The sequence below is a fragment of the Phyllobates terribilis genome, unplaced genomic scaffold (genome assembly GCF_046119375.1).
Source record: "Phyllobates terribilis strain yellow unplaced genomic scaffold, ASM4611937v1 Scaffold_11__3_contigs__length_659146591, whole genome shotgun sequence".
In the NCBI taxonomy this organism is placed as follows: Eukaryota; Metazoa; Chordata; class Amphibia; order Anura; family Dendrobatidae; genus Phyllobates; species Phyllobates terribilis.
In genome coordinates, this window is record NW_027362771.1 from 297,947,578 (window position 1) to 298,019,666 (window position 72,089).

The 72,089-nt window shown below is 43.4% G+C and overlaps 1 protein-coding gene across 2 annotated transcripts; it reads right to left on the reverse strand.

Annotated features, from left to right (window-relative positions):
• Nucleotides 1-16,582: 16,582 nt before the first annotated feature.
• Nucleotides 16,583-54,259, reverse strand: NET1 (neuroepithelial cell transforming 1). Of its 2 annotated transcripts, XM_073652474.1 has the most exons (11): nucleotides 54,022-54,259; nucleotides 39,236-39,302; nucleotides 34,436-34,495; nucleotides 21,193-21,300; nucleotides 20,722-20,889; nucleotides 20,326-20,485; nucleotides 20,143-20,219; nucleotides 19,754-20,011; nucleotides 19,160-19,330; nucleotides 18,456-18,642; nucleotides 16,583-17,967 (listed from the first exon to the last, which is right to left on the reverse strand). In XM_073652474.1, the coding sequence occupies exons 1-11, from the start codon at nucleotides 54,168-54,170 to the stop codon at nucleotides 17,570-17,572; spliced, it is 1,803 nt and encodes a 600-aa protein (XP_073508575.1). In that variant the 5' UTR covers nucleotides 54,171-54,259; the 3' UTR covers nucleotides 16,583-17,569. The 2 variants fall into 2 exon arrangements, with proteins under 2 accessions (XP_073508575.1, XP_073508576.1); XM_073652475.1 differs by lacking the exons at nucleotides 34,436-34,495; nucleotides 39,236-39,302; nucleotides 54,022-54,259 and adding an exon at nucleotides 23,572-23,856.
• Between the last annotated feature and the right edge of the window lie 17,830 nt (nucleotides 54,260-72,089).

The following is a 72,089-nucleotide window of genomic DNA, read 5'->3' on the forward strand; positions in this document are numbered from 1 at the left end:
CCAACCAACAGGTGACGGCTGCTAAAATTGGTACCGCTTTTATTAAGTAGATCTCTGTTCTGACCAGTAATGCAGTGTTCTGACTGGGGAACCCCCATCTACAACACCCATATGCGCTAAGAGGTAAAATGGTCAGAGGTTAGCTCTATAAGATAACTATACTTGTTGTCAATGAGATGTAATATAGCTGATTAGCCCTAGGGATGTGACATTTACATGCAAACACACGCTCATAGCCTATGGGGGTGGGTACTGTGATTGGTGGAGGCAGCTCAGTCATGCTATCAGGTAGCCCTATGTTTTGAGCCTGAAGCTTATTTTTTTGGAAAAATACTGTAGGGAAAACAAAATACTAAAATCTAGCAAGAGTTCATTCATTAGGAAAATCTGACCTCTATCTAAAAGATGGGTGTCAACGGGGCAAACATGTAATTTTCTAAGCCAATGCTAACAATTATCCCAACTTATAAGTGCCTATTCACACACAGAATTGCTGCATACTATTTTCTGATGTGGAAAAAATACAGTTCTATGACAAGACTTCCTTATTAAGCTCAATGGGAATGGGTCACAGATCCAGGTTAAAAACAACCGTGTGAAGTGCAAAACTCCCCCCCCACCACCACCCAAAAAATAACAAAAAAACACTTGTCTGTGCTGACGATTTCTTAGCTCCTAGAGGTTTTTCCATTCTGGTCACTGCCAAATGGAATGACACCCACATTTGGATACTTGCATATACTAGATTTACTGCTATAGATACAGTTATATGAAAAAGTTTGGGCACCCCTATTAATCTTAAGCTTAATGTTTTATAAAAATTGGTGTTTTTGCAACAGCTATTTCAGTTTGATATATGTAATAACTGTTGGACACAGTAATGTTTCTGCCTTGAAATTAGGTTTATTGTACTAACAGAAAATGTGCAATCTGCATTCAAACAAAATTTGACAGGTGCATAAGTATGGGCACCCTTATCATTTTCTTGTTTTAAATACTCCTACCTACTTTTTACTGACTTACTAAAGCACTTTTTTTGGTTTTGTAATCTCATTGAGCTTTGAACTTCATAGCCAGGTGTATGCAATCATGAGAAAAGTTACTTAAAGTGGCCACTTGCAAGTTGTTCTCCTGTCTGAATCTCCTCTGAAGAGTGGCATCATGGGCTCCTCAAAACAACTGTCAAATGATCTGAAAACAAAGATTATTCAGCATAGTTGTTCAGGGGAAGGATACAAAAAGCTCTCTCAGAGATTTAACCTGTCAGTTTCCACTGTGAGGAACATAGTAAGGAAATGGAAGAACACAGGGACAGTTCTTGTTAAGGCCAGAAGTGGCAGGCCAAGAAAAACATCAGAAAGGCAGAGAAGAAGAATGGTGAGATCAGTCAAGGACAATCCTCAGACCACCTCCAGAGAGCTGCAGCATCAACTTGCTGCAGATGGTGTCACTGTGTATCGGTCAACTATACAACACACTTTGCACAAGGAGAAGCTGTATGGGAGAGTGATGCGAAAGAAGCCGTTTCTGCAAGCACGCCACAAACAGAGTCGGCTGAGGTATGCAAAAGCACATTTGGAGAAGCCAATTTCTTTTTGGAAGAAGGTCCTGTGGACTGATGAAACCAAGATTGAGTTGTTTGGTCATACAAAAAGGCGTTATGCATGGCGGCAAAAAACATAGCATTCCAAGAAAAACACTTGCTACCCACAGTAAAATTTGGTGGAGGTTCCATCATGCTTTGGGGTTGTGTGGCCAATGCCGGCACCGGGAATCTTGTTAAAGTTGAGGGACGCATGGATTCCACTCAGTATCAGCAGATTCTTGACAATAATGTTCAAGAATCAGTGATAAAGTTTAAGTTACGCAGGGGATGGATCTTTCAGCAAGACAATGATCCAAAACACCGCTCCAAATCTACTCAGGCATTCATGCAGAGGAACAATTACAATGTTCTGGAATGGCCATCCCAGTCCCCAGACCTGAATATCATTGAACATCTGTGGGATCATTTGAAGAGGGTTGTCCATGCTCGGGACCATCAAACTTAACTGAACTGGAATTGTTTTGTAAAGAGGAATGGTCAAAAATACCTTCATCCAGGATCCAGGAACTCATTAAAAGCTACAGGAAGCGACTAGAGGCTGTTATTTTTGCAAAAGGATGATCTACTAAATATTAATGTCACTTTTCTGGTGAGGTGCCCAGAAAAAGTAAAGTGTAAACCCCTGGATGTAAGCATATAGGGGGGGTGGGCATAATGTGCTTTCTCTAGGGAAGTTTTGGCTGTCATTACATGGTGACTGTTGACTCTTGGTGTGTCTGTAGTGTAAGTGGGAGGGTCCCACTGAATGTCGATCTCAAGGTAAGAAAGGTCAGAACCACTGGATTAGTCTCATCGAAACTGCTGTTCTCTGATCCTAAATTGACATATATTAGTATGGTAATCCCGAAATGATCTGCACCTAATTGTAGTCCTTACATCGTTAATGAACATTTTCATCATGACTTTTTAGATTCTTTATTTAAATTTAAAAATAAGTAACAAAATGCAAAAAAAGAGAACCGGTTCCTCTAACTATTAGTGCTTAATTAAAATAAAGAATCTAAGTTACGATGAGTGCCGCTGTAATATCTTATGATTATACATTCTTCGGAGAGTACCTCCTTAAGTCAATGGAACATATTACATTTTCTTCTCACAGACCCTTTCTGAATTAGGCTTTCAGACAAGTGGCATGATCAAAGACATCTGTGCAATTTGTCTGCAACTTGCTGCTGCGCAACTATTTTAGACATGTTGTCATGCCTCTGTTGTAGGGTATCCCAGGGCTCCTTCCCAATACGTAACGCTAGGGGCGCCCTAGATATCCCTGTTGCCCAGATTACTTCTAATGGTGAAGACGCTGGGGCCACGTACTTTGCTGAGCTCCTAAATCCGCCCTCAGTCTGTAGTAGTGGTAATACACCAACCAGACTACCAAGGTAATACGTACAGGGATAAAGGAAAATACCAATCATACAGATATTTTCTCACAAACAACAGAGGGAAACACTGGGAGTGAAGGAAGGGGAAAACCAAAGTAGGAAAAAAAGAGGATTTGCACACAACCAAAACTAAGCAACAATCTTTAGCTAAATCCATCAAACGTCTTCTCAAACAACAAAACTTCACCAACTCTTGAACCATGCAGCATGAAGCTAACTTTGTCAATGCCTGCTTGCCAGAGTCCAGTATATATAGGAGAGGGGAGTAGCCAACATTGAACAGCTGAGAGCATCACCCAGGAAAGCTTCCAGGAGCTCACAACTGAACAGATTAACCCTTGCACTGCTAGAAGAAACCTGCACCATTTTATATGAAGGTAAAATGCTTCTAATCAGTACAGGAGTAGGACAAATCAGATGGCGCGGTTTTCTGGCTCCGCTCTGTCGCGGTAAACCCGTGACACCTGTGGTTTTGTCGTAAAAAAAAAAAAGGCTAAGTCACAGTCAGATTTGACTTGTATTCAAGTCTTTGCCAAGTGAGTCTCGCGCAATTTGAGAACAGTGACAGAAAATCCACAGAAAAGACATTTGGAAAAATTTGTGACTGTCGCAGTTGCAGGAGATTGCAATGCAACACCATAGGAAATCATTAGATGCAAAATCACACTGCGAGTTAAGTGTTGCGTGGCACAAGTTGCCGTGTACTCCTAGCCTTAATGAGAATAAATGTCTGTATGACATAGGAAGCAGACAGATGTATAGAATGGGCCCATAGATTGCTATTGGTGGCTTGTAAAACATTGATCCTTGACATGAGCCCAGGGATGAGAATTCCCTTATACTCAAAAATATTTCATTATGTTTTACTTTTACAATGTGGAGAATACTGAACTAGATGAACGTTTCTACAAGGAAAAGTGCAGCCCCTAATACAAAAGACTTGTAGAGTATTCTTTCTATTTGTTTTTCTTGCAAGTTAATGTAATGAGAAATTAAGGACACGTTTCCATTTTCCTGAATAGCCTGAGGCATTTCCTCCAAAATTTGAAATGATATCTGATCCCTTTAGATTGGGATTGTCTGGCTATTTGCCCAAACATCCATTATCTGACTCTAGACAGAAGCAGCATCTTATGTTTTTCTTAGGAACAAGTTAATTCTTGCCTGTGAAAACCATTCCAAATGTTTAAAGGGCTATTCCCTTTAAACCTAAAATAATAGACTAGTGCAGTTTCTTGGCTTTTTACCTGCGTGTGCTGTATATGTGGTTTACTACTTCTCCATTGTAACAGTCTATAGTCTCTTCTATTTTATTAATCTGCCAGCATTATCATTTCATGGATTTCTTAAAGGGAGTCCATCAGCCCAAACTGACAGCATAAATTAAGCACATAGCCTTGTAGGAGATATAGCTCCTATATAATTCTCATTTTTAGGCCACGTTCACATATTCAGTATTTTGTCAGTATTTTACCTCAGTATTTGTAAGCCAAAACCAGGAGTGGAACAATCAGAAGAACAGTATAATAGAAACACGTCTACTACTTCTACATTTTTGCCCACTCCTGGTTTTGGCTTACCAATACTAAGGTAAAAAAAAAGTCACCAAACACTCAACGTGTGCACATGGCCCTAGGGTATGTGCACACATTGAGTATTTTGATGCAGAAATTTCTGCACCATTTCTGCATCTCTTGGCAGGAAAAACGAAGCGTACAATACGTGCGTTTTTCATGTGTTTTCTATGCTTTTTTTTCACCTGCATTTTTCAAGCTTTTTTAGACAGCAATGAATGCTATTAGATAAAGATATAGATAAAAATACTATACTGAAATAATAACTCCTCCACTTTCCCTGGTTCACCACTTTGTTAAAAAATTCCCATGCAGGTCCGACGTAGTCCAGTGAATCTGACATAATCCAACGTACAAAATCTATTTGTGTTAAGTTGTGACCTTCCATAGGCTTTGCCAACAGCCACTTCCAAATCACACTGCGCTGCGCGAGAAACGGTGACACTGAAGAGCATTGGTGTCAGCTGTACAAAGGTGTACAATAATTTCCATATGCAAGGCGCTAAAGGATGCAGTTTTATAATATGTGCAAATATATATCTGCCGGAGATCGCTAGAGAGAGAGATAGATAGCTATATATGTATCTTTAGCTATCTCCGGCAGATATATAATTATATTTGTGTATGTATATGGGTGTGTGTGTTTATATATATATGTGTATATATATATATATATATATATATATATATATATATATATGTGTGTATATATATAGTACAGACCAAAAGTTTGGACACACCTTCTCATTTAGAAATTTTTCTGTATTTTCTTGACTATGAAAATTGTACATTCACACTGAAGGCATCAAAACTATGAATTAACACATGTGGAATTATATACTTTACAAAAAAGTGTGAAACAACTGAAAATATGTCTTATATTCTAGGTTCTTCAAAGTAGCCACCTTTTGCTTTGATGACTGCTTTGCACACTCTTGGCATTCTCTTGATGAGTTTCAAGAGGTAGTCACCAGAAATGGTCTTCCAACAATCCTGAAGGAGTTCCCAGAGATGCTTAGCACTTGTTGGCCCTTTTGCCTTCACGCTGTGGTCCAGCTCAACCCAAACCATCTCGATTGGGTTCAGGTCTGGTGACTGTGGAGGCCAGGTCGTCTGGCGTAGCACCCCATCATTCTCCTACTTGGTCAAATAGCCCTTACACAGCCTGGAGGTGTGTTTGGGGTCATTGTCCTGTTGAAAAATAAATGATGGTCCAACTAAATGAAAACCGGATGGAATAGCATGCCCTTGCAAGATGCTGTGGTAGTCATGCTGATTCAGTATGCCTTCAATTTAGAATAAATCCCCAACAGTGTCAGCAGCAAAGCACCCCCACACCATCACACCTCCTCCTCCATGCTTCACGGTGGGAACCAGGCATGTAGAGTCCATCCGTTCACCTTTTCTGCGTCGCACAAAGACACGGTGGTTGGAACCAAAGATCTCAAATTTGGACTCATCAGACCAAAGCACAGATTTCCACTGGTCTAATGTCCATTCCTTGTGTTCTTTAGCCCAAACAAGTCTCTTCTGCTTGTTGCCTGTCCTGAGCAGTGGTTTCCTAGCAGCTATTGTACCATGAAGGCCTGCTGCACAAAGTCTCCTCTTAACAGTTGTTGAAGAGATGTGTCTGCTGCTAAAACTCTGTGTGGCATTGACCTGGTCTCTAATCTGAGCTGCTGTTAACCTGTGATTTCTGAGGCTGGTGACTCGGATAAACTTATCCTCAGAAGCAGAGGTAACTCTTGGTCTTCTTTTCCTGGGGCGGTCCTCATGTGAGCCAGTTTCTTTGTAGCGCTTGATGGTTTTTGCAACTGCACTTGGGAACACTTTCAAAGTTTGGCCAATTTTTCAGACTGACTGACCTTCATTTCTTAAAGTAATGATGGCCACTCGTTTTTCTTTACTTAGCTGCTTTTTTCTTGCCATAATACAAATTCTAACAGTCTATTCAGTAGGACTATCAGCTGTGTATCCACCTGACTTCTGCACAACACAACTGATGGTCCCAACCCCATTTATAAGCCAAGGAATCCCACTTATTAAACCTGACAGGGCACACCTGTGAAGTGAAAACCATTTCCAGTGACTACCTCTTGAAGCTCATCAAGAGAATGCCAAGAGTGTGCAAAGCAGTCATCAAAGCAAAAGGTGGCTACTTTGAAGAACCTAGAATATAAGACATATTTTCAGTTGTTTCACACTTTTTTGTTAAGTATATAATTCCACATGTGTTAATTCATAGTTTTTATGCCTTCAGTGTGAATGTACAATTTCCATAGTCAAGAAAATACAGAAAAAATCTTTAAATGAGAAGGTGTGTCCAAACTTTTGGTCTGTACTGTATATATATATATATATATATATATATATATATATATATATATATATATATATATATATATATATATATATATATACACACTGCTCAAAAAAATAAAGGGAACACTCAAATAACCTAGATCTGAATGAATTAAATATTCTCATTGAATACTTTGTTCTGTGCTAAGTTGAATGTGCTGACAACAAAATCACACAAAAATCATCAATGGAAATCAAATTTATTAACCAATGGAGGCCTGGATTTGGAGTCACCCCCAAAATTAAAGTGGAAAAACACACTACAGGCTGATCCAACTTTGATGTACTGTCCTTAAAACAAGTCAAAATGAGGCTCAGTATTGTGTGTGACCTCCACGTGCCTGTATGACCTCCCTACAACGCCTGGGCATGCTTCTGATGAGGTTGCGGATGGTCTCCTGTGGAATCTCCTCCCAGACCTGGACTAAAGCATCTGCCAACTCCTGGACAGTCTATGGTGCAACGTGACGTTGGTGGCTGGAGTGAGACATGATGTCCCAGATGTGCTCAATCGGATTCAGGTCTGGGGAACGGGCGAGCCAGTCCATAGCTTCAATGCCTTCATCTAGCAGGAACTGCTGACACACTCCAGCCACATGAGGTCTGGCATTGTCCTGCATTAGGAGGAACCCAGGGCCAACCGCACCAGCATATGGTCTCACAAAGGGTCTGAGGATCTCATCTCGGTACCTAATGGCAGTCAGGCTACCTCTGGTGAGCACATGGAGGGCTGTGCGGCCCTCCAAAGAAATGCCACCCCACACCATTACTGACCCACTGCCAAACCGGTCATGCTGAAGGATGTTGCAGGCAGCAGCTCGCTCTCCACGGCGTCTCCAGACTCTGTCACATCTGTCACATGTGCTCAGTGTGAACCTGCTTTCATCTGTGAAAAGAACAGGGCGCCAGTGGCGACTTTGCCAATCCTGGTGTTCTGTAGCAAATGCCAAGCGTTCTGCAAGGTGTTGGGCTGTGAGCACAACCCCCATATGTGGACGTCGGGCCCTCATACCACCCTCATGGAGTCTGTTTCTAACCGCTTGTGCAGACACATGCACATTTGTGGCCTGCTGGAGGTCATTTTGCAAGGCTCTGGCAGTGTCTTCCTGTTCCTCCTTGCACAAAGGAGAAGGTAGCGGTCCTGCTGCTGGGTTGCGGCCCTCCTACGGCCCCCTCCACGTCTCCTGGTGTACTGGCCTGTCTCCTGGTAGCGCCTCCAGCCTCTGGACACTACGCTGACAGACACAGCAAACCTTCTTGCCACAGCTCGCATTGATGTGCCATCCTGGACGAGCAGCACTACCTGAGCAACTTCTGTGGGTTGTAGAATCCGTCTCATGCTACCACGAGTGTGAAAGCAAACCAACACTCAAAAGTGACCAAAACATCTGCCAGAAAGCATTAGTACTGAGATGTGGTCTGTGGTCCCCACCTGCAGAAATATATATATATATATATATATATATATATATATATATATATATATACACACACATATGCAAATGCTCTACACAAAATGGAGGCGTTTCCTCTTTCTACTGGTGACATCACATCCTTTTCCTTTTATTAAAACCCATGTGTTTTTTGGAGTAAAAATGCTACAAAAATGCAGCAAATACGCAACCATTTTTATAGCGTTTTTCCAGGACGTCCCTCCTGACAGCACCATCAGGAGGTCGTCCTTCATATCCTTGATAGGGACAGGAAACACACAAGAGGTTAAAAGGCCCCTCCCTCCACCTTCACTCCAGTTTTTTTCCTGTCCCTATCAGGGATGGACACAGAAGAGGTTACGTATCAGGAGCAGGAGTTCCTGAAGCCGGGCGCAGGAGGATCGGGCCGGGGTCCTCGCACTCCTCCCCTCCCCCCTGCCAGGGTCCGGAGGCCGACACCCCGCTGAATCCAGGGGTCCCTCAGCCTTTTTTTCCGGTGGGAGTGGAACCATCTTCCCCGCATCGTGCGCAAGATGTCGGAGACGGCACTTCCGGTTACAGAGGGAGCGATACGCGAACCTCTAGTAAACGGCGTGCGTTCCACGGTGGAAAGCACTTCCGGAAAATTTGAAAAAAACGGCGCTAAACTAAAAATTAAAGTAGAAACGCACTTTTTTTCTGACGATTCAGATGGAAGACAGGTGATATCTATTTATGGGGGGATGGGACTAAGGTCATCAGTCAACCAGTACACCAGCAATGGCAGATCAAACCACTGGTCATTCTGACACTCTGACTGAACCTCCAACCCAAGTAAGTTTACTGGGTACTTCCCCTCTTCTCACCTCATTCCCATTGATATACGGTAGTAAAAGTCTTGTGCTCCTTGTCTTTTTAGGACAAGGAGACACCTAAAAAAGACTCGATGACATCAGCTCCTAAGAAAAGGAGATGCGCCATCTGTAACAAGAAACTACCGGACACATACGGAAAACAGTTTTGCTCTACCTGTATTGCAAAAATTGTCAAAGAAGAACATTCCTCCTTCATGTCAGACTTAAGAGCCATAGTAAGAGAGGAAGTGCAGAGTACTGTCACAGACTTAGTCGTTCCACAAGCTCCTCAAGGTGCCCCGTCTCAAGAGGCCACGTCAGGAACTGGAGTCCAGTTCTGGGGAAGAAGAGTTGTCGGATTTTTCTGCCCCCGATCAGGACAGGGAAGACTCTATCATTAACCCCCCCAGAAGAGAAGAAAAAATATCTCTTCTCCTGGGAAGGTACCGATACACTGTTAACTGCAGTAAGAAACACTATGCAGATAGAAGACACTTACCAACCATCATCAGTGCAGGATGAGATGTTTGGGGGGTTGAGAACCCGTAGGAATAAGGTTTTTCCGTGAGTAATCACATTAAGGCAATGATCCTGGAAGAGTGGGAGGACACAGAGAAGAAGCTAATAATTCCCAGAAGCTTCAGAACTCGCCTACTATTCGAACCAGAAGATATAAAATTATGGGAGGAAACCCCAAAAATTGATATCCCGATTGCAAGGGTAGCGAAAAAAACATCCATCCCATTTGAGGATTCATCATCTCTAAAGGATGCAATGGATAGGAAAGCAGACAGTCTCCTTAAAAAGACCTGGGAAACATCTGCAGCAATAATAAAAGCCAATATCGCATCCACTTCAGTTGCAAGATCCATGAGTATATGGCTGGAACAACTGGAAGACCACCTGAGGAGGAAGACATCCAGAGAGGAGATCCTTGACTCTATTCCACTGCTTAAGATGGGAACAGAGTCCGTCGCCGATGCCTCGGCAGAATCAATGAGATTTGCTGCTCGGAATGGGGCCCTTTCTACTGCATCCAGAAGAGCAATATGGCTATAAACCTGGTCAGGTGACAGTCATTCTAAAAGTAAATTATGTGCCATTCCCTTTTCAGGCCTCCGGGTGTTTGGTCCAGTTTTGGATGAAATACTGGAGAAGGCCTCAGATGAAAAAAAAGGTTTTCCGGAGGAGAAACCTAAGAAGGTGTCCTCCTTTCGGAAACCTCGTTACCAGCAAAAGCCAGAATATTCCGGAAAAGGGAAGTCAGGTAGATGGAGCTACCAGAAGGGAGGTATCTCGAGGAATCCCCTTCCCTCTACAAGTGCTAACACAAGTAGAAGATGACGCCAGGAAAGTGGGATGAAAAACTTCAACTTTTCCACGGAGCTTGGATGAAGATTACCAACAGCCCATGGATTCTTCAGTCTATCGCAGAGGGCTACAAGATAGAATTCGGACAGATTCCGCAGATAAGGTTTCACCTGACAACAACCCATTCCGCCCAGGTCTCCAAAAGGCTGCTAACAGACGTGAGGAAGCTAATAAAATCGGGAGCAGTAACACCAGTACCAAAAGCAAAACAGTTCCTGGGCTTTTACTCGGGTCTTTTCTCAATAAAAAAACCCGGGGGCGATTATCGCACCATAATGAATCTGAAATCTCTAAACAAATCAGTTGTTTACAAAAAAATTCAAAATGGAATCAATCAGGTCGACAATTCCCTTAATCGGACACAACATGGTGATGTGTACAATAGATCTCAAAGAGGCCTACTACCATGCCCCAATTCACCGTCAGTCAAAAATTTCTACGGTTTGCTCTAAAAGAAGGAGACACAATTCTGCATTACCAGTTTACTTGTCTTCCGTTTGGCCTTTCTTCAGCTCCACGCATCTTTACCAAACTGATGGCCGAAGTTATGGTGTTCCTCAGGGAACAAGGAATATTAATTATTCAGTATCTAGACGACTTCCTGGTATTGGCAGACTCTCCACAGCAGCTAAAGACCAACCTAACATCAACCATCCTGACCCTGAAAAATTTAGGATGGATTATAAACTGGGAAAAATCACATCTTGTACCAGAAAGAAGAAAGATTTTTTCTGGGAATCCTTCTAGACTCAGAATAACAAATGTCTTTTCTGCCGGAAAAGAAACAGACAGAGCTCAGAGTCAGGATCAAGAAATTCATGAGGAACACGGAAGTTACCATTCGGGAATGTATGAAAATCCTGGGTCTCATGACAGCTTCCATACCGGGAGTAAGGTGGAGCCAATTCCATTCAAGACAGTTGCAGCAACAAATTCTATCAACCTGGAGTCGGAAAATGGTCGATCTGGACAAAAAAGTTTCCTTATCAAAGGTAACCAAAAGATCATTGACTTGGTGGACCTCCAAAGCCAACCTTCAGGAAGGAGTCATGTGGAGGTTGACCCTATTCGTGACTCTCACTACCGATGCGAGCAGCAGAGGCTGGGGGGCTCAAGTAAACGGTCAATATCTACAAGGTACCTGGCGAACGCAGGATTGTCCCAGATCATCAAATCTAAGAGAGCTTCAGGCCGTCTGGGAAGCGTTGAAAAGGGGTCAAAAACATCTAAAAGGTCAACATGTCAGAGTATTAACAGACAACATGACATCAGTAGCCTTCCTCAAACATCAGGGAGGTGCTCGTCACCACCTTCTACAATCCTTGGCGGGCAAAATCTTCCAGTGGGCAGAAAGTTCGGTCCTTTCAATATCTGCAGTACATCTAAAAGGCTCTCAAAATACACTAGCAGACTTCCTCAGTCGAAAAAACTGTTCTACAGTCAGAATAGGAATTGAACTGGGAGGTGTTTCGTCAGGTAACACATCGATGGGGCATTCCCCAAAGGGATCTTTTCACTACTCGGAAAAATGGAAAGGCAGGAAAATTCTTCTCCCTCAATCCAGAAGACAGACCAGAAGGGATAGATGCGTTATCTCAGAAATGGAACATGAATCTAGCATATGCATTCCCTCCTATACCCTTGATACCGTGGGTGCTAAAGAAGATTCAGGAAGACCGAGCCAGGGTGATAATAATCCTACCTTTCTGGCCCAAGAGAAGTTGGTTTCCCTTACTGAAGAAAATGTCCCTGAAAGATCCAATAATCCTTCCGGAGAGGCAGGACTTGCTGTTTCAGGGCCCGATATTCCATCCGGATGTGAAATTTCTCCAGCTTTCGGCATGGACCCTGAAAGGCAGATCCTGAGATCTAGAGGCCTATCAGACTCAGTAATCTGAACCATGCAAAATAGTAGGAAACCGGTAACATCGGCCATCTATACAAAAATCTGGAAGAGATTTTGTTTACAGTACCAAACAGCATCTGAGAGTTCCGTTCCAGACTTCCCCAAAATATTAGAATTCTTGCAGACAGGGTTTGAAAAAGATCTAAGGCCCAGCACATCAAAAGTACAAATCGCCGCATTGAGTGCTTTCATGGATTACCCACTAGCTCACCATCCATGGGTAGAAAGATTTGTTAAGGCTACAACAAGGTTAAGACCAATAATTAAAACCCATATCCCACCATGGGACTTGAATATGGTCCTAAAGAGCCCATGAAACAAACCCTTCGAGCCTCTCATAGAATCAAACATAAAACTCCTCTCACTTAAGACAGTGTTCCTAGTCGCAATAACCACAGCGAGGAGGATAGGGGAAATTCAAGCATTCTCAATCAGAGACCTATACTTGAAATGCCTAGACGATTGTATTATCCTCAGGTTAGACCCAGCTTTTTGCCAAAAGTAGTTACCCCTTTCCATATGAATCAGGAGGTAGTTCTACCCACTTTTTGTCTACATTAGCAAGATGGGTCAGATCAGTAATTAGTCTAGCCTCTTTAGCCGAGGGGAAGTCCCCTCCAGAAAATATTAGAGCCCATTCTACCAGAGCTATGCCCGCATCATGGGCAGAAAGAGCAGGGGCATCTCTGGACCAGATCTGCAGAGCGGCAACTCGGACAATTCTGAACACCTTCTGTAAACATTATAAATTGGACATTCTATCAGGCAAAAAGATGGCCTTCGGAAGGAAGGTCCTCCAGGCAGTGTATAAATGTATACTCTGGTATTCTCCTGATGGTGCGGTCATGGAGGGACATTGGGAAAGTAGGCATTAGACATACCGGTAATAGGGTTTCCAGGAGTCCCTCATGACAGCACCCATTATATTCCCTCCCTAAATATTCCTAAACAGCTATGTGAAATTAACATAGATTGTTGAAAGGCAAATAAAATAGAGTTGCATCCACCCTGGTGTGGTACTTGGAAAATCACTGGAGTGAGGGTGGAGGGACCTTTTAATCTCTTGTGTGTTTCCTGTCCCTATGAAGGACGACCTCCTGATGGTGCTGTCATGAGGGATTCCTGGAAACCCTATTACTGGTAGGTCTAATGCCTACTTTTTACTGACTTCATAGAAGTCAATAGTTAAAAGAAATGCAAAAACGCTGAAAGAAATAACATGCTGCAGATTTGAATCGGCACCAAATCTGTAAGTCACAAATAACCAACGTGTGCATGACACTTCAGGATTTGCATTCACTTTGCTGGCATCAAGAATACCTTGTTTTTTTTTTGACAAATCTGCACAGAAAAAACACAATGGAAACGCTGCAAAAAGCAAGTTGCAGTTTTTCAGAATAGAGATGTCCCGAAACCTGAAGGGTTTCCTGATGCCAACAAAGTAAATGAGAATCCTGAAGACTCATGCACACATGGGTTATTTGTGACTTGCAAATTTAAATCTGCAGCATGTCATTTCTTTCAGCATTTTTTTGCTGCAGATTTTACCCATACTAATGAGTGGGAAAAAATCTGCACCAAAAACGCAAGTAAAAAAATGCACATTTTCTTGATGCGTTTTTCCGGCCAAGAGATGCAGAAATGGTGCAGAAATTTCTGCATCAAATACTGAACATGTGCACATACCCTAAGGCTATGTTAACACATTGTGTTTTTTTTTATGCAAATTTTTAGCTGCATTTTATAGTACCAGCAAAGTCTATGAGATTCAAGAAATATCATGCACACATCTTGGTTTTTGTTTGATCAGTATTTTGTGCTTTGCATGTTTTTTTCAATAGAGCATGTCACTTCTTTCATCGTTTTTCACCCATTGAAAGTAATGGGTGGTGAACAAACGCCTAGTGTGAGCACAGCTATCAGGTTTATCTGCGCTTTTAGTTAAGGAAAAAAAAAAGTATGTGGAACTCTTATTTTTGTGATTTTAGGCTGCGTTCACACATTGCGTATTTTGGAAAAGCACGCGCAAAAATACGCAATGTGCCTTGTGTCTGCCAGCAAAGTGAATGGGAAATTCTCTGCCGTTCAGACACTGTGTGATTTTACGCAGCGCGAAAGCGCAGCTGCGTAAAGAATTGACCTGTCAATTATTTACGCACCGCGGCCTGCGCTTTCTCACATATTGTGCCCATTATAAGCAATGGAATTACGCAGCGGTGTTCACACACTGCGTAATTCCAGCGCTTTTTTACGGAGGTGCAGGAGAAACTACATAATACAGCATGAGAGTACACTGCAGAAAAAACGCATGCGTAAAAAAAAAACGCAGCAAAAAACGCAGTGTGTGAATGGAGGTGCTTTTTTTACCTGCGTAAAAAAATGCAGGTAAAAACTGCAGGAAAATACAGGCGCGTAAAAAAAAGCAGCAAATACGCAATGTGTGAATGCAGCCTTACCATCTTGTCTTGATCACCTGAGTTGGTAGTGTTTAGATTAGGACAGATTAATTTACTTAGTTTGTGTAAACATTGGCTGAGATAGGTGTGAGATTGAACAATACCTAAGCAACTGAATGGCAGATCATAGTGTGAAAATAATGTGTCCTACAAACTCAATGCACTGCCACTATCTTAGAAAAACTATTACTGAACAATTCACCTCCCTCCAATCTTACATTTGTAATTCTGGTTAATAAGACTTCAAATATGTCTCGCATTGGTGACCTGTGTTCATGCTTCTGTGGTAGAAGCAAAGCTGAACTCTGGAATCCTGAAAAATGCACCAAAACCTGCGTTATTGACGCAGCTTCTTTCCTTCTCAGAGATCAGGCTTTTCTGCAGAAAAAAAACTTTGAAAAAACGCAATGTGTGAACATAGCCTTAAGGTGCGATTTTTTTTTTTATAGGGGCTATATCCTCTATAAGGCTATAGCCCCAATTCATCAAGACTGTCAATTTTCACACTGGTCTTGATGAAGGGGCATGCTGGAGTAAGACACTCTTAATGAAACATGAGCATCTGACAAGTGGCGTGAACCTCCTTGTGCCTCGCTGTACATTTTTACTCCAGTCAGGGCTTAGATGAGCTGAAGTGTAACATCACCATGCCCCTTGTCTAGCACCAGACCTGGGCAAAACTGGTGTGAAACATGGAAAGTCACAAAGTCATTGCGCAACTCCGTGTTGTGCATAAATTCTGCGACTTTTCTAAGAGATTTGTGCCATAATCAGACCCTACGTGCTTCGTTTATGCCGACAGAATCCTTGCTCCAGGCAAGGATTTGCTGGGAAACCTCAGGTCCGGTCCTTCAAGAGGATGTTACCTTGGCATGTACTATCTGCTTGTGGTACATGGTCATAAACCAAGAACACTTTTTTAATGACAGTGGTATTCCTTAATGGCAGTGGCCTGATGAATCCTCTCGCACTGCAAAAATTATCCTGGTATGGTGCGTGGACCACGATGAGAAGTTCAAGGTGCAAGCTTGGGCTGCAATTTTTCCAGATCTCAGTCCAATTGTGTATCTATGGGATATGCTGGGGTAAATAGAACAAAAAAGAAAATTCCAATCCATGGAGGCCGCACCATCTCAACTTCCAGGACATAAACCAGCTAAAGTTAACATCTTGGTGTCATACCACAAGACAGTGTCAGTAAGGTCAATGCCTCGGCAAGGCAGACGTGCACAATATTATGTTAGTGTTCTGGTTGATCAGTACGAGCTAGAAGGGATTTTCCTACATTGGACATAGATGACAACTAAGAGATGAGGGATTTCATTTTATTGTACTTGAAGACGTATTGCTGTACAGACACATTTACATAAAACCATGCATTTCAGTTATGTACAGTGACTGATCACCCAACAATGCATCAGTCTTCCGCAAGATACAAAAGTATTTACAGTATATGAAGATTACAGCACAGTAAATACCACGGCAGTGAATTTCTGACTGACAAGTTGCAATCAAAATAAAAAAATAACTTTTATTGTAACTGTCACAATTTCACATTAGTATCTTCCATCTACAATTCAATATGGTAAAACCTCTACCATCTCATAATCGTCTACATTAGTCAATATTCGCTTCGCAACGTCCCTCCTGACCTTCTACGACATACAGAAATCCCATCAAACTCACACGCTTGCCATAGGCATGGCCCTTCAATTCTAGTCTCTTGCCAAAACACAGTATTCATTACTCTGCAGCGCCTACAGCTCCTAATCCTTCACTAGTTTCTACTTTTCTTACAAAAGTCTACTTTCAAAAAGCCTTTAAAAAAGATCAAAAAAACAAAAAAAGTGTCCAAATTTTTTTTTAAGTCAACTGCCGCGTCTGAGGGGGGAAAAAAAACTGCATCTGCGGGAGTCAATAGATGGTCTTTAAAAAATCTTCAAAACTACAATAAAATGGTCTTTAAAAAAAACCTCTATACTACATAAAAAATTAAATACTTGTCACAAAAAAAAAAAAAAAAAAAAAAACACAAATGAAGGAATGTACAGTAAACAAAAGGAAAATAAAAAATTCCAGTAGGTAACATGGAAAACCTGCTAAAACAGAGTCTTTTTAAGGATTTGCTCAAACATGTTTCAGATGTAAAAATAACAATGGTTCGGGTATTTGACATTCTGAAAGAAAAGAACAAATTACTGGCTCAGATTACAGTCTAAGTGTATTTCAAGACGTTCCAGCTGGAGAAATCCAAGGTGAAGAAAACACCAAATATGGCCGCGGTTACTGACCTCACGTCACACTTGGATTCCCTCAACGTTACAGGCATTATCTACCAGGTTTACAGTCATCTAGAAGTTGTAATGCCCTACACTTACATTTTATACAGTTACTGTCGGGACATTAACAATAAATTACTTTGTAGTCGGTTTATTATTCCCCTATGATGGGGGTATGGCGGAGAAGACTCTACTTTAACAGTGTTGACTGAATACCAGTAGCTGCCACTGAAAGGGAACAAGGGGTAACACATACAGTAGGATCCATGACGTAATCCCAGTATAAGCACATGGAAAAATAATAAAAAAAAAAAAAAAAATATGTACATATTTATAAACACAAGTCCAGCCAAAAGGCAATTGGTAAATTAAACCAATGTTTCTTTCCGCTTCATGCTTTGTTGTGTCTTCTCCCGAGTTTTCCGACAGACTTTCTGTGTTTTTTGAGTTTTGCCAGCCTTCGGATCCTCTGGCGAGTCTGCACTACAACTGTCAGCATTTGCTTCAAAGTCCATTTCTACAATGCTGGATACGGTGGACGAGCGCCTCTGTACTTTGACATTTGGCAGAGGCGGGTGATTTTCTTCACATTCCTCGCTGAGGTCGGGCAGCTCTTTTAATTCGGTTGGTGATGTATGTTGGTATGGGGCGACCGCTGTTCTGATACAGTTCAGCCACTGCTGCTTGTGAAAGATGTCATTGGCTTGGAGCGTGTGACTCTGGCCGAGGCAGGCATCTTGGAACCGAACCCTGAAGATATTTTTAGCTAAAAAAGTAAATTAAAAAAAATTATTAGCCTATAAATGGTGATTTTATACATATATTGGCCAAAAAAAGAAAATTTCAGCCTACAACTTAAAATTACTTTTATATATTCAGATTTCAAAACGGAGAACTGCATCAGTGGAACTGGCCATCTTCAAGAGAGGACAAGAGGCCACATACAAGATATTAAAGGACCACGTCACAACCACCACGTTTATATATATTTTGAATGGAGTCCTCCAAAGAGCTAAAATTATTATGCCGAGTTACGGTGGTCACACGCCGTACATAGCTGTCCCATAGACATGCTTGGTGGAGCCTAGAAAGTGTGGATTCTCAATGGGGAGAGGGTACCTTTGACAGTGGCTTATCTCCACTTAGAGAAAATATTTGGGCATGGGTAATTCATAATTAAAGCCTCAATAAAACAACCAGTTGTTCAGGACAGCAAAGCCTACAAGTGAAATACTTTAATATAGGCAAGCATACCTTTGTCAGAATTGGTGAATGCCCCCCTGAAGGAGCCTCCCATTCGTACATCACCATCCTGGAGATCCTCTAACACCAAGTCTTGGACAGGGATCGGCTGCCTGTAGACCTGGTAAGAGAGCCGCTCGTTCCGTGTAACTGGGCGTGTTAAAACCAGAATGTCTTGAAAAAGGAACAGGTACAGTTTCTGCGAAGAAACAAAACACCAGATTAGATTATTCCTTTTCATGTGAAATCATTTCCTTCATCATAGAAAAAAAGCACTAAACTACCCCCTGGATATCTACGTTGTAATTAGATTGTACAGCATATACTGGAGAGATTCTCTACTTTCTTGCTGTCACGTACAATTATGGCTTTTTACAAAAACTGGTGATGACGTCGCAGCATAAAAGCTTCTCTCATAAAAGCAGGAGATAATAGTAGCTCTGAAAGTAAGCTAGGACAGCAAATCTTTAATTTATACTTCCCGTCCTCCAGTAATAATATACTAACAATGCTAAATCTGCTGCCCCGTCCTAGCCGCATGTGACATGTCATTTACATGGGTAAAGCACATTTGAATGTGTGAGCTCATTGTTTGCTTCAGCCTTGTGAATGCCTCGCAGCGGAAGAATGCCACCCAGCCACATGGCATCATTTTCGGTAGTTTCGAGGTGCAGTAAAGTCTCATTTCATTAGTAATTACGCACTCAAACACTTACATGGCCATTTTTATTCTTTAGTTCTCCATGACACAGTAGTGACTTGCTCGATTCTATCCGCAGGTCTCTTTGCTTATCGTCGAGGTAGTCCAGCTTGTCGATGTAATACTGGCATTCAGACTCGCCCTTCTTCAAGTTTATGTCTGCAAGAACACCTTGGATTAGGAAGAGCTGTAAAGGAAAGAGGAAAAAATATTAATTAAAATAAAATTGCAATCAAGCAGGACAAAAAATGTTGGGAAGTAAGTTTTTTTTTTAAAGGAGCCCTCACATTTTTCTCACACGTATGAGATACAAGGGGACACATGAGTTCGGTAATACCAATTCTTTGGTCAGTTCATGTCTAAACATTACTGGTAGCCTGTCATACGACAGCATGGTAATACAGTAACTCATAATAATGGCTTTTGTGGCTCAATTCCAGATTGACTAAAAGGCCCATTTAAGTACAACTCGTGGGCCACTTAGCAGTCATGAACTTTACATGACCATCATGATGACTAGTGACATCCTTCAGGGACTGCCAGGCAAAATAGTTCCACAACTTATCACGAGACCTTCACTTTTAGTGAACCGTGATGCTACACAACTTACCGCTTCCTCCAAACTCTTCACGTCTGGATGGTCTTTGGGGGTGTGTCGCAAAATTTCCTTGAGTAGAAGGGGATACTTGACTAGACGGCTTCTTGGAATATCAAGGAAGCTCCACAGGTCTAACTTGCGACTGAAAGGGGACTCAAGGCATCTCTGTAGAAAATCCTGAACCCTGCGATCAAGCTTTTTCTGATCCAGGAGAGCTTTTGCTGCCAACTGGTTACTGCAATAACCTTTATAAGCATTGAGTCGTGGCAACTAAAAGGGAAAAATAATAAGAAAAAAAATTATTGAAGTTACAATTATCCCAGGGTGGTATTTTTTCTTTGCTATAATTAGTAAAAGACAAAACGAAATATCATATTTAGACAAAACTCAGAAGAACTTACCCAGTTTACGAGAATGGGACCAATGTGTCCAACCGTTCCATCTGATCTTGTAGCTTCTCCTAGTTTAGTTAGAAGTTCTAAAATGAGGAAGCATATATATATTAGAAATAAAATCCTTAAAAAAAAAAAAAACTTGGCTTAGGGATGGGCAAGAGGTAACCCCAGAAGTAAGTTCAAATGTACCTTCATGCAGGGGGATGTAGGCATCCAGATCTCCAAATATGTGTGCCAGCTCTTCTTCAGACATAATTGATAGCTTAAGCATTGGGTCATGGTAGGCCTTCCTTGCCAGCTTGAGGTCTTCAATAAGGTCTTGTTCTCCCCTGGTCATTTCAAATATAGCCTGAAAATACAGAAGAGAAAGGGTGTAAATATGGGGATTGTAGTCATGATGGGTTTACCCTCTAAGCCCATCTACACATTAATATATTTATCCATCCATCAGTTTCACATATGTATAGACTACACAGACATTACACCTCAGGCTCAAAAGTAGACCTGAAAGATACCAAATTAGACTGCTTTCTCACCCAGACGATACATTATTAATACAGGATATAGTATGTATACTTCGGGTACCTCTTGCCGTTTTATTTCCTTGGTGGTTAGCGATTCCTTCATGTTGACGTCTAACATCTCAGACCATAGGACACTGTTTCTTCGTTTTGGAGGAGTTGGTGCGGCCATTTTGCTACAAGATTTGTGTGTACTGCCTGGAGACTTGTTTTCAGCTCGCATTGTGAATGACTATTGGGAAGAAAACACAGGAACTGCTCAGTATTTGCTGAATTCAGGTGTACATACTTTAGACATAGGCACATGATCCATGAAGACAGATTTTCTCAAATGCAAGATGGCAAAAACCATATGCCACAACAAAGAAACCTTATTGAGGTCAACGCCGGGGCAATACACCAACATGTCCAAGTAACATGAGCAATCACAGGGGCATGTTGTGCAATTCAGAAGTGTGACAGCATACAAAAATTAACTTGAAAGATAAAATATTTAATGCCTTGTACTTGCAGGCATCCCAGCATATTAATTTACCTGGATGGTTTGGCCAAAGCGTCGGACGGCGCCATTTCGCACAGGAGATATTAAATTTGCGAGTGATGTTACACGTGCTAAAGGCCGTACTCTTTTGTTGCTCGGCTCCTGAAAACGCAGGGAAAAAAAAAAACAAAACACAAATTATAGTTAGGCTGGAGCTTTCCATTTTTAAGCCTTGCTTCGGTGTGAAGGCTATCAAGTCACATGCATTCTTCAACACAAAGCAAATATGAAATGCTAACTAGCATATAGACGAACCCGGACAATACCGGCTTACGTAGGTTGGTCTGTCTGCACGCAAGCTGCATTAGACAGAAAAACAAAGACTAATCCAAGTAAATATTCAAAGGGCAAGCTCCTCAAATCTACCTAGAGGGAGCCCACAAGGATGATTATTTACCAGGGACTGAGCTAGTCAAGACCGGACTCCAATATGCCAAAGGCCAAAGCAAGTGAAAACACTGATCAACCACTGATAAAGGAGACCTTTAACAAAAGACATTTATTTAGATATGGGTCAAAAGTACTGAAGCCTGAAGAATATCAAGTTCACCTTATAAGCCAATATGCGATTCTAGTCATTTTATGCAGCTTTAATGTGGCAGTGGCCACCTTCCAGGACACCATTCTTGAAGGGGTTGCCTAGGTGATAACTTGATTGGAGGGGGCCCAACTGCTGTGATCCGCATCGATCGGTAGAATGGGTCATATTTATCCCAGTTATGGAGTAGCACAGCAGTGCAAATGCGGCTCATTTCATTCTATATGGGGCTGTGGAACCGTGCTCTGCTTTTTCCAGCAGCCCCATATGGAACAAATAGAGCCGAGGTCGAGCATGCAAGCTGTTGCTCCATTCCAGAACGGGGATAAAAATGCCTTATTCTGCCGATCAGTCTGGTTCTCAGCGGTCAGACTACCATCGATCAGTTAAGTGATCACCTATCCTGTAGATAGACGATAACTTATCTTTACTGGAAAACCCCTTTAATCAGATCTGTGGGAAAGCACACAAAAGCATCTGCTAACGTGTTTTACATATCTCCACACTGTACTAAACTTCACTTTCAAGAAGTTGTTAATCTCACATTGTGTAACAATCGCTGTGAACTTATAGATACAAATGAGAACACAATAGTCATCTGGAAGAAAAGCAAACTATCATCTCCATTCATCCCTCCACCCCGGACCTCACTTGTACAACAAATCTTATCTTCACATTCTATTTTCTACAATGGGTCACATCAGTATATATATTGTAAAGGTAAAAGAACTTCCCTTCTGTGACCAGAGTCCTTTACCAGAAGTCACAGCGAGGACAATAGTTTCCTATGTCTAAAGAATGGCAGGTGTGAAAGCCATTATGTCTTCGCCTCATATTACAGGGCCACTGGCTTCATCATACATTAAAATGTGGTCACAGATGAAGGGACAAAGGCGCCTCTTGTTCTAATAGATGAAAACCAAGTGCCGGCAAGGTGTAATCCATGTATTCACTATGGCAGTTTAGCGATACTGACAAAACAGGTTATGCCAGAAAGTGCAGAGGCGCCAAGAGTCACCAGTGCCTCAATACATTGCTACAATAAAGCCACTTCAATACTGCTACTATAATGATACCTCACTTAGGACATTATTATGAGTGTAGGGTACACAGCAAATCTGAGATTACTAGCCATAGCACACCAGAAAACAGCAATCTTAAGTGTGACACAACCACACAGTAGCCTGAAGGAAAAAGCACAATACGTCCTACGCTTCAGGGCAAAATGCATTTAAAAATCAGCATATAGATATTTATTCATCATATGCTAAAAACATTAGTCCCACACGCTGACCAGAACAATATCACACTTTGTTCTCTCCTGAAAGGATGCATTGAGGAAAGTCACTTCAAAAGACAAAATATACAAGAAGCGAACAGGAAGACAAACTGAGGAACAGATAAGGCTCAACAGTTGTTAAAAGTACAAAGAAGTGCTTCAGCCACTGCCCAAACTGATCGTTCTTGTAAGGCAAGCAGTTTTATTAACACTAAACCACACGGATTCAAGTTCTTCATGGAAATGTGAGAGTGAGCCGTGACTAAACACAGCTCCATTATGTTATGTTGTAGGAGGGTCACTCATGAAACAAGAGGGGCTTAGCAGCCTGGGCTGCTGGACTATGGAAACGTCAACCCACACGATTATACTCTACTACACATTTATATTCTTTATACTACTATATCATTTGTAGCAATCCCGGATAGATGATGGATATCAGGAATTTAGTAGATTATACCCATCAGGGCTGTAATTCAGCCAATATGAGATACATATATGTATAACAAACACAAAGTCGCTTCCCTATAGAAAACCATCACAGAGAAGAACATACCTCTAATTCCTTTGATGCCTGATTCTGTACAGCTATCACCTGAATAGTCCTTTTAATAGGCAAGAGACCACCGATTTCATCATGAGCCACCATACTTTATAATAGGTTCCTCACAAGAGTAGCTACTAATCCACGTTAGATGCCCAAGCCCTTTAGGGGCTTCTAGGTTTTCATAGACGAGTCTCCGGTGTGCTAAGAAACACTCACAGCTCCTTCCCATACTGCATACTTCCCTTGCATCAAATGGAGTGAGCTTTACAAAGTGCAGCAACTGGGTAAACTTACAGCGGGGAGGAGCTGCCTCAGCTGCCACGGGGCGGGATCCGGTGGAATGCCATGTCATTTGTCTGACAGCTGGTACACCTACTACATTCTGCAGATCAGCTTACAGCAGCACAGAGCAGGCATGCTCACCAGAGAGAGAAGTATGGGGCCAGAGCTTCACATACTGGGCTCTTGGACACACACCTATAGCTCTAGATTGTATGGGCAGAGATCCTACCCCATGTGTCTTGTATACAATGGCTTCATTTGTGAACATCATTTCCTTTTCTAATTGTTACAATGTGTTACCAATATTTTGTATGTAAAGTGCTGTGAAAGAGGATGGAACTATATACTATTTTTTAAGCAGTTAATTATAGAGACACAAATATTCCAAGCAAAACTAAAATCAAAGATTTACCCAGAGTATTGTCCCCCACAACCCCAACACCCGATCTGGTCCAGACTCACATGGAAAGAGCCATGGAATAAATAATAACACGTATTGGTAAGATAGGTTTGTTACTAAGACATACGCTCCTATATGTACATCATTCATCTTAACCCCTTTACCCCCCAGGGTGATTTGCACGTTAATGACCAGGCCAATTTTTACAATTCTGACCACTGTCACTTTATGAAGTAATTACTCTGGAACGCTTCAACGGATCCCCCTGATTCTGAGACTGTTTTTTCGTGACATATTGTACTTCATGATTGTGGTAAAATTTCTTCGATATAACTTGCGTTTATTTGTGAAAAAAACGGAAATTTGGCGAAAATTTTGCAATTTTCAAAATTTGAATTGTTATGCCCTTAAATCAGAGATATGTCACATAAAAATTAATATATAACATTTCCCACATGTCTACTTTACATCAGCACAATTTTGGAAACAATTTTTTTTTTTTTTTTATTGGGGAGCTATAAGGGTTAAAAGTTGACTAGCGATTTCTCATTTTTCCAACAAAATTTACAAAACCATTTTTTTAGGGACCACATCACATCTAAAGTCCCTTTGAGGGGTCTTTATGGCAGAAAATACCCAAAATTAACACCATTCTAAAAACTGCACCCCTCAAGGTGCTCAAAACCACATTCAAGAACTTTATTAACCCTTCAGGTGCTTGACGGGAATTTTTGGAATGTGGAAGAAAAAAATTAACATTTAACTTTTTTCACAAAAATGTTACTTTAGACCCAATTTTTTTTATTTTTGCAAGGGTAACAGGAAAAAATGGACCCCAAAATTTGTTGGGCAATTTCCCCTGGGCACACAGATACCCCATATGTGGGGAAAAACCACTGTTTGGGCGCACGGCAGGGTTCAGAAGGGAAGGAGCGCCATTTGACTTTTGAATGTAAAATTTGCTTGAATAATTAGCGGACGCTATGTTGCAGAGCCCCTGATGTGCCTAAACAGTGGAAACCCCCCACAAGTGACACCATTTTGGAAACTAGACCCCTCAGGGAACTTATCTAGATGTGTGGTGAGCACCTTGAACCCCCAGGTGCTTCACAGAAGTTTATAACATTAAGCCGTAAAAATAAAATTTCACATTTTTTCCCACAAAAATGTTTTTTCAGCCCCCATTTTTGAATTTTCATAAGGGTAACAGAAGAAATTGCACTATGCAGTTTGTTGTGCAATTTCTCCTGAGTTAGCAGATACCCCATACGTGGGGGAAAACCACTGTTAGGGTGCGCTTGAATAATTAGCGGATGTGCCCCTGATGTCCCTAAACAGTGGAAACCCCCCACAAGTGACACCATTTTGGAAACTGGACCCCTCAGGGAACTTATCTAGATGTGTGGTGAGCACCTTGAACCCCCAAGTCCTTTACAGAAGTTTATAACATGGAGCCATGAAAATAAAAAAAATAAAAAATCAAACTTTTTCCACAAAAATGATGTTTTAGCCCCAATTTTTTTATTTTCACTAGGGTAAGAGGAGAAAATGGACCCCAAAAACTTTTGTGCAATTTCTCCCGAGTACGCCAATACCCCATATGTTGGGAAAATACACTGTTTGGGCGCACGGAAGGGTTCGGAAGGGAAGGAGCAGTGTGTGACTTTTCGAACGCAAAATTGGCTGGAATTGAGAGCAGACGTCATGTCGCGTTTGGAGAGCCCCTGATGCGCCTAAATAGTGGAAAATCCCCACAATTGACCCCATTTTGGAAACTAGACCCATCAAGGATTTTATTAAGGGGTATAGTGAACATTTTGAACCCAGAGGTACGACACAGAAATTGATAACATTAGGTCATCATATTGAATAAGTTGTCATTAGTCTTGAGCGCAATTGCTCGCTACTTGAGTTTGCATCGGGTACTCTGGTATGCACCATGTATCGCGGGTGCTTGAGTGGCATGCTCGAGACCCCACCCTGCATGTTTCACGGTTGTTAGACACCCCGGAAAAAAAAAAAATAAACATATGCGGGAATCACTCGTGCATCGCAGGCAATCCCCGCTAGGTTTTTTTTTGGCCACGAAGCATATGGGGCGGAGACTAGAGCATGTCACTCGAGCACCCGCAATACTGTGTGCAAGTAGCGAGCACTTGCGCTCAACGCTGGTTGCCATATAATGTTTTTTTTCTTTACTTTTGAAAAAATTCCAACCCGAGCACAACCTCAACCCTAGCCCAACCCAACCCAACCCCTAGCCCAGCCCCTAACCCTAGAGTTTATTTTTTACGCCTTTCCTCGTGCCGTATAAGTGACTAGACGACTTTACTCTTTGGGTCGGTGCGATTACAGAGATACCAGATTTATAGTGGGTTATTATTGACAGCTGTCACACACTAAAAGATGCTTTTTTTGCAAAGACTAGTTTTGCATCGCCATATTTTGAGAGCTATAATAATTTTTCCATATTTCGGCCGACAGTCATATGACGGCTTGTTTTTTGCGGGACGAGTTTGCGTTTTTAATGGTACCATTTTCACGTGACATTTTTTGATAGCTTTCTATTTAGATTTTTCGGAGGCAAAATAAACAAAAACCAACAATTCAGGAACTCTTTTTTTTTTTGGGGGGGGGGGGGTTATGCCATTCTGCGTGTGGTAAAATTGATCATGCAGCTTTATTCTTCGGGTCAGTACATTTACAGTGGTACCACATTTATATAGTTTTTAAATGTTTTGGTGCTTTTACACAAAAACTATTTTATAGAAAAAAGAATGCTTTTTGCATCGTTTTATTCTGAGCTATAACTTTTTTTTATTTTTCGACTGATGGAGCTGTATGGCGGCTTGTTTTTTGCTTGACAAGATGATGTTTTCAGCAGTACCATTTTTATTTACATTTGTCTTTTTGATTGCGTTGTATTCCATTTTTTCCTAGGCGGTATGATAAAAAAACGAAGCAAAGAACGATGCTTTATTAGTTTTTTTTTACCGTGTTCACTAAAGGGGTTAACTAGTGGGACAGTTTTATAGGTCAGGTCGTTCTGGACGCGGCGATACCAAATGTGTGTTTCATTATACTACTTATTGATGGGTACAATAAATTTTTATTTTTTGGGGATTTTTTTTTTCCAGCTTTTTAAAATATTTTTTGCAGATTTTGGTTTGTAGCAGATTTTGATTTTCACATTCTATGAGGAAATCTGAGCCAAATAAGCAACAGATACAACACCATAAAATTACAGCCTGCACTTAAATCTGCTCTGCAGGTCACTTTCCACTGCAGGTTTTTGTTTTCAGATTAAGGCTGTGTGCCCACGATGCGTTTAAGCATTTCCGCTGTGGATTATCATTGCGGAAAAATATGCAGCATGTCCATTAATTTTGCGGACACGCAGCGTAATTGCCACCATTGACTTGCATTGGAACGCTTGGATTCCGCATCACTGCATCTGCACAAGCGGAATCCAAGCGTTTCAATGCGCGGATGGTACCCGTGTCTGGAGAAGAGAAGACACTCCTCCGGACCCGGGTACCATAGAACCTGTAAAAAAAAAAGAATAAAATAAATATTATATTTACCTTCTGATGGCCCCCGCTGCGCTTGTCCTCCCTTGCCGGCAGATCGCGGTGGACTGAAGGACCTGCGCTGACGTCAGTCATGTGACGGCAGGTCCTTCAGTGTAGTGTAACGCGAGCTGCCGGCAAGCCAAGACAGAGCGAAGCAAGACTCCGGGGGCCATCGGAAGGTAAGTATAGATTTATTTTTTACCATTCTTTAAAGGTCACACTATAAATCCATGGCGTTTGCATGGATTTATATAGTGTGACCAAGTTGTCAAGCACTTTTCAAGTGATGCTAAAATCTCTTGGAAAAGCGCTCGTCAACCCACATGTCCCTGGCAGGAAAAACACATGTACAATCCGCATGCGTTTTTTCTGCCAGGAAGATGCAGAAACGCTCAGTAAAAAGCAGATTTGTCTGATATTACCGTATTTTTCGGACTATAAGAAGCACCTAGGTTTTAGAGGAGGAAAATAAAAAAATTAAAATTTAAGCAAAAAATGTGGTCATGATGCACTTTTAAGGGGGAGGGGGTCTTCTGCTGACACTGGTATAGGGGTAATGTCCCCCAATTCTGACAATATCCTCCATCCTGGTATATATGCCGCCCACCTTCCTTTTATATGTGGTCCTCATCCCCGTCCTGGTATGCTTGGCACCCCTCATCCCCGTCCTGGTATGCTTGGCACCCCTAATCCCTGTCCTAGTCTGCACATTTAAAAAAAATTAAACACTCCTACTCACCTCTCTTCTCTCTCCTCCAGCGCTGCGTCCGGTCTGCCTGCACTGATCTCTCCATGTGAGCCGCGCATGACGTCACTGGCATGTGCGGCTCACAAGGACAGATCAGTCACCGCTCCCCACGCCGGGTCTGTGTGCGTGGGGAGCAGTGACTTCACTCTTTTTCATAGCCGGCACACAGCGGAGCCGTGCTGCGGCTGCCGGCTATCTCCTGTGCCCGCTCATTAATGGGCATGAATATTCACCCCCTCCCCACACCCATGGGCATGGAGAGAGGTTGAATATTCATGCCCTTTAACAGCGGGCACAGGATATAGCCGGCAGCACTGTATACCGCTATTAAGGAGCATTAATATTAAGTGCTCCCCATGCCTCATGGGCGTGGGGAGCAGTGAATATTCATTTTCTTTAGAAGCGGGGACAGTGTAGGCTGCAGCGGGAGGCTGCTGCCTCCTGTGCTCCGCTCCTCCACTGATACCGCTCCCCCCACACCCCACATAAATATACACCGCTCCCCCCACACCCCACATAAATATACCCCCCCCCAACATTTGGACTACAAGACGCACCCCCCATTTTCCTCCAAAATTTTGGAGGAAAAAAGTATGTCTTATGGTCCGAAAAATACGGTATATAATTCAAAGTCTGTGCATTATTGATTTATGAAATAAAAATTTGGTTTATGCTTTAAACATGTGGATTCTCATTTATTTATTCTCCACCCGATGTCACCTCAGGCAGGATGGGTGTTCTCAATTTAGATGTGGTAGCAACCATATCCCTAATACATGGATATTTATAAAAGGTCTGACAAAAAAAACTCTTTAATCATGCAATGGCAAAGCGAGCTTTATTTAGGTTTTATTTTCAGCAACATACATTTAAAAAGGTTATTTATAACCACGGGGGAAAGGACTACTTTCTAAGCAATGGTATTACACACAAAACCCGACACTCAGCACTCCACTTGAACAAAGACCGGGCTCTGGTCTAGCCAGAAGCAGCAGAACAAGGTTACTATCTGCCAGGCCTGCCCGGCACTCTACTTATTTTTAGGTTTTAGTAGTTAACTTGGTCAGGTTTAGGAGAACCGAGAACCCCTTAAATTATTACACATTGCAAATCACAGAAACACCTGGGGAAATGTTTTTAATGATGTGTATACAGGGGTGGATTTATAAGACTGGCGTTTTATAGGTGTAAACAGAAGTCTGGTAAAGTAATATGTACCAAGATATGCCTTCTATCAAATATGGTATATTTGGCGTTGTCCATGTGCCTTAAAATACAAGGCAGCTATCAGCTTCCATCAATCTCACAATTTATGAGAAATTATAGTAAATTAAGTCGTGTCATCTATTTTTATTGAGTCACACACTGTTTCTCCTCTCAAAGAGAAAAACCAGCATATAAATGAAAATGGCAGAAAATCAAAGTTGCATAGTGTTCCAACATTTTAGACTTCTATCAGAAAAGTGACAAATCACTTAAAGGGGCTATCCTGTTTCAGTGGTTTGTAGGCTCAGACTGATCACATACTGACCCTCCCTGGGTCCCTTGATACTTCTACAGTACTGCTGCAACCAGTCTATAGGGCTCGTAACCGTTGCAGTCAATAGCCCTGTTGACGTAGTTGGCACAAATCACTGAACCAAGTGATTGGCTACAGTGGTTACAAGCAATGTAGATGTTATTTCGCTGTTGCAGCCAGTCAAAAATTTTATTAGTCTGCAAGTCCATGGCCTGCAAACAACTAAAACAGGACAATTCCTTTAATAAATGGATCCCATAGTATTTGGGTGTTTAGTAAATTTTTGTATTTTTTTGACCATTTTTTTTGTCTCCTATTCACATCTTGACCTACAGTACAGACCAAAAGTTTGGACACACCTTCTCATTTAAAGATTTTTCTGTATTTTCATGACTATGAAAATTGTACATTCACACTGAAGGCAACAAAACTATGAATTAACACATGTGGAATTATATACTTAACAAAAAAGTGTGAAACAACTGAAAATATGTCATATTCTAGGTTCTTCAAAGTAGCCACCTTTTGCTTTGATGACTGCTTTGCACACTCTTGGCATTCTCTTGATGAGCTTCAAGAGGTAGTCACCAGAAATGGTCTTCCAACAATCTTGAAGGAGTTCCCAGAGATGCTTAGCACTTGTTGGCCCCTTTGCCTTCACTGTGCGGTCCAGCTCACCCCAAACCATCTCGATTGGGTTCAGGTCTGGTGACTGTGGAGGCCAGGTCATCTGGCGTAGCACCCCATCACTCTCCTCCTTGGTCAAATAGCCCTTACACAGCCTGGAGGTGTGTTTGGGGTCATTGTCCTGTTGAAAAATAAATGATGGTCCAACTAAACGCAAACCGGATGGAATAGCATGCCGCTGCAAGATGCTGTGGTAGCCATGCTGGTTCAGTATGCCTTCAATTTTGAATAAATCCCCAACAGTGTCACCAGCAAAGCACCCTCACACCTCCTCCTCCTCCATGCTTCACGGTGGGAACCAGGCATGTAGAGTCCATCCGTTCACCTTTTCTGCGTCGCATAAAGACACGTTGGTTGGAACCAAAGATCTCAAATTTGGAATCATCAGACCAAAGCACAGATTTCCACTGGTCTAATGTCCATTCCTTGTGTTCTTTAGCCCAAACAAGTCTCTTCTGCTTGTTGCCTGTCCTTAGCAGTGGTTTCCTAGCAGATATTTTACCATGAAGTCCTGCTGCACAAAGTCTGCTCTTAACAGTTGTTATAGAGATGTGTCTGCTGCTAGAACTCTGTGTGGCATTGACCTGGTCTCTAATCTGAGCTGCTGTTAACTTGCGATTTCTGAGGCTGGTGACTCGGATAAACTTATCCTCAGAAGCAGAGGTGACTCTTGGTCTTCCTTTCCAGGGGCGGTCCTCATGTGAGCCAGTTTCTTTGTAGCGCTTGATGGTTTTTGCAACTGCACTTGCGGACACATTCAAAGTTTGCCCAATTTTTCGGACTGACTTACCTTCATTTCTTAAAGTAATGATGGCCACTCGTTTTTCTTTACTTAGAATTTGTATTATGGCAAGAAAAAAGCTGCTAACAGTCTATTCAGTAGGACTATCAGCTGTGTATCCACCTGAGTTCTGCACAACACAACTGATGGTCCCAACCCCATTTATAAGGCAGGAAATCCCACTTATTAAACCTAACAGGGTACACCTGTGAAGTGAAAACCATTTCCGGTGACTACCACTTGAAGCTCATTAAGAGAATGCCAAGAGTGTGCAAAGCAGTCATCAAAGGAAAAGGTGGCTACTTTGAAGAACCTAGAATATAAGACATATTTTCAGTTGTTTCACACTTTTTTGCTAAGTATATAATTCCACATGTGTTAATTCATAGCTTTGATGCCTTCAGTGTGAATGTACAATTTTCAAAGTCATGAAAATACAGAAAAATCTTTAAATGAGAAGGAGTGTCCAAACTTTTGGTCTGTACTGTAAACCTAAAACTTTCTCTATATTGCCACGCAGTTGGGCCATGAATTGTGGCCATAAGGACCAAAAAAATACAGTCACTATATGGATGTGCAGCAGTATTAGTACTGCATTGACCCATTCACAGTTACTTCATTCTACAAAATAGAATGGGTCCCAGAAATTAAATCCCCACTGATCAATAGATATTGGCATATGCATTAAAGTGCTTATCTAAAATTTAAGAAAAATAAATAAAGAAGCAATGACCCATTTAAGGTTTCGAAGGTGCTGACTGTAGCACTCATCACTTGGGTCAGTTAAATGTAGCACAGGAAGCTGACTTCTTCCCTTTATTACTACCTTATCTCACACCTTGAAGCGCCTCCAGGTAAATCTGGGTTATATATTAGATCAGCAGCTTTTTTTTTTTTTTTTTTTTTTTTAAATAAGGTTTCCTGAAGCGCTGGAAGCACAAGATTTTCCCATTCCGATTTGCTCTATTGTGTATTGGTTATTGTTGCTATAAAACATGGGTAGTACCTGACAAGGTAAACAGGCAGCCGAGTCACCGACTAAAAGAATCCAGCCTGTTATATGAAGTCTTTTAGGCTGCATCTACACTGAAAGATTATCGAACAAGCGTTAAGACCGCTCATTTCACGAGAACCTTTCAGTGTAAACAGGCAGCTGATCACCTGATAAATGAGGACGACGCTTAATCATCAAGTGAAATGATCTTTTGAGCAGCACAGATCACAGTTCTTGGCGGTGCATTGTCCTACGTAAACAGGACTTGGGCTGCTATGGTTCTCGGCAGCCTATATGCACCCATCCATTACAGATCGCCCAGTGCGCATCCTTTATTTTGCTCTGCCTGTGTAAACAGGTTATTAGATGACGCCCATTCGGTAAACGTTTACTGATCGGGAATCATTAAAGGGGTGGTCCAAAACAAACATTTATTTTAATTCTAGAAGGCTATTTAATGTAATAATCTAAATCACTTTTTTTTAACATACTTTAATTAAAAAATTCCCGATCGTTCCCTCACTACGCTATCTAATTGCTCTATTTATTTATTTTTTACTTGCTTCCTGTTTATGTCACCTTGTTTGAGTACCACCAGTGCATGCTGGGATACTCAAACAACACATGATCAGGGGGAGGAGGCTGCGGCCACCGCTGCAGCCTCTGCGCCCAGCCTTAAACGAATACTCAGTGATATCTGTTTCAGGGGCTGCGCTAGTCCCTGCTCTACTGAGCACGTGTCGGTTGTCAATTCTGACGTATACCTCAGTAGGATTTTGTCATTGTGCAATATTCTTTTTAATAACCAAAAAAATGTGGAGAGATTAGCCCCACCTCCTTACAATGTGCACTGACAGTGCACTCTTGCCAGTCCATCACTTTTCATCAGAGTCAGGGAGGGAGCGCACTGTCACTGTGCATTGAAAAGAATATTGTACAGTGACAAGATTCTAATGAGCATATGTATGAACTGACAAGCGATGCATGCTCAGTAGAGCAGGGACTAGCTCAGCCCCTGAAAAGGAAATCACTGATTATGCTTCGTTTTAGGGGGGGGGGGGGGGGGGAGTGGGCGGCATCAAACAGGAAGTAGGTAAAAAAAAATAATGTTAGCTAGTGTAGTGAGAGAACGATAGGGAATTTTTAATTAAAAGTATATTAGAAAATATTAAATCATTACATTAAATAGACATTTAGGATTAAAATAAATGGTAGATTCAAACCACACCTTTAAGTCCAGCTGGCCTTTACATGTATATGAGCCCTCACTAACCCTTTATTGACCAGGGAATTCTTTTTTGTGCTCTTTGGGTGAATCTTTAGGTTAATAGTGTTAGGAAGGTGCAGCACTCAGGAGAAAATGAACTCTCTCGGGAGCTGTCAAAGTCCCAGAGTATGCTTAGAACCGCAGTTCTCAGAGCGGTGACTATAGCCAGGCCGGTACGCCTGAAGACAGGAGGCTACTGGGAGAAATAAAAGTTCATTTTCTCCTGGGTGCCGCACTTTCAGTAGGTCGGCCAGGCACTTTCCTTCCTATTAACCCTATATATGCATGTTAATAGCGGTATTGGACTTATAAGGTTCTCTTAAAAGCTCAGCAATTACAAGCAGCATGGTAGTACTACTGCCTTGCAGTATGTTCCTCCATGGATTTCCTCTAACATTGACTGTAAGAAGCTGAAGAATATATTCAAGTTACATTAGCAACAGAAAAAAATAACTTATTAGAACTTAGCCGCATTGTCTGGTGGAGGGCAGGACTTTCTGTATGAACGTGACAAAATACTATATGTACTATTACACTTCCTAGTGACGTCTGGACCATAACTAGGCTCTGATGATTCAAGACCGTTCACTATTTTTGCACATTTGTTAATTACATCTTGTTACCTTCAGATCAAAGCTACAAAGGCTGAAAGTGTCGTCATCCTTTTCTTTGCGTTTCCTCTTCTGAAAGTAAAAAAAATAAAGTATCAGTCAACGTATCACAACGTTACTCAGTGATGCAAGGTTAAAACACGAGTTCTCTACAGCAGTCAGACAGGCCCCAATGATATACGGTATAACAAAGGTCGCAGAGCACTGATGAACAACCATGCACACACCTATCATCAGTAGGGAGAATAGATGCTTGAATATTCTAAATGCTAGAACCTTTCGTAAAGAGCTGGTCACACAGTTACATGTATTGCACCATGCAGACTAACAGACTGAGTTATGCCTATACCATTTATTCAGGTGGGCAGCCCAAGACCTCTAGCTGAACCCCACAAGTGCTAATACACAGCAAGTAACCAGTGCGGTGTGTGAAGAGGGCAGGCTGCCTGGCCATTTCAATAACTAAGGCGGCCCACCTTCATAGTCATGGCTAATGCAATTATGGAGAAGCGGGTTGGCTTAGATATTGACAGGAGCCAGCCCCCCATCACACACAGAAATGGTCATGAGCCTACAAAAGGAAAGTCTATCTTCTGCTGAATTCAGGCTGGAAATGAAGCTGCCATAAAGGCTGATATTATTTTTAGATCTGACATCTTTTTCAATTTAGTAATACACTTGAATTAACAAAGTCAAAGGGGTTATGTTTTACAACAGGCAACACTGAGAAGCAACCATTAGGATAGGCCAACAATGTTTAGGTCCAGGAAAAACCCTTAAAAAGGGTGATTTGCGAAGCGCAAGGACTTTTTGTTAGAAGATTCAACTAAAGAAAAGGTGATCACAGGATCGCTCGCTGTTGACACTGCTGCGCATTAAGGGAAACACAAGAACTCAGAAAACCACGTCAATGTTGAGTTCACACTCCACCACCCTGTGCCGCTCAGGTCTTCCCGGCACAATCACATTGTAGATAGAACACATGCCCATTATAATCTGAGGCCGTTCACAGGTCAGTGGTTTTGTGTGGTCCTCGTATCCACAAAAGAACAAAATTATGCAGACATGTCCATTTCTTTTTTTTTTTCATCATACTTGTATAGCTGATTTTCGTCAACAACGCTATGGGTCCGTAAAAAACATTGTAAAGAATAGGGAGAGGCTTTGTAATTCAATTCATTTATCCATACAAGAAAATCCCTGATGGTAAGAAGTGACACTGACCAAACACTCAGGAAACGCAAACCATTTTTTTTTTTGCATGCATTAAAAGTCGCTGACGTCTGACCAAGGCATAAGGCTGTGTTCATATGCATTGGATATGTTGGGGCTTTTAATGGGGTTGTCCACTACTAGAACAACCCTTTCTTGATCTAAATGTTTGGCCCCGATAAAATAAAAAAAGCTTGTACTTACCTCCTGTGCCGGCGCAGTTCCAGCGGTGTCAGCACTCATGGTCCCAGGGCTCCCGTGTGGTTGTTGTGACACGTGAGCCCAGCATCCAATCTGTGCTGGCGTCACTGTCCCCACCTTCTGTCGAACTGAACATGAAGAGGAAGTCAGATCAACAACAAGAAAAACCAACAAAGTTGGAAAACCAGGGTACAGAACTAAAACAACCAGACACGAAAAAAAACATTAAAAATTAAACCTTTAATCAATCCTTTTAAAAATGTACTCAATAGTACCTATGGAACAAAGTTTACACACAAAAGGAGATATATATATATTTTTTTTATATTTAAATAGTCCTGTGAGGGGAGGGATATATGAACACAATCAAAATTACCCTAGGTTAGCCCTAGTGACGAATCTTACCCTACCTAATAGCAGAGTATTTTTCACCCTAGGGGTTCAAGTGGTGTCCCCGCTCATCTGTAGCTGTCCCTCACTTCTTCCTATATCTCCTTGGACAAATATATAATAAATATACAAATAGAAAAATGAATTTCCTTAGTATAAGATTACAAAACGTTAAATCAAACAGCAAAATGCCAATCACATACAATATCAGAAATGGACTCAATTAAAAGTAGCCCGTTTTTTGAGGTATCAGTTAATGCTTTTTGGCAATACCCCTTATGGGACCATAAAAAAATAGTCATATATAATCCAATGCTAGAAAAGTTCAAGACAAAAATACTGATTAGGATATCAAAGATTAATTTAAATAAATGCAGAATGATTCTTCTGAGATATCCACCGATGCTCCTCAGTACTGCTTCCTATGGGGTCATAATGAGAAGACAACGCATGGACCACTAGTAGCAGGTTTTCAATGAATGTCCCTGTTTTTTTGTAGTCCCTCAGAAAAAAATCAGTCAAAAAAGACGAAATGTCCATTCATAATGTCCCAGCATCAACAGTTATGCAGCATGTCCCAACAAAATAGTTTCAAAAATTATATAAACGGACTTATCTTAGGGATGGCTCTTCTGAGGTGTCGAGTGATGTTTTTCAAGCAGTACTCCTTAGGGGACCATGGAGATTATCCAACCATAGAAAATTCTCTAGTAGGAGATTTTCACCAAGTGTGTCCACTTAGATAGTCCAAAGGAAGGTTTCACCAGTAGGAAAATTTCAGCAAGCACATCCATTCAGGTTTATTCAAGAAAAGTCCATTAAAGATGTCCCAAAGTCATAAGCCAAACAAAAGGTCCCGTCCACATAGTCCCTACGCGTTTCACCCCCTCCTCAATATGGGGCTCATCAGGGGACAGACCATGTCAGAGGAGATAGCCCATAGTAGGTGTACAGCCAATGCGTGCTCCCATAATTCGAAAAACAACCGTACCTTTTGTTTGGCTTATGACTTTGGGACATCTTTAATGGACTTTTCTTGAATAAACCTGAATGGATGTGCTTGCTGAAATTTTCCTACTGGTGAAACCTTCCTTTGGACTATCTAAGTGGACACACTTGGTGAAAATCTCCTACTAGAGAATTTTCTATGGTTGGATAATCTCCATGGTCCCCTAAGGAGTACTGCTTGAAAAACATCACTCGACACCTCAGAAGAGCCATCCCTAAGATAAGTCCGTTTATATAATTTTTGAAACTATTTTGTTGGGACATGCTGCATAACTGTTGATGCTGGGACATTATGAACGGACATTTCGTCTTTTTTGACTGATTTTTTTCTGAGGGACTACAAAAAACCGGGGACATTCATTGAAAACCTGCTACTAGTGGTCCATGCGTTGTCTTCTCATTATGACCCCATAGGAAGCAGTACCGAGGAGCATCGGTGGATATCTCAGAAGAATCATTCTGCATTTATTTAAATAATCTTTGATATCCTAATCAGTATTTTTGTCTTGAACTTTTCTAGCATTGGATTATATATGACTATTTTTTTATGGTCCCATAAGGAGTATTGCCAAAAAGCATTAACTGATACCTCAAAAAAACGGGCTACTTTTAATTCAGTCCATTTCTGATATTGTATGTGATTGGCATTTTGCTGTTTGATTTAACGTTTTGTAATCTTATACTAAGGAAATTCATTTTTCTATTTGTATCTTTATTATATATTTGTCCAAGGAGATATAGGGAGAAGTGAGGGACAGCTACAGATGAGCGGGGACACCACTTGAACCCCTAGGGTGAAAAATACTCTGCTATTAGGTAGGGTAAGATTCGTCACTAGGGCTAACCTAGGGTAATTTTGATTGTGTTCATATATCCCTCCCATCACAGTACTATTTAAATATATATATATATATATATATATATCTCCTTTTGTGTGTAAACTTTGTTCCATAGGTACTATTGAGTACATTTTTTAAAGGATTGATTAAAGGTTTAATTTTTAATGGGTTTTTTCGTGTCTGGTTGTTTAGAGGAAGTCAGATCAGCTGCAGCCCAGACTTTCTCTCCATTTTCAAATCGACAGAAGGCAAGGATGGCGAGGACAGAGATGCCAGCGCTGATTGGGTGCCGGGCACCACATTTCATAACAACCGCACAAGAGTCCCAGGACCGTGAGTGCTGACAACGCTGGAACAGCACCAGCACGGTAGGGGAGTATAAGCATTTTTATTTTATTGTGGCTGAACATTTAGAGCAAGAATGGGTTGTCCTAGTTGTGGACAACCCCTTTAATTGCAGCAGTCCTGTGCCTTTTGCCATCTGTCTTCCTGTACAATTGCTTTAGCCTTAGTTCTGGTTAGAAGTGACTATGCAGAGTATCATGGTACTATTTAGCTGCCATTTCCATATAACATTATTATTGGGATTCTCTCTATCAATGGGAACAGATCACATTCGATTTTATTAGGGAAATTTTATTGTGTAGTTCGCTACTATAAAACAGTACAAGTTTCACAGGAACAATGAAGAAAGAATAAAAAGCGAGTAAAAGGTCTAGTAGCGCTGAACTAGACAGGAGAAAAAAAAACAAAACAGCCCTGCTGCTGTAGACATAAACACATCTGCGGATTCAGTTATGGGGAAGAAAACGCTCGTAGACAACATCTGGATTAGGTTAGGGCATTTAAAAGAGAATAAAGTGAGTCACTCCTGACGACCGCCGTCTAGAACGAGGCTTTCAGCAATGGCGTACAGATGTTTGCCATTATGACACACTGAAAGAAAACCCTTTCCAGGCCAGATTTACATGTATACAAAGCATGCGATCTCTGCACATCGTATACAGCGACTGCAACTAGTGTCAGAAAGTAAGGAAAATATTTACAAGATTGTTTATATACAATGGAGAATTCACACAAAAATGTCAAAGTCACCACAGAGATATAACAGATCAAGAAATGTACACACAGATCTACATCAGTACGGGCAGAGAGTACTAACCAGTGTAAAATCCCATGGTGTGCTTGGAGTCAGGAAGGTGAAGGAGCTCCCTCTTCTGAGCGAATGTCTGCGAGAAGATACAAGAAAGAAACAGCAGTTTAGCAGTAATAAGTAATGCTAGGAGTTAATCTTCCATTTCAGTGCCATTTCCCACCTTTCTGTACAGGTTTACTCATGAGTGACCCAGTATTTACTGTCGGTGGAAAATAAATGGCACTTGTATGTAAGCGAAGGGTGAACATGGCAGGCAGATTAGCTGCAGATATGTCTGACTGTCCCATTACTCTGAAATCTATGTACAAGCTGCAGACACCCCATCAGAAGCTTTTGTACAAAATCCACCACATGTTAACATAGCATTACAATCATTACATAGGAGCTGGCGTTCATGCCCACCAGAGACCCTTTACTGGGGCAGGTCCTCATCGTTCCTAGAGCAAGTGGGGGCCGGGAGCAGGGCCGACAGCCGGACATCGTGGAACGTTTCATCAATCAAGTACATAAAAATGGAGAGTTTGTGGTATATATCTGCACTGCCGGCTGATGATGAACAAAAACATCAAACGCCAGAGAGGATATAAAATAGTGGTTGCTTTTATTTTTCTACGCATTTCGAAGGGTAACCCATATGGTTTTTATTTCCTGAAGTGGGTTGCACTTCGAAATGAATAGAAAAATAAAAATAAAAAGGATTTTAAATAGCAGTGCGGATATATACCATAAACTCTACATTTTTATTGAAATCACCAATGAATCTGCAGCAGTCATACAATCTTGGATCGGGTCAGCATACATTAATACCATTTTTGATCATTATCAACCGGATAAGAGCCTATTTTTTTTGCGCTATTTTTTCTCTTCAGCTTTTTATATTTTCATCGATAAAGTGTGTTAGTAAAAATCTATTACATTTTATACACAATAGAAAATGTACATTTCTAATAAAAATAATATTAAGACGGACTGTTTATCGTAGATTCTACAAAAGAGAAAAGTTTTAGTGTTTATTACTTCCTTGCTGTGGCGCCCCCTAGTGTTCTTTTGATTTCTTCTCAGTGGAGCATGTGGACTGCACCTTCCTTTCTAGCAGGGTTGAAGCGGTCCATAGTGGACAGACCACCACTGATTAATAAGTTACCACCCTCCAGTAGATAGTTGATAAAGGCGTTGTCCAGTGAATTATATGCTCAGACCATTAGGCTTTAGCAGCTACCAAAACCACACAAAGTGGGGAAGATTTATAAGTACGGCATCAAGTAAACCAGTCTTTAATAAATTAGAAACGTCTTATGCCAGAGTGGATTTTCATTAAGAAGCGCACGCCTCGTCAGAAATCAGGTGCATTCCTGTGCATGCGACAAACAGATCTGCTCTGCTGTAGATTTGCCATTTTCTAGGGAAAATTCTAGTAATTTTGTCAGGTCAGGTCAGGTGGAGCGCCATCCATTTGTTTTCTCTCCCCATGTGTCATGAGAGGAGGAGAAAATAAAACTTGCAAATTACTGCATACATATGGCAAGCGCTATAATTGGCAACCTTTCTTAGGCCAGTTTCTGGTATAAATGCTGTAATAGGAGTCCTAGTATATGCTGACTATGGTGCATCTAGGCCAAGTGGTCATGGCTGTATAGTGCGCACATGAGACCAGCACCTGGGTGGCCTAAGCAGCCCATAACTATGAACATCTTTTCCACGCTCTGTATTAAGTAAAGACAACCTTTTGCTTTAAGTTTGTTTTTAACTTGTTACAGTTTCAATACGATCCACTGGCGGAATTGCAAGTAACTTTATTCTATAAGGGTATGTTCACACACAGCGTTTTTGCTGCATTTTCGCCTTGAAAAAACGCAGCATTCCATTGTTCAAACCAAGTGAAAATGATTTCTGAAATCTCATGCACATGTTGCTTATTTTTTCCTTGCAGCATGGCAATTCTTTCACCACTTTTTACACGTTCTAATGAAAGGGAAAAACAACATAACAAAAGCCATCAAACGCACTTTTCTTTATGCAGCGTTTCTCCTGCAAAGAGACATTTTCTATATAGAAATGTCGGCATCACGTAACATGTGCACAGGCTGCATCTGCAGCTGTATAGCTGCAACAGAATCTGTCACAACTAAGGCTATGTGCCCACGTTGCATTTATGAAGCAGAAAATTTCTGCTGCATAAATGCAAGTCCTCTCCCGGAAAAACGCATGCGGAATTCCGCACGCGTTTATCGCGCTTTTTTCGCGCGTTTATCACGCGTTTTCCACATGCGGAATTGCCTTGCGTTTTTTATGCATTGAACAAAGGCAATTCTGCTTGCGGAAACGCAAAATTAAATGACATGCTGCGGATTTTTGAACGCAGCATAAACGCTGCGGAAAAATCCGCAGCATGTGCATAGAACTTGCGGAATCCCATTGGGGACCATGGGGTGCGTGTTACCAAGCATTTTACAAGCGTTTCCGCTGCGGAAATTCCGCATCAAAAACGCTTGAAAAATGCTACGTGGGCACACAGCCTAACCATGTGCGGCTCCAACAGTGAAACACTGCCACCCAGTGGGACACAGAATTATTACATCATGTAACAGGAAATCAATCACCTAAAAAAATTGCCTAAAAATAAGTTATAATTGTTCAGTTCATAATAACCAAAGTAAGCCACCAGCAAGAACAAAAAAAAAAAAAAAAAAAAAAACAAGAGATTTTTTTTAAATTAATCTTCCAAGAATTGCGGGACCCGAACAAGAAGTATGCAGAGACATTAGCAATGATTCTTCATATTGTCCATATGCCAAATCTGCAGAAAATTAAGAATATTGGTGCCAATTTATTTATTGATTTGCTACTGCGGATTAAGTTTTAAAAAAAATCCAGTACACTTTGAAAAGGGACAACCGTTTTAAAGAGAATCTATGACCAGGTTTTTGCTACTTCATCTTAGAGCAGCAGAATGTAGGAAGAGAGACCCTGATTCCAGCAATGTATCACTTAGTTTACTGGGTTCAGCAGTTGTGACAGTTTTTAGATGTGGAATGTAGCAGAGCTCAAAAGCTAAACCAACCCACACCACAGATTTCTGTGTACATTGTTTATAGACCGTGAGCTGCTTATCACAGCACAGGAGGGGCGGAGACATTACAGTGCCCACACAGCCAGCAAGTCACAACAATGATAATGTCCTGGTGATAAAACCTTCATTGTAAGCAAACAGCATAAAGCCAGATCTCAATCTGCGCATGTTCCACCTCTGCCGGTCATTTTCCCCAAAATCCACTGCAGTGAAAACGATGGGAAATGTGGGGACTCTGATGACATTTCCTGAAAGGCCTGGAGCCCGTCGCAGCCTCTTCCCAGAGGGGCCTGCAACATCAAACCACTCCCGCCGCCGCCGGCAGCTTCCTGCAGCAGCCATCCTGCCTCCTGGGACCCCGATCCACCCCCCAGTAAGCTACATTTGGATTATAAGACACACCTTCACCCCCCCCAAGTTTGGGAGGGGGGGGGGGTCTTTTATAATCCGAAAAATATAGTATATGTCTTACACTGGTAAAGCCCCCTTTTCATTTACAGTAAGCTCTGGAGGAAGATTCTCAGATAGATCCATGTCTGGCTCAGACCTTTAAGGCTTATTTACATATTAAGAAAAACATGATTTCTCTGGAATAAGACATCAGATCGCAGATATCAAGGTATCATTTTATTCAGCTTCCTATGACCTACATGCCCATATAGACAGCTTAGGAGGGTTGATCCTACTGACAGATTCCCTTTAATGCTGGTTTCTCAGTGGGACCACCAAATCACTTAAAGCTGTGTTGACATGCTGCGGTTTTAAGTTGCAGTTTTCCAAAATAAAGGCAAAAATGTATTGCTTTTCCAAGAGCAAGTCGCGTACCAGGGGTGTTCAGGACACGGCAGTTACAGACTTAGAAAACCGACTCTTACACAGTTCGTTCAAGAGAAACTATTTTAACCAGACAATAGAAAACATTCATAACATTCCGCATACATTTACCAAACGGCTGGAAGCTCCGTGCTATACAGCATGGCACTCAAGAGATCTGCATTTATCCTTTTCTCTACAAATCTGCATATTGGCGTGCCTGTCTAAACATTTTTCTTCCTTCTGATTTTTAGGGCTTGTACAGAGGGCAAAACTATCTCTTGGGTTCTGTGAAAACGAGTTGACACTTTAGGGAGATTATTTTTTCCTCTAATATTTGAGTGAAGTGGGGAAGGGCATGGAAAGTGCTTGGATATCTCCTACCTTTCTGGCTGAGGTTAATGCGAAAAGAAGAGATGTTTTAAGGGAGATCATTTTTAGGGATGCTGACTCTAAAGGTTCAAAAGGAGGGTTGGTCAGTGAATTTAGAACCAAGTTCAAGTCCCAAGGCACTAGCTTAGATTTTACAACAGGCCTGGATTTAAATGATGCTTTAATAAACTGAGATTCAGTAGTTTCCTGCCAGATCACAGAAAAACAAGGCGCCTAATGCTCAGACCTGAACCTTCAGAGTACTAGTAGCCAAGCCCAATTCAAGGCCTTTTTGAAGGAATTCTAAAATCTTTCCTATAGGTGCCCCTTCCTCTACTTTGGCACCTGAGAAAGATAGAAATTTTTGCCAGGTTCTAGCATAAATAAGTGTGGCAACCAGCTTCCTACTACACAAAAGGGTTTCTATTCGGCTGGATGAGAACCATTTTCTCTTTAATAATTCCCTTTCAAATTCCACGCCGTCAGATGTAATCCTGGAGCTGGAGGGTGGACAATCGGCCTTTGAGAGAGGAGGTCCAGGATCTCTGGCAGGATGCACGGATCTGACACAGACATTTCCCTCAGACATGCAAACCAGGGCCTCTTGGGCCAGAACGGTGCTATGAGCAATATTCGTGCTCTATCAGTCCTGACTTTCCTTATGATAATGGGGGTAAAGACATAGGCCAGGCTGAACTTCCATGGAATTAGGAGTCCATCACCAGGGGACCTTCCCTGTGATTCACGGAGCAGAATTCTCTTACTTTCCGGTTTTGTCTGGTGGCAAATAGGTCCACCACTGGAAGACCCCACATCAGAGTCATCTGGGAAAAAAAAAAAAAAAAAAAGGGTTGCTGACTCAATAGCCATTCTCCCTCCCTTAGATTACTGCGGCTCAGGAAATATGCCTTGGTGTTTTCGCTTCCCTTTACATGTAGGGCAGTAAGGGAGAGTAGATGTATTTCTGCCTCCTGCAACAGCTTGTCTGCTACCCTTTCATTAGAGATTTTGATCGGGTACCCCCTTGGTGGTTTATATAGGCCATGGCTACACGGTTGTCCGAGAACATCCTGATGTCCTGGACCTGCAAGGATACAAGGAATTTGTTTACTGCTTTATCAACTGTCAATAGCTCCTTGGCATTAGAGGAGAAATTTCTCTCCTTCTGACCAAACACCCTGAACCAGTTCTGATCCTAGATGGGCTCCCCAACCCGAAAGACTTGCATCAGTGACTAACACCCGGGAGGGGCTCACCGCCCAGGGAACCCCCATGGACAGGTTTCAGTCATACAACCACCATCCCAGGGACTGTCGAGCGGGGGGATAACGTTAATATACCTTCCAGCTGCCCCCCTAGAACTGATTCATTATATAACACATCCCACTGTAGCGCTCTAGAGTGGAATTGAGCCCACAAGACTGCAGGGAAACAAGATGTTAAGGTACCCTGCAGGGACATGGCACATCTATGGTATTCTTCACTTGCTGCCGAATCGCTCTTATTTTTTTGAGGCAGTAGGTAAGATTCTTGCTTTTTTTGAATCTAGCATGACTCCCAGGAACTGCTGGGCCTCTGAAGGAACTAGTTTAGTTTAGATTTTTGTAGATTTAACAACCAACCCAAACTCTGTAAGGTTGACATTACTTCCTTCATGTGAAGTTCACAATCATGGAAGGAATTCCCAACTACCAGGAATTGGTCCAGATAGAGTAAAGGACATTCTCATCATCCCCTAACACGAGACATAGAAACCCTGGGTGCTATAGCTAGCCCAAAGAGAAGGGATGTGTACTGGAAGTGTTTAATTACAGCCCCCCACCTCCCCCATATTCACCGCCACCCTTAAGTACTTTTGGAAATCCGTATGAATGGGTACATGGTAGTACGCATCTTTGAGATCTAAGACCGCTATATAACAACCAGGAAAAATAAATTTTATTGCCATTTTCAGCGTTTCCATTTTAAAAGGTATACACTTTTAGGTATTTATTCAGGGCCTTTAGATTGACTATTGTCCTGAGGGAGCCATCTGGTTTGGACACCAAAGATGAGAGGGGAGTAAAACCCCTGCCCTCTTTCTGGTACCGGAACCTCCGTCAGGACTGCCTTTGCAACTAAGTCAAACTTCCCGCTGTAGGGAAAGCTGCTGCTCTGGAGAGGAGCGAGAGGGAGTAATCATAAATCTACCCCGGGGTAGAGAAGAAAATTCTAACTTCAGTCCTGACTTCACCAGACCGAGGATCCATCTGCTCGCAGTGATATGCTCCCAAGCTGGGAAAAAATTAGGCTTCTTCCACTCTCTCTGGATTAACCCTTGAATTTTACTACATAAGGGGAACCCCTTCTTCTGGTCTAGATCCCCAAACATCCTATCCCCAACAGATTTCTCTGTCTTAGAGTCCACAATACCCATTGTGGTACAGACGGCTTTAACCAGGGAGTCAACTTCGTTCAGGGGAAAACAGTGATGGCCTGAGTCGCTATCTGAAGAGGATGCAGAAAGGGAAGAATTATCCAAGTCCTCGGGATCAATAGGAACTGAGGAGTCTTCGGATACCGGAGAAGGAAACCTTCGCCGCTATCCTGACGTTCTTTTAGAGAGGGCTTTGCCTATTTCTTCCTTGATCAAGGATCTTAATCTTGAGGAGAAATCAGGGGTCTCTTCAGCCAAGTCTGATCAATACATGATCTACAGAGTTTTTAAAGGTAAGAGTCTGGTAGGGGAATTTTACATAAGGCACACTCCTTGTGCTTGGATTTTGCACCACACTTCTTTCCTTGAAAAATTAAACAAGGAGAAGGGACAATCACCAAGTGAACTTTCACAAAGATCATTTACCCTTTACTCAGACATACAGTACCGGGTTAACCGAAGGCTCTTTCTAAATTGGAGGATTCTCTCTCGGGGCTGTAGAAATCTTTCTCCTGCCTGAACTTTTCTGGCTGGACCTTGTAGATCCATGTCTGCCTGTGGAACGGCTGCTTCCTCCATTAGAACGAGGGCGACGCTGGACCACCAGTTCTTGGGGCTCCCCAGGCAGATCTTGTTGCTGCTGCGGCGACTGCTGCTGCTGGCAAAAACTCATCATGGATATCATGTGAAGAGCTGGGAAGCATCCCACCAGTGGAGCCAACCTCTTTTATATTGACCACTGCCCGGTACCATCGGGTCACCAGATCCTCTACGTGGCCCTGGATAGGTTCCCTAGCGGGGAACCCCTCGCCCGTACAAGCATGCCGGTCCGGTGCGTCTACAGCAGACATCCTCCGGTACTTTCGGGTGACCATGCGGGCCGCCATCTTGGATCGTGTCATCAAGTCGCGTCACACGGCCGCGCCCACCGTCATGTTGCACATTGCGAACGAGGCTCAGGCCGCGCGTCACCCGCAGGCGCGGCCCACCTTCCTGCTGTGTGAAGCTGCAGGTTTCCCCCGCATCCAAGTCACGCTGAGCGGTCCATCCCCAGGCAGAGGAGACCAGCTCTCTACGCCATCGCTCATGGAGCAGTCCCCCCCCTTGAGCCCACCGTGGCGCCTCCAGGGATCCCGCACCGGCCGAAGCAGAGAATGCATCCCTGCCTGAACCGGCAGGCCGGGTCTGGGACAGGAAGGGCTTCCATCTTCTTAGGTAAAACCTGACAAGTTCCCCCATCAAGCACAAGAAACCAAACAAGCATGGAGAGAGGTACCGCCCTTTTAAGCCTGTAGGTTTTCTGTCCTTGGTGGGCGGATCCCCTCTCTCGTGGTGAGGTCATGGGTGAGTGAATAAAATAACATTGTAAAGAAGCAAAAAACTATTTACAACAGTGTTACACTGATATGAATACAGGTATACATAACTATCACCCGGATGGATTGACACTCATCTCACACAAGCACTCACAGACATCACAGTAACTGCAGCAATTCTGATTTTGAACATCATGGCAAAAGCCTGCTTTATTGCTACAATATGTGAAAACTGCAAATAAAAAAAAAAAAAAAAAAGCATTATGGCCGCAATATGTAAACCTCCCATTTCTTTGGCAGATGTTGGGGGATGGGGGGGGGGGGGGAATCAAACAGCAGGACTTCTACATGTGCAAAACTTTTGTTCTCTGTGTGATATGCAGAAGTAGTGCAGTTACTTTAAAAGCATTCAGAAACTATTAGAAGTAACACGAGCACAGGAGACAGAAAGTGTTGTGCTCCAGAAGCATCCAGCAACTGGAGGGGTTAACAGTCACAGGAGAAGGAATCCCCCAGGGGGATTGTGGGGAAGTTGTTTACTGTCTGGCTGGAGCACAAGAGAAAGGTGGCTTATGATCGGTAGCTCACAAAAGGCAAGGGAACAGAATTGAGGTCAGGAGGGAAGCTAATCAGAGGTCAGTTAGACTCCCTGAGCTAACAATGTGGAGTATTATAGGCCAGGAAGATAAGGATTGGAAGGAAGCCTGTCAGAGATCATCTCCCTCATCACACCCTTCCCCCCTCCATCTCCATGCAGGATAAAGAATGCTGTGTACTATATGAGTCCTTGTGAATGAAAAGCCTGCGGTTGTGTATGCATTAAAACTGTGCTGTACTGTGCTACCGGATAATAGACTGTGTACTGCGGTGCTGCAAAGGAGACTGTACTGTTATTACTGGAGTCTGTTGCTCAAAGAGACATTTGCATTGCACTGGCCGTGCCTCATTAAATGTTACTGTTCTACCGTTTATGAACACTCTTGTCAGATGTGTCTGGTCAGCAACTGAATCTATCGTGCGCCTGAGAGAAGCTGCAGCCTATGATCGCCTAAGTAATGGTTCCCCCAGGATTCCAACGAATTCATGAAACCCGTCTCGCCCCCATCTGAACTTAAGCGGCGTGCGTGTAACATCTGGGGAGATGAGTAGCTGCCCTGTTTGTCTGGCACAGTCCCTGCCCCATTAAAAATACATGCGTCTGTTGAGCATGCATAGATATAATAGGAGGTTTCAAAGAAAAGCCTTCTATTGAGTGCACTGTTACTGTGCATTGAAAGTAATATCGCACAGTGACAAGGGAGCTTGTACTGAGCATCCATCAGAATTGACAACTGATCCATGCTCAGTAGAGGAGGGACTAGCCCAGCCACTGATATGGAGGTCTTTGATAACGTTTTGTTTCAGGGTATGGACAGCAGCCTCTATCCCCTGATGGATGAAATCTTTGATAACATCTTCTTTGAGTATCCCAGCATGCACTGGGGATTCTGAAACAAAATGTCATCAAATCGGGAGTAGGTTAAAGAAAAAAAAAAAAAAAAAAGGAAAGATGCTTTAGTAAAAAAAAAAGACACTATTAGAAAACCTATCAGATTGTCACATTAGACAGATATTTAGGATTAATATCAATGTTCGTTTTGGACCACCCCATTACCTCCTCTAGGACCTAGTATTAAGTGATCTTCTGTGCCATAAGTTCAGGCAGACAGGAAGTAAGTAATAATGAAAGCTTCCTTGTTTAAATAAAAATAACTTAAAAAAAAAGTTGTTATATATTATTATACTGTATGTAACTAAAAATATAACAAGAATACCAAATCCTTCATAATAACATGATAAAAAATAATAATTATCCCTTTAAAGGGGACCTGTCAGTTGATACATGCTGCCCACAGTTTGTGCATCTATCAGTCACTGGCTGTAGTATCCCAGCCATGTATGGTTGTCTCTGACTCACTGTCAGTGGGTGGGCAGAGGCCAAGTCAATAGTGGAGCTCGGTCCTGGCAGCTTTTCCCCACCTACGGACAGTGACTGCCAAGTCTCTACCTATATGCATGCATAGGAAGAGACTTGTCAGTCACTCAGCAGGCAGGAAGAAGCCACCGGGGATCTGCCTGTGCAACTAGTCACCAGCACATCTTGGTCCCCGGCAGCTATTTAAACCATATTTTTCTCTGAAACACCATAGCATTTCAGAAACAAAAGATACATGGCTGTGATTGTACAGCCAGTGGCTGATACATGCTGCACACAGTTTGGGCATGTATCTGCTGACAGATTCCCTTTAAAAGGGGTTTCCCCTTTCAATTTTGTCCAAAATCCTCAATCTAGTATTAAAAATAAAAAGTTAGTAGTCACTCACCCTTCTCAGTGCTGCATCGCTGGTTATTTACAGGCAGCAACGGTGACGTCTCGTCAACAGCGCTGCAGCCCATCACTGTTCCCCACGGATACACTGAGCCCAACAATTGGCTGGTGTGGGTGTGTACCAAAATTTAGGAAACCCTGCACCCCAAAATCCAAATGGTGCTCCTTCTATTCTGCACCCTGGCATGTGTCCAAAAAGTAGTGTATGACCCATGTAGAAATGCCAGGTAGGATAGGGTTAAATGCTAACTCTGCAGATTTTGATTAGCACTCCTGGCTAAGTTCTACATATAAATAGGCTAGATGCTCATTTAAGTCAGCTGGAGAGGCTGAGCAGACTGGATGTGTCTTGAAGTTAAAGAGAGAGACAAGCCAGAATCTCTCTGAGAAGAGTCTGCACAGGCCGTGTCCACCAAACTGCAAGTATTAGTGGTTACTTTTTTTCACCGAACTGGGGCTACCTCAGCGGTGTCTGAAGTAGTCAGGGTCTATACGATTTAGTTAGCGCCTGGACAAGGCTAGGGAGTTATAATTATGATTTTGTGGTTTTGGTGCTGTGCAACCTGTGGAAAGCACTAAACTCCTTGTGTTTGGACCAAAACTGCATTGCTTGTGTGAACATTACCTGAGGTCTATTGCCTACCAGAGTGAGTAAATCCCTACAATTGGTGGATGAAATGCAGGCATCAAGTCCAAAAGAGCACATGCGATTGCAGTGTAAAGATTGAATGTCCTGGGTGAAGGCAGCTACAGCATTAAAAATACTCTGAAAGCATGGAGGATCACCACCAGACGAAACAGGAAACCAACAAACTCCTAATACAGCAGTAACAGTAGCAGATGTCTCTCCTGGCAGAAACTGTCCGGGACAGGGAGACGGCATCACCAGCCAAAGTGAAGGTGCCCAGTTGAGGCGAACGGTATGGGAGGCCTTACAGAAGATAACATCGAGGCTTTCCCGATTGTATTTAATAGGATGGCAGACACAGAGAAACTGCCCCCAGACCAATGGGCAGAGGTCCTAGCTCCATACTTTACAGGTGCCCAGCAGAAAGCATACTATGACCTTGCCCTGCAGGATGGCAAGGAGTAAGACCAGCTTAAGGCAGAGACTATGGCATGTTTGGGCATCACCCTGGCAGTCAACAGGTGCACCTCTGGTACTACCAAAGGGACAAACCTTCCCAGTCCCAATTGTTTGACCTGTTACACCTGGTACAAAATGGCTGCAGCCCGAGACCTGCTCTCCAGCACAGATGGTGGAAAGAACGGTGGTGGAGCGATTTATCCACTCATTACCGAAATCCGTGCAAAGCTGGGTTGCCAAGGAGACCAGAATGCAGATGACCTTGTGAGCTTCGTGGAAATATATTTGGTCATGGAGAACTTCATGAGCAATCAAGGGAGCCTAAAGTCACATTTCTGTGAGACCCAAAAGAAGTGGCCCAAGCCCACATCTGAGGGGCACACAAAGACCCAGAATGGGTCAGAGCAGGATTCAAATTGTACATCTCGTATCATTATCTGTTGGAGGTGTCGCGTCCCGGTTCACATATCAGCCGTTTGTCCCTTGACCTTGGAGCCAATGGACTGCAATGTAGGCCGGCGCTGCTCCTACTTTGCCTACCCTGCATACAGTGCTGCTCCTCATCCTGGCGAGGGGCCTCAGGAATGCCAGGTGACTGAACGGTGTCCAAGTGACAGGACTTCTGGACTCAGGGAGTTTGGTGACCCTGGCAAAAGCCGCATTTCCAAATGTTCTAGTCCCTTGGAAGGGGTGGGGAGTAAGGTGTATCCATGGAGAAGCCAAGAACTATCCCATGACCCAGGTTAATGTACACAGACTGTGGTTCCATGTCCCACCAAGTGGGAGCGGTCAAGGACTGTTATGTGCTATTATCGGTCGAGATTTTCAAACACAGAGGGCCAAAAATAAAAACTTGGACAAAGTTGCGGGCCAACCACTATTCAGAATGGCCCCACAAAGGGGTGGTGGTTCTATTTTGCAGGCCAAGTAAAACCACCTTGCGGGCCAGATTTGGCCCACGGGCCAGGAGTTTGACGTTTATGCTATAGAGATAATTCCTTAGAGAGCGCCCAAGATATTGGCCAGCCTCTGGCTTGCTCAGCCACCGCTGCTAGACCGTGCCCTGTCCTCTTGGCAATGAGCAATAAATAACCAAACAGAAAACCTGAAATTTCAGGAGAACCTGGACAAACCGAAAGAAAGAAGTAATTTAGAAAGATTGTTATTTTTACAATGCCTAGCTGCTCGGTCTCGCTGAAGATGATGGAATAGCGCTTTAAAGGGAATCTGTCAGCAGGCTTTTGCCATGTAATCTGAAGACAGCAGGAGATAGGGACTGAAACACAGAATTTAGGGATGTGTCAATTGTCAAAGTGCGTTCTATTGTTTACTAACAAAGATTTATCACTATGAAATTAACAGTGCCAGACTAGTCAGGCAATGACCCTGCTATAAGCACCTCACTGTTAGGCTATGTGCCCACGATGCAGAAATGCTCAGGATTTTTTCCTGAGCGTTTCTGCATCTCCCTGGCAGAAAAAAAACGCATGCGGATTGTACATGCGTTTTCCTGCCAGGGAGATGCGGATGTGAAGCGTTCTTCAATGGCATTTCCGCATGCGGGTTGACAAGCACTTTCCAAGTGATTTTAGCATCACTTGGAAAGTGCTTGACAACTTGGTCACACTATATAAATCCATGCAAACCGCATGAATTTATATAGTGTGACCCGAGAGAATGTCAAAAAATAAAAGAATAAATACTTACCCTCTGATGGCCCGTGCTGTCTTGCTTCGCTCCGTTCTCCCTTGCCGGCAGCGGTACATGAAGGACCTGCCGACGTCAGCGTCGCGTGACCCGTCACATGACTATGACATTAGCGCAGGTCCTTCAGTACATCGCTAGTTGCCGGCATGAGAGGAGGAGTGCAGCGGGGACCGCCAGAAGGTAAGTATATATAATTTTTTTTTTTTTTTTTTTAACACAGTTTGCTATGGTACCCGGGTCCGGAGGAGAGTCGCCTTTCCTCTAGACCTGGGTATCATCCGCACATTAGAAAGCATGGAATTCGCATTTACATATACAGTGATGCGTAATCCATGCGATCTAATGCAAGTCAATGGCGGCGAAAACGCAGCATTTCCGCTAAATAATTGGTAGTGCTGCGTTTTTTTCTGCAGCGGAAATTTCCGCAGCATGTGTACAGCACATGCGGATTATCATTGGGGAACATGGCAGGCCTTCTACCATGGGTTTTTTAAGCGTTTCTGCAGCGTTTCTGCCGCTGCGGAAACACTTAAAAACCGCATCGTGGGCACACAGCCTGAGGTCTTATTCAGACGTTCATTCTTCACATTCATGTTCCGTGTTCATAAGCACATACAGTGGTGTGAGACAGTTTGTTTACTTGTGTTATCTTTGTTAAATATTTACATTTGTTTTGTGATCTGAAACATTTTAAAGTGACAAACGTGCAAAAGACTAAGAAATCAGAAAGGGGGCAAAAACTTTTTCACACCACTGTACTCATTATAGGTATATGGACCTGTTCATATTTTTTTATGGATTGCGTGTCTATGCAAATATCAGGGTTTTTTTCTCAACGGCATCAAACATGAAAAGTACCCCAAAAAAAGTTATATGTCCCTTAAGAAAAAAAAAAAAAAAAAAAAAAAAAGCCAGCACACTAAAGCAAAAAAGTAGCTGGCTTTTGAAATGTGTATATATATATATATATATATAGATATATAGATATATAGATATATATATAAAACACACACAACACGAGAACTATGCCAGGTCTGGTCAGTGGTACATATACACAGTGTTCCTATGGGATTACTGCCAGACATGTGACAACCCCTTCTCTATTGCCACAGGTGACCAATAGCGGAACAGTACAGGGGGCACAGGTTTATCGGAAGCCAAAGATCAGGATTTCCATTTTGAGACCATAAAAAAGGAGAAATTACATATGGAATAAAAATATGAGCTCTTCCGCCATAACCACGGATGAATGGGCCAGGCATCCACAATGGTCGGTGTAGATGAACCCCCGGTATGCTGGGAGTTGTAGTGTCACCACATAAATGACTCAATGACTACTGCACTATCATAATGCCACAGAGGAGGCTTGGAGGAGTAGGTCTGCCCTTAGGTGGCAGTTACTGACAGGACGAGGATCTGGTCCCGCTCCCTACATGTATGGCGGCCCGCAGTGCCGAGCACACCCGCACATGACACCGGCGGCCCGCAGTGCCGAGCACACCCGCACAAGACACCGGCGGCCCGCAGTGCCGAGCACACCCGCACATGACACCGGCGGCCCGCAGTGCCGAGCACACCCGCACATGACACCGGCGGCCCGCAGTGCCGAGCACACCTGCCCTCAGGCCTGCGCACTCTCCTACCTCCTGGTGCAGCCCTTCTCCGGAGTGCTCTGCCCGGCGAGGCTAGTGACGGACGATTTGCGTGTAGGTCCATTTCTTTTTTTGGGCTTCGCATTCCCGGGGGGTGGAGAAGGCTCCGCCGGAGGCGCCATTACCTCCTCCCCCTCCATGGTGGGCTCAGTTATCACACGGCCGACACACGAACGTTTATCACTCACTCAACTGCCGCGCGAGTAGTTTGAAAAGAGCGGAAGTTGATCAATAGCCAATAGAATAGCGAGAAACTGGTTGCTAAGACACGGATAAGGGCTTACTCGCAGAGCAGAACGGATTCCTCTTGGTGACGTCACATCCTATGTGCGTTCCGCCGCCATTTTCGATGAGGGCAGACGGGTCTCGCAGTGTAGGAGCGCTCGTCATTGTTCTGCGCTACTTCTATGTTAGTTCCGCGTTCTGCATAACCTCAGTGAGCGCGGTGCATCTGTATGACGGGCTCAGCCTGGTACAGACATGAGGCCTTGATTCATCATCTGTGAGGGGTTTTTAATCACTTTTCTTCTTTTTGTCTTGTATTTGCAGGCGTTTTTGTGCCAAACTCATCCAAATGTCATATGTGATTCAAACATTTTAAGCGACGTAAAAAAAAAAAGTTCTGTTATTTTCATATTAAACTTTTTTTTTGTTGCAACTCTTCAGTGCAAAAAGTCAGATGTTTCGTGAAGTGGCACAAACAATAAGTTAGAAGCCTGGCGAGCGTGAAATCCCTCCATAGGGAAGGCTGAAGTGCGTGTGCAGCAAATGTCGCAGCTTTTTGAAAAGTTGTAAGTGATGATCAGGTAGAAGCACCCCCCGCAATGGCAAACTCAAAAGCAGACGAGAACTAAATTATAAGAAGGTGCAAATTAAAAATGGGTGCAATGCGATAATGAATTGGTCCACATCATTGCATTTACGCCAGTTTTTTAGGCATGAATATCTCTCAGCAGGGCTGGACTGGCCATCTGGCAATTGCCATATCAGCTGGCACCTACACTGGGCCGCTCTGTCACTTGGTGTCTCCTGGTATCTTCCGCTGTGCAGGGATCAACGCTGCACCCCTTCTCCTACGTGACCTCCTTTTCTTCACATTCACGTTATCCACATCAAGGATGAAAGAGGAGATGACTCCTCAACCAGTCACCATGACCATTACCTACGGCCAGCCAGCCTCGCAGGAGCAAGCTTCAACACATGGAAGTGCAGCAGCAGGTTAGTGCAGGGACTCTCCCCCAGTCCAGCTGGTGAGAAGGACATGTTAGGTGAAACGCTTGTCCTCTGTTCTGTCCAGCAGCTCCTGCCTCTGGTCTGCTGCTCCCATCTTGCTACACATGATGTCCGCCCCTGCCTTTGCTGATCCCTGTGGCACCCCACTGTTAACTGTGACCCAATCTCAGTGTGTTCCTTTAATATCCACTTTCCGTTTCTTATCACTGAGCCAGTTGTTAACCCACTTACACTTTTTTTCCCTGGTCCCATTGCTCTCCTTTTATGTACAGTGGTGGCCAAAAGTATTGGCACCCCTGCAATTCTGTCAGATAATACTCAGTTTCTTCCTGAAAATGATTGCAATCACAAATTCTTTGGTCTTATTATCTTCATTTAATTTGCTTGCAAGGAAAAAACACAAAAGAGAATGAAGCAAAAATCAAATCATTGATCATTTCACACAAAACTCCAAAAATGGGCCAGACAAAAGTATTGGCACCCTCAGCCTAATACTTGGTTGCACAACCTTTAGCCAAAATAACTGCGAACAACCGCTTCCGGTAACCATCAATGAGTTTCTTACAATGCTCTGCTGGAATTGTAGACCATTCTTCTCTGGCAAACTGCTCCAGGTCCCTGATATTTGAAGGGTGCCTTCTCCAAACTGCCATTTTGAGATCTCTCCACAGGTGTTCTATGGGATTCAGGTCTGGACTCATTGCTGGCCACCTTAGATGTCTCCAGTGCTTTCTCTAAAACCATTTTATAGTGCTTTTGGAAGTGTGTTTTGGGTCATTGTCCTGCTGGAAGACCCAGGACCTCTGAGGGAGACCCAGCTTTCTCACACTGGGCCCTACATTATGCTGCAAAATTTGTTGGTAGTCTTCAGACTTCATAATGCCATGCACACAGTCAAGCAGTCCAGTGCCAGAGGCAGCAAAGCAATCCCAAACCATCAGGGAACCTCCGCCATGTTTGACTGTAGGGACCGTGTTCTTTTCTTTGAATGCCTCTTTTTTTTTCCTGTACACTCTATGTTGATGCTTTTTCCCAAAAAGCTCTACGTTAGTCTCATCTGACCAGAGAACATTCTTCCAAAACGTTTTAGGCTTTCTCAGGTAAGTATTGGCAAACTCCAGCCTGGCTTTTTTATGTCTCGGGGTAAGAAGTGGGGTCTTCCTGGGTATCCTACCATACAGTCCCTTTTCATTCAGACGCCGACGGATAGTAAGGGTTGACACTGCTGTACCCTCGGACTGCAGGGCAGCTTGAACTTGTTTGGATGTTAGTCGAGGTTCTTTATCCACCATCCGCACAATCTTGCGTTGAAATCTCTCGTCAATTTTTCTTTTCCGTCCACATCTAGGGAGGTTAGCCACAGTGCCATGGGCTTTAAACTTCTTGATGACACTGCGCACGGAAGACACAGGAACATTCAGGTCTTTGGAGATTGACTTGTAGCCTTGAGATTGCTCATGCTTCCTCACAATTTGGTTTCTCAAGTCCTCAGACAGTTCTTTGGTCTTCTTTCTTTTCTCCATGCTCAATGTGGTACACACAAGGACACAGGACAGAGGTTGAGTCAACTTTAATCCATGTTAACTGGCTGCAAGTGAGATTTAGTTATTGCCAACACCTGTTAGGTGCCACAGGTAAATTACTGGTGCTGTTAATTACACAAATTAGAGAAGCATCACATGATTTTTCAAACAGTGCCAATACTTTTGTCCACTCCCTTCTTTAGGTTTGGTGTGAAATTATATCCAATTTGGCTTTAGGACAATTCTTTTTGTGTTTTTTCATTGAAGCCAAACTAAATGAAGATAATAATACCAAAGAATTTGTGATTGCAATCATTTTCAGGAAGAAACTGAGTATTATCTGACAGAATTGCAGGGGTGCCAATACTTTTGGCCACCACTGTATCAACCTTTTGTGTGCCACTGTATCAAATGCCTTTGAAAAGTCCAGATAGACAACATCCACTGTGTTTCCCTGGTCCAATCTAGAACTTACCTCCTCATAGAAGCTGATCAGATTAGTTTGCCGGTCAAATCCCTCATAATCATATGTTAATACTGGGAAATTAGGCTATTCTTATTGAGATACTCCAGGATAGCATCTCTTAGTAAACCCTAGATGTTGACCACAGTAGAGGTTAAATTTACCAGCCTATAAATTCCAGGCTCAGATGCTGTTACCATTTGAATATTGGCAACACAATTGCTATGCGGCTGTACCGCTGGTGGGTGAATGTAATGCTGGTGAATGTGGACCCACTTGCCTCCAGGCCTGGAGGGACGTGACTAGGTGTCTACTGAGTCTACACTAGAGCCTCTGGTGGTGAGGATAGGCTGGGCAGCCGGCAGACACTGAGTAACACTCCAGGGCAGTCCCTGGAACTGCGGCAGCAAACTGGAGGGTCAGAGACGCCGGTACCAGGTACTGGTACTGGTACTGGTACAGGTACTTGCATCTGTTTTCTCTCAGAAAGAAAATGTAACATCAACTGATCTTCACTGTCCTTTTAAAGGAATAGAGGAATCCAAGTTATCTGTAAACCGAAAGACTGTGAGGGAATATTTAGCTAACATAAATGAGTTCAAGTCTCCAGGTCCAGATGAATTACACCTCAGAGTACGGAAGGAGATCGTAGAAGAAATTTTAGAACCACTCTCCATAATCTTTGAAAATTCTTTGAGAACAGGAGAAGTCCCAGAAGACTGGAGAAGAGCAAATGTTTTCCTATCTTCACAAAGGGGAAGAAGGTGGACCCAGGGAACTATAGGCCGGTGAGTCTGACTTCTATACCAGGAAAGATCTTTGAACAAATTATTAAACAACATGTATGTAAGTACATGGATAAGAATGAAGTGATTAACCAGAGTCAGCATGGGTTTGTAACTAACAAGTCATGTCAGACTAACTTAATTTCCTTCTATGACAGAATCACTGACTGGGTGGATCAGGAAAATGCTGTAGATATAGTATATCTTGACTTCAGCAAAGCATTTGACAAAGTATCTCACACCATCCTTATTGAAAAAATGACCAAGTATGCAATGGACCAGGCAACTGTTAGGTGGATTCATAACTGGCTTAGTGATCGGACTCAAAGGGTGGTTGTAAATGGCTTCACATCCAGCTGGATGAATGTCTCAAGTGGGGTACCACAGGGCTCCGTCCTGGGACCTGTATTGTTCAACATCTTTATTAATGATTTAGATGAAGGAATTGAGGGTAAGCTGATTAAATTTGCTGATGACACAAAGCTAGGAGGGATAGCTAATACTAGAGAAGAGAGAGAGAGGATTCAAAAAGACCTAAATAAACTGGAGCAGTGGGCAGCAACCAACAGAATGGTTTTTAACAGGGAAAAATGCAAAGTACTACATCTGGGCAATAAAAATGAAAAAAGCATATACAGAATGGGAGGAATAGAGCTAAGCAACAGTACATGTGAAAAAGACTTAGGTATACTAATAGATCATAGACTGAACATGAGTCAACAGTGTGATGCAGCAGCAAAAAAGGCAAATACAATTCTGGGATGTATTAACAGAAGCATACAGTCTAGATCACGTGAAGTCATTATCGGTCTTTACTCCTCTTTGGTCAGACCTCATCTGGAATACTGTGTACAGTTTTGGGCACCACATTTTAAAAAAGACATAGACAAACTGGAGCAAGTTCAGAGAAGAGCGACCAGAATGGTGACTGGTCTGCAAACCATGTCCTATGAGGAACGGTTGCAGGATTTGGGAATGTTTAGCTTGCAAAAAAGAAGACTGAGAGGAGACTTAATAGCTGTCTACAAATATGTCAAGGGCTGTCACATTGTAGAAGGATCATCTTTATTCTCATTTGCACAAGGAAAGACTAGAAGCAATGGGATGAAACTAAATGGGAGGAGACACAGATTAGATATTAGAAAAAAACTTTTTGACAGTTAGGGTGATTAATGAGTGGAACAGGCTGCCACGAGAGGTGGTGAGTTCCCCTTCAATGGACGTCTTCAAACAGAGGCTGGACAGACATCTGTCTGAGATGATCTAGTGAATCCTGCTTTGAGCAGGGGGTTGGACCAGATGACCCAGGAGTAGTGTTGAGCCACCCCCGTAGTGTTCGGGTTCGGTTCGGTTCGTCGAACACCGGGATGTTCGAGGAACTGTTCGTCGAACTGTTCGTCGAACACCTTAGAACACCGTCGAACACCGTTAAAACCAATGGCAGGCAAACAAAAACACATAGAAACACATAGAAAACACCTGCAAAGGTGTCCAAAAGCTGACAAACTGCTCAGAAGACACTCTCTTTAAAAAAGCCGGCCGGCAAATTCAGCAGCGGCATACACCGGTACCCACAATTTAGACAAGAAGGAATAGAGCATCACACATAGATTAGATAGATAGAAACATGTCAGTCACACATATAAGAAGCACAGTGACAGTGTTGGTTACTGCACTTGTCATTTAGTGTAAAGGATTTATTAAAAAAAATATTAGTGTTTTCATGCACTGTCTCTTTAAAAAAGCCGGCCGGCAATTCAGCATCTGTACCCGACAATTTAGAACAGAAAGAATAGAGCTTCACACATAGATTAGATAGATAGAAACATGTCAGTCACATATATAATAAGTACAGTGATAGTGTTGCTTACTGTACTTGTCATTTAGTGTAAAGGATTTATTTAAAAATATAATAGTGTTTTCATGCACTGTCTCTTTAAAAAAGCTGGCCGGCAATTCAGCAGCGGTACCCGACAATTTAGAACAGAAAGATAGAGCATCACACATAGATTAGATAGATAGAAACATGTCAGTCACATATATATGAAGTACAGTGATAGTGTTGGTTACTGTACTTGTCATTTAGTATTAAAATAAAGGATTTATTATTAAAAAAATTGGCGTGGGGTTCCCCTTAATTTTAGGCTCTAGCGGAGGTTAAGCAGACGGCTGGGGCAGATGTTTGAAGCCTGGGAAGGGGGTAATACCCACGGAGCTTCCCAGGCTACTAATATCAGCCCCCAGCTGAATACATAGCCTTTACTAGCTATTAAAATGGGGGACCCCCCCAAAAAAATGACGTGGGGTCCCCCCTAATTTAATAGCTAGCAAAGGCTAGGCAGACAGCTGGGGGCTGATATTAATAGCCCAGGAAGGGAGCCATGAATATTGGCCCCCTCCCAGGCTAGAAACACCAGCCGTCAGCCGCCCCAGAAATGGCGCATTCATAGGATGCGCCAATTCTGGCACTTAGCCTCGCTCTTCCACGCTGCCCTGGTGCGGTGGCAGGGGGTAATAGGGTTGGGGTTGATGTCAGCTTATAATGCCAGCTGACATCAAGCCCAGGTTAGTAATGGAGAGGCGTCTATAAGACACCCCCATTACTAACCCCATAGTAAAAGTTTAAAAAAACACAAACACCCAGAATAAAGTCCTTTAATTGAAATAAAGACACAATCCTTTATTGTTCTAAATTAAACCATACTTACCATCACGCCCATTCCAGCTGAAGCCAACGATCTCCTGCAATAAAAGAAAAATAATAAAGCAACCTCATCCTTACCTTTCCATGGTTCCCACGACAGCTTCAGCTCTGCTACATCGAGATGACAGGCTGGACCGCAGCAGAACGCTGCCATCCAGCCTGTCATCCCGCAGACACTGAGAAGCGCAGGCATGCTTGCGCTGCTCAGCGTCTCTCTGTGACGACATCCAGATGAGCCGAGTTCATGTCCAATGAACTCGGCTCACCTCATGCACGTCACTGACAGCGTGGGAAAATTCTCACGCTGAAGCGCTGATTGCAGGAGAATTTTCCCACGCTGTCAGTGACGTGCAGGAGGTGAGCTGAGTTCATTGGACATGAGCTCACCTCATGCACATCACTGACAGCGTGGGAGAATTCTCCTGCACTCAGCACTTCAGCGTGAGAATTTTCCCACGCTGTCAGTGACGTGCATGAGGTGAGCCGAGTTCATTGGACATGACCTCGGCTCATCTGGATGCCGTCACAGCGAGACAGTGAGGAGCGCAAGCATGCCTGCGCTTCTCAGTGTCTGCGGGATGACAGACTGGATGGCAGCGTTCTGCTGCGGTCCAGCCAGTCATCTCGATGTAGCAGAGCTGAAGCTGTCGTGGGAACCATGGAAAGGTAAGGATGAGGTTGGTTTATTATTTTTCTTTTATTGCAGGAGATCGTTGGCTTCAGCTGGAATGGGCGTGATGGTAAGTATGGTTTAATTTAGAACAATAAAGAATTGTGTCTTTATTTCAATTAAAGGACTTTATTCTGGGTGTTGTGTTTTTTTTAAATACTTTACTAGAAATTCATGGCGGTCATGTCTAATACTGGCGTGACCCCATGAATTTTGGGCTTGGGGCCAGCTGATAATACCAAGCTGGCCTTAACCCCTTTATTACCCAGTGAGCCACCGCACCAGGGCCCTGGATGAGTTGGGTACAGCGCCAGAAGATGGCGCTTCTATGAACGCGCCATTTTCCGGGGTGGCTGCGGACTGCAATTTGTAGCGGGGGGGGGGCCAGAAAGCTTGGGCCTCCCTGCGCTGCAGATTCCAGCCCCCAGCTGCCTAGTTGTACCTGGCTGGACACAAAAATAGGGCGAAGCCCCACGTACTTTTTTTTTAATTATTTCATGAAATTCATGAAATAATTAAGAAAAAAAGGCCTTCCCTATATTGTTGTGTCCGGCCAGGTACAAATAGGCAGCTGGTGGTTGGGGGCAGCCCGTTCCTGCCTGCTGTACCTGGCTGGACACAAATATAGTGCGAAGCCCCACTTCAATTTTTTTTAATTATTTCATGAAATTCATGAAATAATTAAGAAAAAAAGGGCTTCCCTATATTGTTGTGTCCGGCCAGGTACAAATAGGCAGCTGGTGGATGGGGGCAGCCCGTTCCTGCCTGCTGTACCTGGCTGGACACAAATATAGTGCGAAGCCCCACTTCAATTTTTTTAAATTATTTCAGGAAATTCATGAAATAATTTAAAAAAAATTGACGTGGGGCTTCGCACTATATTTGTGTCCAGCCAGGTACAGCAGGCAGGAACGGGCTGCCCCCAACCACCAGCTGCCTATTTGTACCTGGCCGGACACAACAATATAGGGAAGCCCTTTTTTTCTTAATTATTTCATGAAATAATTTAAAGAAAATTGACGTGGGGCTTCGCCCTGTTTTTGTGTCCAGCCAGGTACAACTAGGCAGCTGGGGGCTGGAATCCGCAGCGCAGGGAGGCCCAAGCTTTCTGGGCCACCCCCGCTGCAAATTGCAGTCCGCAGCCACCCCGGAAAATGGCGCGTTCATAGAAGCGCCATCTTCTGGCGCTGTACCCAACTCATCCAGGGCCCTGATGCGGTGGCTCACTGGGTAATAAAGGGGTTAGGGCCAGCTTGGCATTATCAGCTGGCCCTAAGCCCGAAATTCATGGGGTCACGCCAATATTAGACATGACCACCATGAATTTCTAGTAAAGTATTTAAAAAAAACACAACACCCAGAAAAAAGTCCTTTAATTGAAATAAACACACAATTCTTTATTGTTCTAAATTAAACCATACTTACCATCACGCCCATTCCAGCTGAAGCCAACGATCTCCTGAAATAAAAGAAAAATAATAAAGCAACCTCATCCTTACCTTTCCATGGTTCCCATGACAGCTTCAGCTCTGCTACATCGAGATGACAGGCTGGACCGCAGCAGAACGCTGCCATCCAGCCTCTCATCCCGCAGACACTGAGAAGCGCAGGCTTGCTTGCGCTCCACAGTGTCTCTCTGTGAGGGCATCCAGATGAGCCGAGTTAATGTCCAATGAACTCGGCTCACCTCATGCACGTCACTGACAGCGTGGGAAAATTCTCCTGCACTCAGCGCTTCAGCGTGGGAGAATTCTCACACTGAAGCGCTGAGTGCAGGAGAATTCTCCCACGCTGTCAGTGACGTGCAGGAGGTGAGCTGAGTTCATTGGACATGAGCTCACCTTATGCACGTCACTGACAGCATGGGAAAATTCTCCTGCACTCAGCGCTTCAGCGTGGGAGAATTCTCACGCTGAAGCGCTGAGTGCAGGAGAATTCTCCCACGCTGTCAGTGACGTGCAGGAGGTGAGCTGAGTTCATTGGACATGAGCTCACCTTATGCACGTCACTGACAGCGTGGGAAAATTCTCCTGCACTCAGCGCTTCAGCGTGGGAGAATTCTCACGCTGAAGCGCTGAGTGCAGGAGAATTCTCCCACGCTGTCAGTGAAGTGCAGGAGGTGAGCTGAGTTCATTGGACATGAGCTCACCTTATGCACGTCACTGACAGCGTGGGAGAATTCTCCTGCACTCACCGCTTCAGCGTGAGAATTTTCCCACGCTGTCAGTGACGTGCATGAGGTGAGCCGAGTTCATTGGACATGAACTCGGCTCATCTGGATGTCGTCACAGAGAGACGCTGAGCAGCGCAAGCAAGCCTGCGCTTCTCAGTGTCTGCGGGATGAGAGGCTGGATGGCAGCGTTCTGCTGCGGTCCAGCCTGTCATCTCGATGTAGCAGAGCTGAAGCTGTCGTGGGAACCATGGAAAGGTAAGGATGAGGTTGCTTTATTCTTTTTCTTTTATTGCAGGAGATCGTTGGCTTCAGCTGGAATGGGCGTGACAGTAAGTATGGTTTAATTTAGAACAATAAAGGATTGTGTCTTTATTTCAATTAAAGGACTTTATTCTGGGTGTTTGTGTTTTTTTTAACTTTGACTATGGGGTTAGTAATGGGGGTGTCTTATAGACGCCTCTCCATTACTAACCTGGGCTTGATGTCAGCTGGCATTATAAGCTGACATCAACCCCAACCCTATTACCCCCTGCCACCGCACCAGGGCAGCGTGGAAGAGCGAGGCTAAGTGCCAGAATTGGCGCATCCTATGAATGCGCCATTTCTGGGGCGGCTGACGGCTGGTGTTTCTAGCCTGGGAGGGGGCCAATATTCATGGCTCCCTTCCTGGGCTATTAATATCAGCCCCCAGCTGTCTGCCTAGCCTTTGCTAGCTATTAAATTAGGGGGGACCCCACGTCATTTTTTTTGGGGTGTCCCCCATTTTAATAGCTAGTAAAGGCTATGTATTCAGCTGGGGGCTGATATTAGTAGCCTGGGAAGCTCCGTGGGTATTACCCCCTTCCCAGGCTTCAAACATCTGCCCCAGCCGTCTGCTTAACCTCCGCTAGAGCCTAAAATTAAGGGGAACCCCACGCCAATTTTTTTTAATAATAAATCCTTTATTTTAATACTAAATGACAAGTACAGTAACCAACACTATCACTGTACTTCATATATATGTGACTGACATGTTTCTATCTATCTAATCTATGTGTGAAGCTCTATTCTGTCTGTTATAAATTGTCGGGTACCGCTGCTGAATTGCCGGCCGGCTTTTTTAAAGAGACAGTGCATGAAAACACTATTATTTTTTTTGATAAATCCTTTACGCTAAATGACAAGTACAGTAAGCAGCACTTTCACTGTACTTCGTATATATGTGGCTGACATGTTTATATCTATCTAATCTATGTGTGAAGCTCTATTCTTTCGGTTCTAAATTGTCGGGTACCGGTGTATGCCGCTGCTGAATTGCCGGCTTTTCATGTTTCACTGTTGGCACTGTTCCCATCGATTTGGGCAATCACTGTAATGCCACAACCACCATGGCTGTGGCATTACAGTGAGTGGCAGACAATCCCTGCATGATTGGTGCTCTAAATAGCGCCAGACATGCAGGACACGCTTTTGGTGCACGAACAGTTATCGAACATAACCTCGAACAGCCGAATTTTTTGCAAATCGTTCGGGTTCGTCGAACAACTCGAACACCGCCCAAAACAGCTCGAATTTGAGATTGGCGAACAGTTCTAGTCGAACACCGCTCATCTCTACCCAGGAGGTCCCTTCCAACTCTACCATTTTATGATTCTATGACAAGGTCAGACGGTCTGAGGTCGGGACAGACAGCACAGGTTCAGGATAGAGAAAGTGACATGCTGCAGATTTCAAAAACTCAATGCATTTCAAATTCTTTAGTGTTAAAAATGGCACAGAGGTGTGAGACAAAAACATGCAATGATTAAGACAGTTGTCTGAAATGCGTTTGCATAATTTTTAAGTGTTTTTTATAGATGAAGTTGCAACTTCTTTCTCTATTTTTGCACAATAAAGTATGGCATTTAATAGAAGATTCTGATGCTGGATCACTGTTTTTTGCTTCTGCCTTTCTCTCGCCGCATTACAAGTCTCTGTGCAGTGGATCTTCTTATGGGTGAGTTGACTTTTTTGCCTTTTTGATTATATCCATGTCATCCAATTGCAGGAACTGTTATACGCTGTAATATGTTTTTTTTAATGAAAATATGCAGCAGAACTTAGCCTAAATGAGTCCGCCTCAACCTCAGATGCAGTAGCTCTTTGTAAGTGAGGTGAGGATAGGGAGGCCGTTAACATTGCAGTGATTATATGCTGCACAGCAGTAGCTACCAAGGGGCAGAGGGTCCCCATGCTCTGATGGGTCCACCCGAAGCTATGCTACTGTAATAACTGTATCGGCATGCGCCCACGAGGAGTGCATCATACTATATAGAGGCCTATGGGGAGTGCATTATACTATATAGAGGCCTATGGGGAGTGCAGTATACTATATAGAGGCCTATGGGGAGTGCATTATACTATGTAGAGTCCTATGGGGAGTGCATTATACTATATAGAGGATTATGATGAGTGCATTATACTATATATAGGCATATAGATAGTATAATGCACTATGTAGAGGCCTACGGGTGTTATGATCTGCTACAAGAACTAAGGGAAAAATAGGAAAACTGTCCCTACAATAGGACTAAGCTGATTCCCTACGATGCAGCGGGCAACCTGTTCCTTGTGAACAGACCCGCTTTCATCCTCAGCTAGTCTGAACTCAGACCTATAGATATAAGGGAGGGGTCCCTAAAAGTACTAAGGACTGGGACAAAATTGGAAACCTCCTAGCAGAAGTTGTAGAGCAAAAAGACAAACAGACAAAAATACTTAGAGGTCCAAAGACCAAGCAAACTATAGAGATAGGTACAAAGCACCTGGCTAGATTAAGAGTCAAAGTAACACTGAAGTCCAGCAAATCCAGAAGGACGGAGCTGGAATAAATAGGCAGCAGGTCACGTGACCACAAAATAGAAAAAAACTAACAGGAGGGTTCTAACAGTACCCCCTCTTCTATGAGGATCCTCTGGATCCTCCAGGCCCAGGTCTATCAGGAAACCTCCTGTGAAATGCTCTGATAAGTCTAGGAGCAGAGACATCATCTGCCCTTACCCAGGAGTTATCCTCAGGACCGAAACCTTTCCAAGCGACGAGATACTGCAATCTCCCTCTATGCCTTCTGGAATTCAGGATACGAGAAATTTCATATTCACACTCTTCCACCACCGGAGGAACTGTGACAGTGGCATCCCTATCCGACACATCAGCTTTTTTCAACAAGGAAACATGAAACACCGGATTAACCTTCCAGGAGGAGGGAACCTCCAACCTAACAGCAGACTGGTTAACCACCAGCAGCACCTTAAATGGTCCCACAAACTTCGGACCCAATTTCTTAGAAGGAATCCTCAACCGCAGATTCTTTGAGGACAACCAAACCATGTCACCAACAGTAAACAAAACCTCTTGACGTTTCCAGTTAAAATACTTCTTAGACTTTTTGTTAGCCTCTTGAAGGTTACAACGTACATCAGACCAAACTCTCCAAATCACCGGAAAAATTCTCCTCCTCCGGCACAGCCGACACCAATTTGGAGAACGAACCAAACGACGGATGTCTCCCAGTACAACAAAAAAATGGAGAACACCCAGCAGAAGAGGATGTATGGTTGTTAATAGCAAATTCAGCAAGTGGCAGAAACTCAGACCACCCCTCTTGATTGTCTGCCACAAAACAACGCAAAAACTGCTCAACATCCTGGTTCTTTCTTTCTGTCTGTCCATTAGACTCAGGATGATACCCAGATGAAAATGACAAATGGACTCCCAACCTGTCACAAAAGGCACGCCAAAAACGAGCCACAAACTGAGGTCCCCTATCAGAAACAATGTCAGTGGGAACGCCATGGAGTCTGACAATTTCCTTGACAAAAGCCTTAGCGAGTGTCTTAGCTCAGGGTAGTTTAATGAAAGGAACCAAGTGACACATTTTGCTAAAACGGTCCACGACCACCCAGATGACAGTGAAACCCTCGGACACAGGAATGTCAGTAATAAAATCCATTGCAAGATGCATCCAAGGTGCACTAGGAACCTCCAGAGGGCAAAGAAACCCCGCAGCAGGAGCATGTGAAGCCTTTGATCTAGCACACACCGTACATTGACGCACCCATTTAATGATTTCCTTCTGCTACCCAGGCCACCAAAAACTGCGACCTACCAGTCTCTTAGTCTCAGAAATTCCTGGATGACCTGACAACTGAGACTCATGATACTCCACAAACAACTCTCTCCTAAAGGTTCTAGGTACAAACAACCTCCCATGGGGAGTGTTAGATGGGGCATCATCCTGGGCTTTCAGAATCCCATCTTCCAAAACGGAGTCCAATGTTGCTATCACAGCTCCTTCCTGTAAAATGCTCTCCTCCTCCTCTGTACCAACCATGGGAGAAAAGCTGCGAGATAAAGCATCAGCTTTAACATTCTTAGTACCCGGGATGTGAGTAACAGAAAGATTAAACCGCGAAAAAAACAGTGCCCACCTAGCCTGACGGGCATTCAAGCGTTTGGCAGCATCTAGATAGATCAGATTCTTATGATCAGTGAAAACCTGAATGGGAAATTTAGCACCTTCCAAGAAATGACGCCAATGTTCAAATGCGAGTTTGATAGCCAGCAATTCCCGATTACCAACATCGTAATTAAGTTCGGTTTCAGAAAATTTTTTCAAAAAAATAAAAAAGCACAGGGATGAACCCCATCCTTGTTCTCCTGAGACAAAACCGCACCGACCCCCACCGAAGAAGCATGAACCTCGACCAAAAAAGGCTTGGTCTCATCAGGCTGCATAAGGATGGGGGCAGAACTGAACCTCTCCTTGAGATACACAAAAGCTTCAATGGCCTCAGTAGTCCACTGGACCGTATTCGCACCTTTCCTGGTGAGATCGGTCAGCGGCTTAAGAGTTATAGAAAAATTCTTAATGAATTTTCTGTAATAATTGGCGAAACCCAAAAATCTCTGTATAGATTTTAAACCAATAGACCTAGGCCATTCCTGCACAGCCTGAACCTTCACCGGGTCCATCTCAAAGCCCTCGCTGGAGATAATGTAGCCCAAAAAACTAATTCTCTGCACAGCGAACTCGCATTTCTCCAGCTTAGCAAAAAGTGAATTGTCACTTAATAACTGCAATACCTCACGTACGCTCTGCCAATGAGACTCCAGATCTGGCGAATAAATCAAAATGTCATCCAAATACACAACCACATTCTTACCAATCAAAGATCTCAGGATGTCATTAATAAGGTTCTGAATAAACGCTGGTGCATTGGTAAGACCAAAAGGCATAACCAGATTCTCACAATGACCCACCGGAGTGTTAAAAGCAGTCTTCCATTCATCACCCTCCTTCATTCGCAACAAATTGTATGCCCCACGGAGATCAATTTTAGAGAACTACTTGGCCCCCACTAACTGGTTAAACAAGTCAGGAATTAACGGCAGTGGGTAGGAATTGCGTACGGTAATTTTATTAATTTCGCGAAAGTCCAGACATGGACGGAAACCACCGTCTTTTTTAAAAAAAAAAAATCCAACAGCCACAGGTGACTTAGAAGGTCTAATGTGACCAGCAGCCAAGCTCGTCTGTATGTATTCCTCCAAGGCCTTTCTTTCAGGGATAGTAAGATTAAATAAGCGACTCTTGGGAAGAGTAGCTCCAGGAACAAACTCAATGGTGCAATCATAGTCCCTATGAGGAGGTAGAATTTGCAACTCCTCCTCTGAAAAAACCTTCCAAAAATCCTGAATAGGTACAGGTAATTCCCCTCTTTCCACAGCAGCAATGCGACCGTTACAACATTTATCATAACACTAGTGTTGAGCCACCCCCGTAGTGTTCGAGTTCGGTTCGGTTCGTCGAACACCTTCGAACACCGTTAAAACCAATGGCAGGCAAACAAAAACACATAGAAACACATAGAAAACACCTTCAAAGGTGTCCAAAAGCTGACAAACTGCTCAGAAGACATAACTAACACATGGAAAAGTGACAAGTACATATAGTCATGCGAAAAGAAAAGAGGTGGAGGAGTAAAAGGAGGGGGAGACAGATATAGGCATGTCATGCCCTTCTAAAATCCAAAAAGTGAGAAGCCGACACGGCCAGTCCGTTCCTGCCCGTGCCACCTCCGTTTGTGCCAGAGCCGCGGTGGACCCTGACGACCAGCCCCCCTCTCCCAATACTGGTGCCTGTCCGCTGGTGGGTCGAGCGAGCCCCCCTGTGGTGGAGGCAGCTCTAAGCTTTTTAATTTAAATTGTCTCTCTAATTTGAATGAATACACTAAATCCTTTTACAACGATCTATTGAAGGGCAAGTCTCATGCCAGCAGCCGCGTAATTCCAGCTCCAGTAGCGTCCACTAAAGCTGCTGCAGCTAAAAAGCTTTTATAAGGATCGAGCTCGGCTGTCCACCGCAAGGCGTCCTACCGCCAGTCCCAGCCCCTATGCCTTGGGGTGCCTCCTGATGCTCTTCACTGAGTATCCCGTGGTCCCGAAGCATTTCCTTTGAAAAAATGAAGTGTCCAAACTACAGGTGGTGTAGCTTGCTTAACAGCCGGGATAATCCGCTGACTAGCAGACACTGCTACTAGGCACAAAGTATTTCCTGGGCTAGATGCAGTTAAAAATTTGTAATTAGATACTCTCGTTGGATGCTGAGAAAGCATTCCATAGAGTCTCCTGGCACGCCATATATTATTCTCTTAAAAAGCTTGGGGTAGGGGTCTAGGGGACCCTTTTAAAGCCAAAATCACGGCCCTGTATCGCAATGCGTCACCTAGGCTGAAGATAATGGTACTGTAGCACCTCACCCAGAGGTGTGATATCTCACTCTCAGGTAAGGATGGAGTGTGGATCAGGACCCCGACACCTGCATGCATTACACCACATTGCCGTGGGGCAGGGCGACCAATATGCCCCTGAGATGGGCACGACAGTCCCTGTCCCTGGCTGGAGTTGGGGGAGGGAACACTGAGGAAGGGGAACCCTGTAGTGCAGGAGCAGGGAGGAAGCAGTTCCTGGGTGCATTGAGAAGGGAGTATAAAAGGTGGGCACCATCTTAGTTCAGTGCAGAGAAGTCTGAGCAGAAGTGACAGGGAGCAGGGGCTCTGCATGAGCTCTGCTCTAGAGGCGGGCCTAGTAACAGAGGCCCAGGCCTGGAAGAGGGAGAAGAAAGGAAGAGGAGCGGAGAAGGCTCCAGGAACGAGGAACGCAGGGATCCCAGGGGTGCGGACGGGCGAGTTGCCACCGTACGCCCGAATCCACCTGCGTGGAGGGGTCAGGCCAAAGGGGGAGACCGGTCCCCGAAACTAGTGGAGGCAGGAAACGACCCTCAGCTAGAAACCGAAGGCTGTGACATTTTATGTGGCGCAGCCCCTTGCTACACCCGCTAGGAGGGCAGCACATAGGGTCAGGGAAACTGGCGCCAAGTTTACCAAGAGGAGCCCCGAGGCAGCCGGACAGAAGGGTTGGTAAGAAAGGCCAGACAAAGGACACACAAAGGGGGTCCTGTGAAGCGCTCCAAAGTTATCTGGGAGTTGTCTGAGCCCCTCACCTGGTGAGCACAGTACGACGTGGGCAGCCGTTACCTGCAGAAGTGGTCTGGATAATAAGAACTGTGAGTAAAGGCCCTGGACTGCATCACTGACTCTGTGTCGTTACTGCTGCTGCCCTGCACCATCACCCCCATCCTCCGCATACACTGCCCTGAGGCTATACTCCTCCCGTGGGGAGTTATGCTACGCTCTGCTGCACCCACAACACCAGCCTCAGCAGTCTGCCCTGCAGCGGCGGTTCACTCTGACCGCAATCCACGGGTGGCGTAGTCGGACATTTAAACATCAAAGCCACATAAATAGTTCCGCCACTGGTTTGACCGCCCTGAGCCACGGAACCGGATCGCCGCCACGGAGACTACAACCACCAGCATCCACCAAAATGGGTCCGGCTCCGGATGTCCCAAGGCCCAGGGGGCGCGTCAGAACATTTTCATCACCTTTCATAATCACCAATGGGACAAGGCAGGGATGTCCTCTGTCCCCTCTCTTATACATCCTAGTGACGGAGCACCTGCTCTCATCAATTTGCCATAACCCCAATATTAGGTGGATTGAGGTGGGAGGCACCGAGTACAAGTGCTCTCTATTTGCTGATGATGTCAATCACATATATCCATCAGCAGGCTGTTATGGCTGAAATAGATCACTTTGTTACATGGTCAAATTTTAAAATCAATACAGCGAAGTCTGAGGCCCTTGATGTCTCCCTCCCCAAATCCATACAGGATTCCATCCAGTCCAACTTTCCCTTTGCCTGGCCCTCACAGGGTATCAAATTCTTAGGAATTCCTATTCATAGAGACCTCTCCCGTCTATGTTATCTTAATTTTGGGCCCTTTATTGAACAACTCCATACAGACCACGGTTGGCAAGTTAGAACTGTAAGATTCACTATGTGAACCACTGGTGTTTTGTGGAAAAGCACATGTACACGGTGTTCCAAATTATTATGCAAAAAGTGTTTAGGAGTGATAAGGGAAGA

Coding starts and splice junctions, on each gene's coding strand:
- NET1 (XM_073652474.1), bottom strand. CDS start 54,170: ATGGAGGGGGAGGAGGTAATGGCGCCTCCGGCGGAGCCTTCTCCACCC. Junction 20,890..21,192: donor GCTTTGGCCAAACCATCCAG/GTAAATTAATAT, acceptor TCTTCCCAATAG/TCATTCACAATGCGAGCTGA. Junction 17,968..18,455: donor ATTCACCAATTCTGACAAAG/GTATGCTTGCCT, acceptor TTACTTTTTTAG/CTAAAAATATCTTCAGGGTT.